Source organism: Camellia sinensis, chromosome 5 (genome assembly GCF_055761805.1).
Source record: "Camellia sinensis isolate YWXY chromosome 5, ASM5576180v1, whole genome shotgun sequence".
Classification (NCBI taxonomy): Eukaryota; Viridiplantae; Streptophyta; class Magnoliopsida; order Ericales; family Theaceae; genus Camellia; species Camellia sinensis.
The window spans coordinates 152,886,280-152,946,606 of record NC_138965.1 but is presented as its reverse complement, the minus strand read 5'-3'; the positions used below and the strand labels follow the sequence as shown (position 1 = coordinate 152,946,606).

The 60,327-nt window shown below is 35.6% G+C and overlaps 3 protein-coding genes and 2 long non-coding RNA genes across 9 annotated transcripts; 4 read left to right on the top strand and 1 right to left on the bottom strand.

Moving 5' to 3' along the window:
- The first annotated feature begins 20,994 nt into the window (after nucleotides 1–20,994).
- On the top strand, nucleotides 20,995–27,218 carry LOC114314993 (uncharacterized). 4 transcript variants are annotated; one of them, XR_014330331.1, is made up of 7 exons: nucleotides 21,021–21,225; nucleotides 22,697–22,859; nucleotides 24,944–25,013; nucleotides 25,093–25,154; nucleotides 26,358–26,542; nucleotides 26,622–26,678; nucleotides 26,763–27,218. It is a non-coding gene; the product is annotated as an uncharacterized LOC114314993 (long non-coding RNA). The 4 variants fall into 4 exon arrangements; XR_003647635.2 differs by lacking the exon at nucleotides 22,697–22,859 and having other exon boundaries at nucleotides 20,995–21,225; nucleotides 26,408–26,542; XR_003647634.2 differs by lacking the exon at nucleotides 22,697–22,859 and having other exon boundaries at nucleotides 20,995–21,225.
- An 11,380-nt stretch (nucleotides 27,219–38,598) lies between these two features.
- On the top strand, nucleotides 38,599–39,003 carry LOC114315013 (uncharacterized). The gene has a single exon (XM_028261589.2). The coding sequence runs from the start codon at nucleotides 38,599–38,601 to the stop codon at nucleotides 39,001–39,003; it is 405 nt and encodes a 134-aa protein (XP_028117390.1).
- A 3,385-nt stretch (nucleotides 39,004–42,388) lies between these two features.
- On the top strand, nucleotides 42,389–42,811 carry LOC114315012 (uncharacterized). The gene has a single exon (XM_028261587.2). It carries the CDS (start codon nucleotides 42,389–42,391, stop codon nucleotides 42,809–42,811), a length of 423 nt encoding a protein of 140 aa, XP_028117388.2.
- A 1,376-nt stretch (nucleotides 42,812–44,187) lies between these two features.
- Nucleotides 44,188–46,998, top strand: LOC114314962 (uncharacterized). Of its 2 annotated transcripts, XR_014328920.1 has the most exons (4): nucleotides 44,188–44,694; nucleotides 45,474–45,550; nucleotides 45,635–45,724; nucleotides 46,500–46,998. It is a non-coding gene; the product is annotated as an uncharacterized LOC114314962 (long non-coding RNA). The 2 variants fall into 2 exon arrangements; XR_014328919.1 differs by lacking the exon at nucleotides 45,474–45,550.
- Nucleotides 46,999–54,645: 7,647 nt separating this feature from the next.
- Nucleotides 54,646–55,660, bottom strand: LOC114314960 (putative invertase inhibitor). The gene has a single exon (XM_028261530.2). The coding sequence runs from the start codon at nucleotides 55,531–55,533 to the stop codon at nucleotides 54,883–54,885; it is 651 nt and encodes a 216-aa protein (XP_028117331.1). The 5' UTR covers nucleotides 55,534–55,660; the 3' UTR covers nucleotides 54,646–54,882.
- Between the last annotated feature and the right edge of the window lie 4,667 nt (nucleotides 55,661–60,327).

Below are 60,327 nucleotides of genomic sequence, written 5' to 3'. Positions count from 1 at the left end.
ACGAGTTTTTATACCTTCCGCTGCATCACTTATGATAAGGTCTTTACAGTGGCCATGAGCATTCTTTCAATCCTTTGGTAGATTTGATTCGTTTTTTGGAAGAGCATATTCTTCTTCAAGATTTTTCATTGTGATTTTTTTTTTTTTTGTTCAGGAAATGGATTTTCTTCATTTGTTATGTAAATGCTCTCTATTCTTGGATCTATTTCTACAGTGTCATCACTTACAAGATTATTGGAAACAACGTTGTTAGATTCATCAAAGGCAACGTGTATAGATTCTTCAACAAGTAAAGTTCTTTTATTGAATACTCTATAAACTTTATTAGAATTCGAACAACCAAGAAATATAGCTTCATCCGATTTAGTATCAAATTTTTCTAAGTTATCTTTATTGTTATTTAATACAAAACATTTACAACCAAAAGTACACAAATGGCTAATATTAGGCTTTCTACCTTTCCAAAGTTCATAAGGGGTTTTCTTAAGAATATGTCTAATCATGGCACGGTTTACAACATAACATGCAGTGAAAACGGCTTCAGCCCAAAGATATCTAAGTAAATTATTCTCACAAAGCATAGTACGAGTCATTTCTTCAAGAGTTCAATTTTTTCTTTCAACCACACCGTTTTGTTGAGGAGTTCTAAGGGCTAAGAAAATTATGATATATTCCTAAGTCATCACAAAACATGAGAAAATCATCATTTTCAAATTATCCACCATGATCACTTCTAATACTACAAATATTAAGATTTTTTTCATTTTTAATTCTTTTACAAAGTCTTGATAAATTATAAAAAAAACTTTATTTTTGTGTGCTAAAAATAATACCCATGTATATCTAATATAATCATCAACATAAACAAGAGCATATGATTTTTCTCCTAAACTTAATGTTCTAGATAGTCTAAATAAATCAATATGCAAGAGTTGAAGCCGTTTAGTAGTTGAAACGATATTTTTGGATTTAAAAGAAATTCTAATTTGTTTTCCAAATTGACATGCATCACAAAGTTTGTCTTTTTCAAAAAAAAAAAAAAAAATTGGTAAACCAATGACTGACTCATTTTTTGAAAGTTTGGAAATTAATTCAAAATGAGCATGTCCTAATCTTCTATGCCAAAGCTAGCCATTATCATTTATAGCAGATAAACATTTAATATTAAAATGAGAAGACAAATCATGCAAATCAAACACATATACATTCTCATGTCTATAACCAACAAATAAAGTTTTATTTTCTAGGGTGTCCTTAATAGTGCAATGAGTTTTTTCAAAAATAACTATATAATCTTTATCACATAATTGACTAATGCTAAGCAAGTTATGTTTTAAACCTTCAAAAAGAAAAACATTTTCAATAATAGGAGAAAGATTTTTACCAATACATCCCACACCAATGATTTTACCCTTGTTATTATCGTCGAAAGTCATATATCTATCATCCTTTGGTTGGAGTATGGCGAACATAGCTTTATTTTCAGTCATGTGCCTCGAACATGCACTATCGAAATACCATCTATCGTTACTGGATTTTGTCTTGAAACATACCTACAAAAATTTGATTTTTCTATTGGTACCCATATTTTCTTGGGTCCATAAAAGTTAGAATTTAACACTCTTGAATTGTCCTTAAGGACCCATATCTTTTTTATTTTAGCAAAAAAGATTTCTTTTAACTGGATATGAAGGTGAAATATGACATTTTGTACCACAAAAATGCCATATGAGATGAGAGTTACTAAAAGATGTATACACAAAATCATTTTTGACAGTTTTTACTTTTGAAAAAGGTTTATATCCAATTTCGACTCTACTAAAAGTACTATTTTCATTTTTAAGAATTTTATCCAAAGTCTCTATACCTTGAGTGAATTTTGAAAGAGTATTTTTCAAGTTTTCAATATTTTCTTTCAAAACAATTTGCTCTTTTTTTAAAGGCTCATTTTCTTTTTGCAATACAATTAATTTTTTTTCAGAAATTGAAGACTCTTTTCGAGTTAAAATCTCATTTTCTTTTATCATTTTCATGGTGTAACGCCCCCATTTTCATGCCCAAATGGTAATACATTAATCATGGCCCTTTAAAGTAAAACTGATAATAAATCCTCATACTTGCATTACATGATGTAAATAGTATTCATGCGATAATATAGTTAATCCAACAACAATTAATTAAACAACAAATACCCCCAAGGGTTTACAAGTTTCCAAGGTTTGAGCCTGGTTACACAAAACGGTTATTCAAACCTACACATACAAAGCCCTTGGCTTACAATCAGAGTCACAGCAAATGAGCACATTATGCTTTCTGCACACACTTCCACGCCTTCAGTTAGGCGGAAACACCACATCTTTTCCTACACAAAAATCTCGTAGAGTGAGCATAAAACCCAGTAGAAAATTCTTAACAAAGCATATACATTTTATTCAAGTCTTGTGAGATAGAATGCATATGCCATGCCATGCCTTTTTCAAAGTAAAACACACTTTCATCTTTTGAAAACCATCATGCTCAATGATGTCATAAAATTTCAACTGCTCAATATTTATCAAATTTTATTCAAGGGGCGGTAAATACAACTCTGGTAATCCCTAGGTCGGTGTCTGTAAGTAGACCATACAAGTACTACCAATTTGTCATTTTTACCAGTATCAACTGGAAGGCTCGACACCTCTCATTTGTCATTTTTATCAATATTAACTGGAAGGCTCGACACCTATAATCTACACAACCTTTCAAGACTTACCACTGTATTTACCCCAAAACCATTTTATGAAAACTTGTTTCTCAACATTCTTTTCTAAATGCAAAGTTTTCAAATCAAATTTCAAAGCTCCTCATTATCAAATGAATTGATATGCTAATGCAATGATTAATAATACAATGCAATATTTCTTCCACTTTCGATACTCCCACACAATATTCCCATTGTGATCAAATTTCTCATTTCCCATTTCAATGCAATTTCACAAGATGAATAAATGTTTTTATTTCAATTCATCTAAGAGATAACATAATTCCCACATTTCAAACAATCCTAACAATTTAGTCATCTCAAGACTATATTAATACTTTTAAACAACAATTCCCAAAGCTTTAACAATTCTCATATTCCATGAAAACATCATTTATATGTAAATAAATAAACAATTTTCTAACATCATTTATTTTGGCATACAAAATAAATATAACAACATCTTCCAAAGATTTTCATCATCTTTCTAAAAACCCCCAATTTCTAGGTTTTCTCACAAAAACCAACCATTTTCAAATATTTGAGAAGATCTCACCGAAAACATCTTTCTTTCATCAACAAAGTTCAAAAACCCAAACTTCAATTTTTAAAGGAAAAGAAAGTAAACCCACTTCCAAAATCACTCATCTTCTTGAATCAACAATCAATTTTCAAAACTAATCAAAGGATGATTTTGAAAATCATCTAAATCTTGCAAAAATATATATATAACTCAAAAAAAATCCCTACCTCAAGCTTAGAAGAGGAAAACAAGCAAAACTCCAAATTTTCGATTTTGCCGGATTTTGATCACCACAGATTTAAATGTTGCTCTCACCAAACTCTTCACTTTGGCCTCAAGAACAGGTTAAAGGAGATACCACTTCCATAGTGTCATTCCCAAGATCCTTTCCACCCATAGAGAGAGCGTTCATACATGCCATGTAGGTGTTTTTATCCTAACATGTTCATAGAAGTGCACCATCAGATTAATGGTTCATAAAGATTTCGCTTGCTTTCAAAATTCACTCAAAGGAACTCATGGACAAGAGCAAGTGTGTAAATGGGCCTAAAATGGTCCAAGCAAATGTATTTTTGAATGAACCAATTTAAAAAGAATAAAGAGTGGATTTTTTACCATGTCAAATTGTCATTTCTAAGACACAAATGTACTTACCCTGAGGCAAGAAGTGAACCCGTTGGACTCCATGCACATGCAAAAACCTCCGAGGTATGGCTTTCCAGAACTGTCACATCACAGCTAGGAATTTCATAAGGCAAGGTCATTGAGCTTGTGCATATGTCCATTGGTTCTGGTCCTCCACCACTTGTTATGCTTCGACATGGAAGAAAAGTCTCACCCACACTCTTTGGAACACATATTTTTGCAATTTGCCTTTCACTAATAGCCAGCAACAAAGTGGTGAATCCCAACATCATCAATTCTGGTTTGATCTTGTCAAGAGCTTGAAATAGAGACTTCCTCTACTTCTTGTTGAAGTACTTGGATAAGAGAATAAGGGCATATTCAATTAGTAATGAGCTTGAAATCAGAACAAAACAAACAGTTGCCACTGCCCACATTGGTATATCTTCAAGGCTCCATAACCCTGCTTCTCCAGACATCTCTCTCTCTCTCTCTCTCTCTCTCTCTCTCTCTCATGTGCGTTGTGTCTGTGTCCCTCTCCCTCTTCCAGCTGTTGCTGTGTACATGCCGAGAGAAGCATGCTGCCAGAATTTTTTTTTTATCTCCCACCAGCCAGCTGCTCTGCCAGAATGGGAGAGACGTGCGTTGATCCTTTATGCATGTGTGTGAGTCTGTTCTCTGTTCCATTGTTCTACCCGAGAAAGATGAATTGTTTAGCTCCTGTGTGCTGTCCTTCATCTCTCCTCATGCACACTACCTCTCTCTCTATGTTATCTCATGATGATGTATCTATAGTGTGTATAGTATATTGAGAACAGTCAGACCCATGTCTCTCTCTTTAGAAAATATTCTTTACACCTTTTGACCCCACTCCAGCACCGCCTCTTTATTTTATCATTCACTCCCCCTCAATCTCTCTTCTTTTTTGTTTTTTTTAAACATTTTCCCACCGAAAGTGAGCAAGTCCCAACTGGAATGTAACCACTCTCCCAAAGTGAGAGAGAGATATATTATAAAAGCCCTTCCCACTCAAATTTTTCTTAGCCTCCCTCTCAAATAATTTTCCACTACCCTAAAAACATTATTCTCATGCTGACCATACATGCCAAACAATCACCACCACATTTTTTTTGGGAGGGGGGTCTTTACACATGGCTTCATTTTCTAAAGCATTTATTTTGGAAGTTAAGGATTCATTTTCTTTTGATAAACTTGAAATCACTTTCTTTTGACAATTACTTTTCAAACTAAGTTTCTTAAATTCAGCATGTAATTCATCAAAAAGTGATTGTAATTCATCAAACGTAAAAGATTCGTCATTTACCTTATCTTCGTTTTCAAGGGCCATTAAGCATAGGTTAGTAACCTCATTTTTATAAACTTCGGTTTCTAAATCGCTTTCATCACTATCTTCTCTATATGCTGCAATTATGGCTTTCTTCTTATCCTCCTTGAATTGTTTCTTAAGTTCCAGACATTCTGATTTGTAGTGTCCAGGTTTGTTGCATTCATAGTAGGTAACTTTAGATTTTTTGTGATTTTCTCCCCTTTGAAAATCCCTGTTGTTGAAGTCTTTTCTGAAAAAAATTCGCACGCCTTGTTTCTTTTTCACAAACTTTTTGAACTTCCTAGTGATGAATGCCATTTACTTATCATCATCTAAATTATCTTCCTCATCCTCTTGATGTTTTGAGATGGATTTGAAGGCTATTCCTTTCTTCTTGTTGTTGTCCTGCTCTTACTTTCCTTCTTGCATTATGAGCTAATGAGTTAAGAGAGATCTCATTAACTCATCTAAACTTAACTTTGATAAATAATTGGCTTCGGTAATGGCAATGACTTTTGTCTCCCAACTTTTTGGCAATAACCTAAGCACTTTTCTTACAATTTCAGTATTAGTATATATTTTTCCAAGAAAAGTTAAACTATTAATAATATCAGTAAAGTGAGTAAACATTTGAGGAATAGTTTCCTCAGGCTTCATTTTAGAGAGTTCATAATTATGGACTAACAAACTGACTCTAGATTCTTTAACTTGTTCGGTTCCCTCATGAGTCACTATAAGCTTATCCCAAATTTCTTTTGCGGTTTTACATGTGGAGATTATGTTGAGCTCATTGGCATATAAGGCACAGTACAACATATTTGTGGCTTTGACATTAATTTGGGCCATTCTAGTATCTGATTCATTCCACTCATCTTTAGGTTTTGATACCTTAAGGCCATCTACAGTTTTGGTAGAAATTTTTAGACCATTGCAAATAATTTTCCAACATTCATAATCATTAGATTGAACATGTATAGTCATCCTAGTTTTTCAATAGCTAAAATTTGTGCCGTTAAACAATGATGGCTTATTGGATGCTTGTCCCTCAGGTTAGGAATGACTAGGGGTTGCCATGATCTACTCTAAGACGGTTAAGTCATACAAACTAGAGTCTGGCTATGATACCAATTGTTATCCCAAGCAGACAACCCAAGAGGGGAGGTGAATTAGGTTATTAAAAATTTTACAATATTAAAAAATAATAAACACAATAATTAGAATTTTAACAAATAAAAAATAGAACAATAATTATCAATATAAAAGTAAAAAAGATAGTAAGAGAAAATCAAACACTGAGATTTATAGTGGTTCGGCACGCCGGGCCTATATCCACTCCCCAAGGAACCTCCTTGAGAATTTTTTTACTATCAAAATGAATCAACGCACCACCAAGGCTTCACCAAGCCTATGGATTTTGCACAGGTCTTATTTTTATCTATTAAGTCTCACTTAACAATAAATTCCTCGCTCTTACAAAATTCCTTCACAAAATAATAAATAAGGATAAGAGGTACTTAACCCTCTTTTATAATAATTCTCTCACAAAGAATAGATATAAAAGTGTAAGAACAAAGACTACACTTAGATCTGAAAGTGAAAGAGCATAATATAATACACTCAAAATTTTGGAGCATACTGATTTTTCTCTTCAAGTTCTTGATTTTTCTCTACACAAAACACTTCTATTTATATACAAAAATATACCCGTTAAAGGTAGGACGCTCTTTGCTAATGTTTTGGATTACGTAGGCACGCTCCTTGACAGAACAAAAGGCGTTTATTTTGTTTTCAATAAATACAACATGTGACATCCTTTTCTTTTGTCAAAAATTATGGCTAGATATTTGAGCAAACTTATTAACATGTGGATTTTGACCATAATTGAGGTAAAAATAATGTGCCTACAAAGTCCACATTTTCCTTTTTTATAAAATTAATTTATTTAGAAAATGTAGCTTTAGCATTTCAATTTCAAACTACAACATGTGAAATGTGTCGCAACTTTTCAACCTATATATATATATATAAGCAAAGGATGTAAAAAATATAAAGCACCGCTTCGCCATGCCACTTTATATTTTATATAAGATACAATTCCCAACTTTGCTAACTTTATATTATAATATATATTTACATAATATATTTAAAGTATGTAAAATAATTGCACATGATACTCATTATGTGGATATGTCTTACATACAAAAAAGATGCAAAATAATTTTGAATTCGGTGCAATATGTATCAAAAAGATATAATATAATTTTACTCAAAAGAGACAATTACATCAAATTTGTCAAAAGATAAATAGTGATCAACCAAATTATTCAAAACATGAATATTAAAATTTTCAAAATGTTTTTATTTAAATAATATTTATAACAAATGTATCATACAACATATATTTTAAACAGATAATATTTTGTGTCAAATAATATAAAATATGTATATTATTTACAAATTTTCAATTATTTTTAGACATCATTAAAATTAAACATGGTTAACATTTTTTAACCTTATTATTTGACTCAAATTTTACTTCGAGTATTATTATTTTAATTTGAATAATTTGATTTCTACACTTCAATTTTAGTTTTAATTTGGTCATTTTGTCCAAATAACCACCAATTTCTTTCACGTGTATACTTCAAGAGACTGATATGTGTCATAAAATCGATAATTTTAACATTCGAGTTGAACGAAAAAATTAAATTAAAATTGAACAAAAAATATAGGCACCAAATTATTAAAATTGAAACAACATGTGTTATAGTTTCAGTTTGATCCTTTATTTTTATTATAAAAAATGAATAATAAAAATTCACTAACTTGTGAAACAAGAGCAAAATATTCTACAAAATACATAGAAAAAAGAAATTGAATTTAACCTTGCAAGCAATTACTTAAATAAAAATGTTTATTTTTAACTTTTTTTTTTTACCAAATTTCCATCTTAATCCAATATTTGAAAAAAAAAAGTTTTTTTTTTATATCTAACTTTCTATTGCTTTCACCTTTTATTATTATTTTTTTCTAATTTGACAAGACAAGCTAATATTATACATATCAAAATTAAAATCCCTGCCACCACCTTTACTAGTACCACCACTAACACTACCACTGATGAAGCCAGTAAGGCTATCTCTAACGTTTAATCAAATTCATCACCCGATTTAAATTTGATAAAAAAAGTATACTTTTTTGGTCTTCAATGGTTTCATCAAAGCTATATCAAATTGAGAATATCCCTAATTTTTTACCAAACTGAGGACCTGGGCTAGTTTTCACCAGTTTACTATGCGTCTATGTTGGGAGTAGGACCCACTAGATGATCACCCGAACATCCAACCGGTTATTCCCCCCGGTCATCCGATTAATTAACCAATTCCCAGAACACAACCATGGTTTGGATGACAGAACTGGCTTGCAAAGTTATTTGTTTCTGAAGCAAATCTGTATGGAACACAGAGCAGATGACTATTCTCTGTCTCTCAACCAATCTGAAATTGGGCGTGAAAGTCATGGAAACCAACAAGTGGTTGTTCATGTTCTTCTTTACCTTGTATCTGAGTTCTCAGTATTGTTATAACGATCCTGGTTTCTCTTCCTTTGTTTGTTGTATTCCGGACTTAGGTTCTGTGGAGTTAATGGTTGTATATCTTGTTGTTATCCTTTAATTCCATATGTTTGAGTTTTAGGATGTGTTGGGCGTGTTTAGAACAGGTGGATTAAGCCTTAGTTCAAATTCTTGTTGCCCAGTTTTTGAGTGGTCCGCTCGAGCGGGTCCTTGTGCGCTCGAGCGGAGATTCCATACTTCCAGCATTTCGTGCCTCTGCAAAACTTCTACAGGTGTGTTTTTCACGCTAGAGCGGATTTCCTTACGCTCGAGCGGGTAGCGCTCGAACGGGTGTCTTGACGCTCGAGCGGGTCGTTCATTGTCTGTAAAAGTTCTGGAAAGGGGAAATCTATGCTCGAGCAGCCTTTCCTTTGTGCTCGAACGGGTGTGTTTCGCAGTTGTGTCTTGGCGCTCGAGCGGGAATCTTTACGCTCAAGTGGGTCCAGTTTTTGTGTCTTACGATCGAGCGTCCTATTACCCGCTCGAGCGGGTCATACGTATATCAGTTGGCAGCTAGGCATTTTTTAATCACTTTCCACTTTTCATTCTCTCTCTTACTTTCCCAAAAATCGATTTTGAGAACTCCTCTCTCTAGAAAATACCTTCTCTCTAGGGATTGATCTAGCTAGAGTGACCTACTCTCTTAGTGCCTTTGTAAAAAGTGTGTTGATCGTCGAGGGCTTCCCTTTGATCCGAAAAGTTTGGAGTTTGGAGCATTTTCGATTTCTTCATCTTCTCCGTTTGAGCTCTAACTTCGAGGTAGGGATTCCTACTCATTCTTATGTTCTTTAACCTAAATGTAGAGCTTTTGTATAAATGGTTTGGTTTGGGAAGTTAGGGTTTGTAATATATTGTATTGAAAAAGAGGGGTTTTGTCTTGTTGACTTATATATATATATATATATATATATATTTGGGGTCTTAAAAAGAGATTATTGTTGTTGTTAATAATACTTGGACCTTTGGGTCAATATTGAGTTTAAAGGGGAAAATGCCATATTTAGGTGTATTTGGGTCATTAGTGTAATTAATGACATTTGTTATGAAATTGAGTTGGGGATAATGAAATTTGATCATTAAGAGATAGAATGGTGAAGTAGGATTTATAAATCGCTCACTTTTAAAAATGTCAATTATATAACTACTTTGGGTTATCGGTGGAGGATAGTCTCGATTGTTGTAGACATTGCATGATGATTAGGTAAATTGAAACTAATCAAGTTGTGTATTTGAATACATGGGTGCCGAATCCCACGGATGAAATTTCCGTAAAATGGCCATTTGAATATAATTATACATGGGTGCCGAATCCCGCGGACGAAATTTTCGTAAAATGGCAATCCGAATATATCTACACATGGGTGCCAAGTCCCGCGGATGAAATATCCGTAAAATGGCCATAAGAGAATGAAAATACATGGGTGCCGAATCCCACGGACGCAATTTTCGTAAAATGGCAAGTTGTAGTGTTGTTGGCATGAGATGTAGTCTTACTTCAGTTATTTCGCCAGGTTCTGAGCCATGTTTATAAGTTAAGTTTTGTTAAGTTAAACATATATCAAATGCTAATGTTTTAATTATTGTTCATGTTATGTTTAGCATATTTCTACTGGGCGTTGGCTCACCCTATATGGGACATTATTTTCAGGTGTAGGTAGTATGCCGCCTCCGAGGCCTTAGCTTGGATGGCAGTGGGAGTCGAAGACTCTTTTTGTCTTATTTTGTTGTATTACATGTATATCAAGCCAATGGCTTATTTTGTGTAGAGTTAGTACTCTCCTTTTGTAGCCAAGTGTTGACTTGGAAAGTTGTAACTCTATAGGGCATTTACTTTTGTTGTCAACATGTAATACATTTTGTAAAGAATACTCTGATTTATGAAATTATGCTTTACTCTCTTTCGTCTAAGCATGTCAAGAATATATGATTTATGGGTTTATTTTGAGGGCGTTACAACTTGGTATCAGAACGTACCGAGTTCGAATACTTTGGGTACGCGGGAAGTGGTTAGTACCACAATGGGTTCGTCTCGCTTGATAGAGACTTAGATGTAGTGTTATATGCTTACGTGATAACATGATTATATGACTATATGGGTATGGGATTTAGTTTCTAGGATGTTGATTGGACCCTTGGGTTTCTATGAGTCTTGTTGGAAAAGCACTTGATCAATGTTGTTTCTAACCGGAACTCTAGTAACGCCTCGGGACTATTATTATCCGGAAATGAAATTCATAAGTGCTTATGTGATTATGTGCTTACGTGGAGTGAATTACAGTTGTCCATGTATTAGGACGCGAGTGTTTTAGCCTCGGCACATTTATGAATGTGCTAATGTTCTTCGTTACCTTTATTAAGATGTCAGGACGAGGACGTGGTGGTAGGCGAGGCAGGCCTAGGAGGCAGGAAATGCCTATACCGGATGATATTCCGGCGCAGTAGAAAGGGGTTGGTCAGGCCAACGTGGCCGAGTTAGCAGGTCAGCAGGCTATGGGCGCCTTAGCCCGTGGGATAACCGATGCTTTGAGGGAATCTATGGGCATTCTCAGAGCTGAGGTTCCAGTTCAGGCCCCGGTCGTTGATGCAGGACCTTCCTTTCAAAAGAGGGAATTCTTCCGGTCTAATCCGGATGAGTTTGTTGGGGATCCAAAGGAGCCGCTCAAGGCTGATGAGTCGTTAAAACAGATGACCAAGACATTTGAGATGGTTGGCATCGAGGATGGGTTATTAAAGGTGACCTTAGCATCCTTCCAGCTTAAGGGGGACGCGGGTCAATGGTGGAAGTTCACGAGGGGCCGTATTGGTGGCACCTGGGAGGCTTTTGTTGATGCTTTCCAGGAGAAATACTTAGCCCCAGCTATCAGGGAAAAGCTGAGGGATCAGGTTTGCCAGCTTAAGCAGCTAGGCTTGTTAGTGGCTGAGTTTGAGGCCGCCTTTACCAGTTTGTCCAAGTTTTCACCTGAGCTCGTGGCGTCGGAGAAACGCCGTTGTATTGAGTTCGAGAGGAAGTTGAGACATGGCCTCAAGATGAGGGTTGGAGGATCCATGATCTGGGAGTATGGGCGTCTTGTGGATGCCGCGACCCATATGGAGTCTATGATGGAGGAGGAGGAGAGGATGAGAGGCTCCAAAAGGAGTCAGAAAGGCCAGGGGGATGGTAGGAGGCAGAGGGGTTCTAACCCTCAGCAGTCCCAGAGTGCTTTAGCGAGATCTACCTTTCCAGTGCCGAGTTCAGGTTCTGGGAGAGGCAGCCAGGGGGACTTTACCTGTTTCAAGTGTGGTCAGCTGGGCCACAAGTCTCCAGCTTGCCCGCAGATGGGAGGAGGTCAGGGAGTAGTTTCATCTTCAGCTCGACCTTAGAGTCAGGGTCAGGGCAGAGGCTGGTCGTCCTCTGTCCTCTTGTTATTAGTGTGGTCAAACAGGACACCTGAAGAGGTTCTGTCCACAGTTGGGTGGTACACCCAGTGCGTTTGGTTCGAGACAGACGCAGAGTTCGCAGCCAACACAGTCTGTTCAGGCCTCGAGGGCCAATCAGGTGGCTTCATCGTCTCAGTCTGTGCATCAGTCCTTTGCTCTGAGAGGTGAGCAGGTAGATCAGGGGCCTACAGGGTGCGTGTATGCTGTTACCGCACAGGATCTTGTACCGGTTTCATCTGCTATGAGAGGTACCTTTTTGTTTTGCAACTCGACTGCCAATGTGTTGATTAATATGTGTGCATCTCATTCCTTTATATCTGCTGCATTCGCATCTGTTTTGGGATTAGAGTTAGCACAGTTAGCATCTCCTATTTGTGTTATATCACCTGTTGGGGGCGAATTGATTTTGAAACACGAATGTAGAGGTTGTGACATAGAGGTCGCCGACTGCCGACTTCCATTTCCTTTTGTAGTTATGCCCATGTCGGGTTTTGATGTTATTTTGGGTATGGATTGGTTATCGTCATACCGGGCAGTTATCGATTGCTACCGCCAAAGAGTCACAATATGTACCTTGAGCGAGGAGTGTTTCCATTTCTTGGGGGATCGGGTTGGTAGTGTATTGTCACCGGTGTATGATCCTCGAAGGCGGAGTGAGCTTAGTGGTCTTCTTGCTAGCTTTATGAGTAGTGAGTGTAATGAGACCCAGATTGTATTGCTGAGGGTGGTTGTGAGTATTCGGATGTTTTTCCCGAGGATCTCGTTAGTTTGCCACCTCACCGGGAGATAGAGTTCTCCATTGATTTAGTGCCCGGTACGGCGTCGATTTCTATGGCACCTTACCGTTTTGCCCCAGCCGAGTTGAGTGAGTTGAAGATTCAACTCCAGGAGTTGCTAGATAAGGGTTTTGTTCGCCCCAGTGTTTCACCATAGGGAGCACCGGCCCTCTTTGCTAAAAAGAAAGATGATGCCTTGAGACTTTGTATCGACTACCGGAAGTTGAATCGGGCTACGGTCAAGAATAAGTGCCCTATACCCCGTATTGATGATCTATTTGACCAGTTGAAGGGTTCCCGTTGTTTCTCTAAGATAGACTTGAGATCGGGTTACCACCAGTTGAGGGTCAGGGAGGAGGATGTTCCGAAAACGGTATTCCGTACGCGGTATGGCCACTATGAGTTTCTGGTGATGCGATTTGGGCTCACCAATGCACCGGCAGTCTTTATGGACTTGATGAACCGGATCTTTCGGGAATTCTTAGATCACTTTGTGATCGTTTTCGTGGATGACATTCAGATTTATTCGCCTTCTGAGGAGGAGCACGAGGAACACCTGAGAGTGGTGCTTGAGTTGCTTAGAGCCCATAGACTGTATGCCAAGTTTGGAAAGTGTGAGTTCTGGCTAAGGGAAGTCAATTTCTTAGGCCATGTGGTTTCCGAGGAAGGGGTGTCTGTTGATACATCCAAGATTGAGGCAGTGCAAGATTGGGCACAACCTAAGAGCGTTTTTGAGATCCACAGTTTTCTGGGATTAGCTGGGTATTATCGCCGGTTTGTGAAGGATTTCTCCAGGCTAGCTTCACCGTTGACTAGATTGACGCGGAAAGGGGTCAAGTCCGTGTGGAGTGAGACTTGTGAAAAGTCGTTCCAGGAGCTGAAGGTTAGATTGACCACCGCTCCGGTCTTGATTATTCCGGAGAGAGGTTTTGGTTACTCGGTTTATTGTGATGCCTCACGAGAGGGATTGGGTTGTGTCTTGATGTAAGAGGGGAAAGTGGTAGCTTATGGCTCACGTCAGTTGAAAATACACGAGAGGAATTACCCTACACATGACCTTGAGTTAGCAGCTGTAATTTTTGCCTTAAAGATTTGGAGGCACTACCTTTATGGTGAGAGGTTCGAGGTGTTCTCGGATCATAAGAGTTTGAAGTATCTGTTTACACAGAGGGACTTGAATTTGAGGCAGAGTAGGTGGATGGAGTTCATTGAGGACTACGATTTTGAGTTACACTATCACCCGAGAAAGGCCAATGTTGTGGCCGATGCCCTTAGTAGGAAATCCATTAGTGATGTTGCTTATATAGCCATCCGGGAGTGGGAGATGTTAGGTACACTGGGCAAGTTCGATTTGTTTCTAGGCGAATCCATTGAGGCTGCGGCCTTGTTTTTTGTTGTTGCACAGCCTACACTTGTGACTCGAGTGTTAGAGGCACAGAGAGGTGACCTTGAAGTAGAATCCCTCCGAGAGAAGATTTTCAGTGGGAAGGCTGAGAATGGTTTGACTGTGTATCCCGACCTGAGTGTGAGATACCGTGACCGTCTGTTTGTGCCGGACTCTTGCCAAGAAGAAGTACTCCGAGAGTTTCACCATTCACGCATTGCGGTACATCCGGGAGGCACCAAGATGTATCGTGATCTAGGTCGTCAGTTTTGGTGGCGGGGTATGAAGAAGGATGTGGCAGTTTTCATGTCTAAGTGCCTTACTTGTCAGCAAGTGAAGGCCGAGCATCAGAGGCCAGTGGGTTTGTTGCAACCCTTGCCTATTGCCGAGCGAAAGTGGGAGCATGTTACTATGGACTTCGTTGTAGGTCTTTCGAGGACTCAGCGGGGTAGTGATGCTATTTGGGTGGTTGTAGACCGGTTGACTAAGTCAGCGCACTTTATTCCTATGCGCGTGAGAGATTCGGTAGATCATCTTGCCGACTTGTATATTCGAGACATAGTGAGGTTGCACGGAGTCCCAGTGTCGATCGTCTCTGATAGAGATCCTCGTTTTACTGCTAGGTTGTGACAGAGTCTGCAGAGTGCCTTGGGCACTAAACTGACCTTTAGCACAGCTTATCATCCTCAGACTGACGGACAGTCCGAGCGTATTATTCAGATCCTTGAGGATATGCTTCAGGGTTGTGTCCTTGACTTCAGTGGGACGTGGGAGAGGCACTTGCCCTTAGTGGAATTTGCCTACAACAACAGCTTTCAATCTAGTATCGGTATGGCGCCGTTTGAGGCCTTGTATGGCCGACCGTGTAGGTCTCTGGTCTGTTGGGCCGAGGTAGGTGATGCACCTTTATTGGGCCCGGAGTTGGTGAGGGAAACGACGGAGAAAGTTGAGCTTATCCGTAAGAGGCTTGTTACAGCCCAGAGTCGCCAAAAGAGTTATGCCGACCGTAGGAGGAGGCCTTTGGCATTTGAGACGGGTGATCATGTTTTCTTGAAAATATCACCTAGGCGGGGTTTGATGAGGTTTGGGAAGAGTGGGAAGTTGTCCCTTTCATTTATCGGTCCCTTTGAGATCCTTGAGAGGATTGGGGAGGTTGCTTACTGTTTAGCTTTGCTACCGCAGTTGTCCGGAGTGCATAACGTATTTCATGTTAGTATGCTTCAAAAGTACAAGCCGGATCTATCGCACGTGTTGGATTGGACTGACTTAGAGGTAGATGAGGATGCCTCATATGAGGAGAGACCGGTATGGGTCTTGGATAGGCGGGATCAAGTCTTGCGAGGCAAACCATTCCCTTAGTTAAGGTTTTGTGGAAACATCACGGAGTGGAGGAAGCCACTTGGGAACGTGAGACAGATGTCCGTGAGAAATATCCGGACTTGTTTGTAAATGTTTAACCATGTATTGGGATTTTGTAATATTAATGAACTTTAAGAGCATTAAATATGTCTTAAGTTGTAAAACATTGTGAATGTTTTGGTTTATGGGAATATTGTGGAACTTGCCTTGTAATGGAAGTTTATTTTAACATTGCATATTTTAACTCTGTTATAGAAATGCAAATATAATTTGGCATCGAATTTGTTTTATAGTGCATGTTGATAATGCATGTTGGAGATTATGTTGGAAGTTGCCTCTTGAATAGAGATGGAATGACCGGTAATGGGTCAAGTTGTTGAATTTTACATTGTAATAATGTTGGTAATTGAGAAAACATGCTTTTGAAAAACTTGCACTTAATTTCGAGGACGAAATTCTTTAAGGGGGGGAGGTTATAGCGATCCCGGTTTCTCTTCCTTTGTTTGTTGTATTCCGGACTTAGGTTCCGTGGAGTTAGTGGTTGTATATCTTGTCGTTATCCTTTAATTTCGTATGTTTGAGTTTTAGGATGTGTTGGGCGTGTTTCGAACAGGTGGGTTGAGCCTTAGTTCAAATTCTTGTTGCCTAGTTTTTGAGTGGTCCGCTCGAGCGGGTCCTTGTGCGCTCGAACGGAGATTCCATACTTCCAGCATTTCGTGCCTCTGCAAAACTTCTACAGGTGTGTTTTTCACGCTCGAGCAGATCTCCTTACCCTCGAGCGGGTAGTGCTCGAGCGGTTCGTTCATTGTCTGTAAAAGTTCTGGAAGGAGGAAATCTACGCTCGAGCGGCCTTTCCTTTGCGCTCGAGCGGGTGTGTTTCGCAATTGTGTCTTGGCGCTCGAGCGGGAATCTTTACGCTCGAGCGAGTCTAGTTTTTGTGTCTTACGCTCGAGCGTCCTATTGTCCACTCGAGCAGGTCATACGTATATCAGTTGGCAACTGGGCATTTTTAAATCACTTTCCACTTTTCATTCTCTCTCTTACTTTCCCAAAAATCGATTTTGAGAACTTCTCTCTCTAGAAAATACCTTCTCTCTAGGGATTGATCTAGCTAAAGTGACCTACTCTCTTAGTGCCTTTGTAAAAAGTGTGTTGATCGTCGAGGGCTTCGCTTTGATCCGAAAAGTTTGGAGTTTGGAGCATTTTCGATTTCTTCATCTTCTCCGTTTGAGCTCTAACTTCGAGGTAGGGATTCCTACTCATTCTTATGATCTTTAACCTAAATGTAGAGCTTTTGTATAAATGGTTTGGTTTGGAAAGTTAAGGTTTGTAATGTATTGTATTGAAAAAGAGGGGTTTTGTCTTGTTAAATATATATATATATATATATATATTTGGGGTCTTAAAAAGAGATTATTGTTGTTGTTAATAATATTTGGACCTTTGGGTCAATATTGAGTTTAAAGGGAAAAATGTCATATTTGGGTGTATTTGGGTCATTAGTGTAATTAATGACATTTGTTATGAAATTGAGTTGGGGATAATGAAATTTGATCATTAAGAGATAGAATGGTGAAGTCGAATTTATAAATCGCTCACTTTTGAAAATGTCAATTATATAACTGCTTTGGGCTATCGGTGGAGGATAGTCTCGATTGTTGTAGACATTGCATGATGATTAGGTGAATTGAAACTAATCAAGTTGTGTATTTGAACACATGGGTGCCGAATTCCGCGGATGAAATTTCCGTAAAATGGCCATTTGAATATAATTATACATGGGTGCCGAATCCCACGAACGAAATTTTCGTAAAATGGCAATCCGAATTTATCTACACATGGGTGCCGAGTCCCGCGGATGAAATATCCGTAAAATGGCCATAAGAGAATGAAAATACATGGGTGCCGAATCCCGCGGACGTAATTTCCGTAAAATGGCAAGTTATAGTGTTGTTGGCATGAGATGTAGTCTTACTTCAGTTATTTTGCCAGGTTCTGAGCCATGTTTATAAGTTGAGTTTTGTTAAGTTAAACATTTATCAAATGCTAATGTTTTAGTTATTGTTCATGTTATGTTTAGCATATTTCTACTGAGCGTTGGCTCACCCTATATGGGACATTATTTTCAGGTGCAGGTAGTATGCCGCCTCCGAGGCCTTAGCTTGGATGGCAGTGGGAGTCGAAGACTCTTTTTGTCTTATTTTGTTGTATTACATGTATATCAAGCCAATGGCTTATTTTGTGTAAAGTTAGTACTCTCCTTTTGTAGCCAAGTGTTGGCTTGGAAAGTTGTAAGTCTATAGGACATTTACTTTTGTTGTCAACATGTAATACATTTTGTAAAGAATACTCTGATTTGTGAAATTATGCTTTACTCTCTTTCGTCTAAGCATGTCAAGAATATATGATTTATGGGTTTATTTTGAGGGCGTTACAATTGTAGTGTGAATTATAACAGAAAGGCCGTCATCATCAATCGACAAAGAAGAATCCTAATCTCTGGCTCAATACATTACCTAAGAAGCACCCCTGAAGTACTACTAATCATATTACCATTATATTCTTGATCTATTATTGTAATATCATACAATGTATGGAACACAGAACAGAATTTTTTTTTTTTTTTCATTTGCTCTTGCTGGTAAACCGGTCGAACAACTGGCCGGTCATCCCTTCAGTCAACCTGTGTTTTGATGACAGTTATAAATTGACCACTAGAATGGCTAATATCAGATAGAGAAATTCGTGCTTTTTTTACTCAATTTTGATGAAATATTTGGTGAACCGTTGAAGATGCCCTAACACATTAATTTTAAAGTTAAAAATATAAATAAATAAATAAAAAGTTGGTTTTGTAAAAAAATATTTTTATCAAAACAAGTCTAGCATTCATATTGAAAGAAGGGCAAATTACCAAGAAGTCCTCTTTAAAAAAGGTGTGGCCTATTTAGTCTTACAACTTTTTGTTTATACTCAAAAATCCTATAACGTTTTTCTTTTTCTCTGTCTCTTTCTCTTTCTAATTTCCGGCAATCATCGACGAGCAACCACATCTTACTTCTTCTCTTTCTCTTTCTAATATATAGTTACTGGAGATCGACGACTGCCATCGATTAGGGTTCACCAGTAACCACCGATCACCGACTTCTTACTTCACCCTCACTGACGATGAAGAAGATATGTTTCCGATGAAAAAAATGAGTAGATCTACTCAGATCTGATGTACATCTACATCAAATCTGAGTATATCTAAACAAAAAATAGTTGTCAGAGTACAATCCTCTGTCTATATTTGCCTCTCTCTTTCAATCTCTTAATTTTTCTACATTTTCTCTGCTATACACTTCACTTTTCCTGTTTTAATGAAGAAAATTTTTTAATTCTGAATAAGTTGTTTTCGAGTTTAATTACAGGCGGTGAAAACTGTAAAATGTTTATGATTTTAATTTTTTTGGTGCTGAAATGAATCATGGTTTAAAATTGTAAAATTTTACAATTTCATAACATTCTTTAGAACTGTAAAATTTTACAGTTTCATAACATGTTTTTCAGTTTGATTAATAAGAATAAATGTTTAATAGATTTTTTTCTTTGAAACTGTAACATTTTACAGTTTTAAAACTTACAAAAATTGAAAAATAGCATATGTTTTTTTCCCATTGTTGCTGTTTTTTGTCGTTACATTTTTTTTTCTTTTAGTTTATCAATATTTAACACATTTTGCTATGTTTTTTCACTCTAATTTCTTCATTTATTCTTTTTTTTAAAGCAACATTCTAGACATTTAGTGAGTCTCCAATGATATTCTTAACGTTCAGCGAACGTTCTGGATATTCCGACGACTTCCATTGATGTTTAGAATACTCCGGTGAACTTTCGGCGATACTCCGGTGACTTTCGATGATGTTGAACAATCCGGCGAGTCTTCGATGACCGCATACCGGAAGTCCGACGGTAGTAGGATGTAACAGCATCTGTAAATTTTTAAAAAAAAAAAAAAGATTTTGTGATAATAATTAAAAATATATAGGACTAAGTTGTGCAAGTGTTTTGTTTTGGAATTAAATGGATTTTGAACTTTGTATATGAGACTTATTGGTAAGTTTCCCTTGAAAGAATTTGAAGAAAAAAATAAAATCTTGAATTTAACTTTATTGACAAATTAAACCCTTCATTTTAATTTTTTGTCAAATTAAATTTTGAAATTTTAACACAATCCCTATTGGCAAATACTAAAAGGCTCATGTTTCCTTTCATTCTAAAGTCGGATTAGAGTATACTGCTAGACTATGTGAGTTCACTACAAAATTTACATTGATAATTTAAAATAGGTAAAGTTTGTCAAATATTTTATATTTACAAAAAAATCATGTTGATTCTATATCAATAATCACTTGATCAGATCATATTTATATCAACGATAATTATAATTTAAAAAATAAATTATTGACATAAATATAATTTAATCAAGTGCTTAATAATATCCAATCAACATAATTTTTCTACACAAATAAGGCCTCGTTTGGGAACAGGTTATTTTAATAACTTTTTAACTTTTTGGCTAAAATATGAGGTAAAAAAAACTAGTATGTTTAGAATGATTTTTTGATTTTTTATGAAAAAATATAAAAAAAATAGAAAGAAAAATAGAATATTTGACTTTTTAATATAAATTTTAAATTTTTTAATTTTTTTAATAATTTTTTAATTTTTTAATTTTTAAACTAAAATAAGCACATGTCAAATGAGACCTAAATTAATCACCAAACCCATGCATTGAAACCCCTACCGGAGAGAAGCAGTCCCCATAAAAATGTGTCTAATTGTAAAAATGTTAGAGCTTACAAATTTTATCAAATACCTCTCATAAAAATGTGTCTAATTGTAAAATTATTAAGATTTATAAATTTTATCAAGTGTCTCCCACACATTTATGTAGAATATGAGACGCATATTGTATAGATTCCACGTCATACGAGATATTTGATGCTCTTGAGACGCACATTGCGTGATCCACACCTACATAAAATATTTGATAAACATTTGGATAGAATTTTTGAGAAGAATAATGTGGGACCCCTTTTGGGGGTCACCCCTCACCCCCTTTGTCACGTGGCAGGGGTGATTGGTGGAGCAGAAAAAAAAAAAAAAAAAAAAGTAACCAATAAGAAAGAGAGAGGGGTCAAAGAGTGGGGGAAAAGGGGATGAATCATTACTCTTTTGAGAAATCTAAGCATGACTCGTCTAACTGATGCTCAGGCACAAGTACGCAATCGAGCCCTTGTATTCCGTACCCTCTCTCTCTCTCTCTCTCTTCTTGGCTGCCTTATCGACTTCGGCCGCCGCCACCACCACCGAGACAGAGACAGAGACAGAGACACTGTGAAGGTCGGCAAGATGAGTCGCTACCACACGAAGCCTCGTCGTAGGCGTCACTCTTCTGATAGCTCCGACGATTACAGGTCTAATTTAACTTTTATCTAATTACATCTATGGATATACTCAAGCCCCCTAACCATATCCTCACTTCAGACAAACACCAACAAAAGCCTTCTCCTTATAATAGCGGTTAGTTACCATGTTTTGCCGCATTTTTAGAAGGGAAAAACTGTTATATATTAGTATAGATAGATATAAAATAGAAGATAGAAGATGAGGTTCATGTGTTTTTATGGGTAGACTCTGTGTTTTGATCCAAATAATTTAGAAAAAGTAAAGAAGAAAAAGGTTTTGAATTTTGACGTCGTGCGTTACTTTTATGTACTTTAGATTGTTGGTATACAATGTGCAATGAAAATGCTGTGTTTATTTTGTCAATAAAATCCAATTTTTTGTGCCACAGGAGTTATAAGTTGTTTATTATTAATTGGATAAATTACAAACACATCCTTGAGATTTACTTAAATTATAAATTATCTCATGTGGTTTTAAAAATTACATTTTGGCTAAGTTTGGGAAGTCCCAAATAAGTCAAAAAGCCAAAAAGTTACTCAAAAAGTTAAAAAGCTAACACTATTCACCAAAAGTCAACAATTACGGCTGCACAACTCCCAATTCAAATTTTCCTCTACAAACCAATTTTTACAATTTTTTATTACACATTTTTCCATAAAAAGTCAAAAAGTTAACCCAAACATCCATATTTTCAATCTCAATTTTTTAGTTCAAAAAGACAAAAAGTGCACTTATTTAGTCTTCCCAAACTTGGCCTTTATTCCCAAGATTTCTAATTTAATAACAAATAGGTCTTTTTATTAATAATTCATCAAGTTAACTAGTGATTTTTAATAATATTAAAATTTTATTTCAATTAAAAATTCAGATAATTTTATTATTGTATAGGTGAACACTTAAAAATTTCAATTTTTAAATTAATTTTATTAAATGAAAAATTCTGACAGAAAGATATTTGTAATTTTTCAAACCACATGAGACAAATAGTATGTTAAGCATACTTCGGGGTATATTTGTAATTTACCCTTATCAATTTATGAACCATCACTGTGAATTTATACTCTGTGTGTTTAGTTAACAAGTAATGTTCTGACAGATGGATGAGCTCTTGCTTTATTTGATTGGCTTACAAGAACGTTACCTTGTTTGGGAGTTTAGCTATTTTAGTAGATTAAAATTTTTGGTGTTTGAGAAGATGGTTAGATTTTTTTGTAGTTAGATGTGATAGTTAGATGTCTTTTTGTAAATTTTAACTTAAAAAGCCAAATTTAAGCCCCTTTATTTTTTTATCAACAAAAAAGAATTTCATTGATGAAGAAAGCAGCATAAGTAAAAACTTACATTAACAAAGAGGGAAATGCAAAAAACATCAACGCTGACTTTAACAAATAAAATTTTAAAAATATATATATATATATTATTAGAGCCAGAGCAATTTAGGAGACGTATCCATCAAATTTTAATTGTTGTGGATTTCAGCTACTCACTTGTGGAGACAAGTCAACCGTTCATTGAAGGAGATGGGTCCTTTTATCTAGCAACTCTGTCATGCGATTGTGGCTAATTCCAAAAATGGATGGAGTTTGAATGAAATAGGAGCGAGCAAAATGGAAAAAGTTGCTGGTGTAGGAAGTTGGTATTGGTGAGTCCATGACCTTGTGCATAAAGGTTAAGGAGAAAATACCTGTGTTTTAATGAACTTTGCCATATGCTTTCAAGACTCGTGCTTTGAAAGTTGATAAGAGAAGAGGGAGGGGGGTAGCTTAGATAATTATCGTTTGTGATTCTTTATTTATTTATTTATTTATTTATTTAATGTCGGAAAGTGTGGTGAATTTGGGAAGTTAGAGTTGATCCCAATTGGTGAGGTTGCCACTGTTGAGGATTTAGCCTTTATTGTTGGACGTGAGGTCAGGTTTCTTTCCTCCCACGTACTTGAGTTTCATAGGTGGGAAGTTTTTTAAAAGCAGTTAGGGATTCATTGGTGGAAAGTTTTAGAAGAGGTTGGTGGGATGGAAGAGAGATTTGTCTTGAGACTTCCTATTATTTTCTCTCTTTGTTATTCCCATGTCAATGACTAGGAGTTTAGAAAATATCAAAACAGATTTCCTTCGGGAAGATTTGAGAGAGGAATTTTTGGCACAACTTTGATGGATTGTGATATGTTGTTCTTTGACTGAGACAGATGGATTGGGAGTTAGGAGTATAAGTCTCTCCAGCCGAAAATTGTCACATGTGTCTTTCAAATTTTGTTTGTGAAATGTACAAATTTCTTGTGCAAGGTGGTGGCCTTTAAATATTTATGCTTGTATGCGGAATGGTTGATATTGGTATTCACCGGAAGTGGTTTTACTCCCATGGGTGGTCTAATGAAAGAAACTAGGAGTGGATGGATGAGTTTCTAAAGCATGTGCAATTTGGATTTATCTGTCAATCCAAGGTGGTCCATTTTTTTCCTCTGAAAGAAAATGTTGAGGGGCAGAGCTATTAAAGGATTCAAAACCAAGAAAGTTTCCAATTTGTATGAAAAATAATGGATTTGGAGAAGAACAAAAAGAGAAGGAAAATATGAGTGAAGGAAAAGTTGTTACAATATTAGGTTGCCAGTTGTTGTGGCCTGACTTGATTGTTTAATTCAGGTTGTTATTCCATTTACCCTTGTATGAAATTGTCTACTTCGTGTATTTTATATATGTCATATCAGTTTTGTTTATTTCATATCAGTCATGTTATGGTGTTATATTTGATTATAGATGTTTCAATGCTCATAATGAAATTTTTAATATTGTATTTTTTTACTTATATGTGGAATTTTTTTTTAGCTAGTAAAGAATTGTTATATATTATCTTGCTGACTTGTCATATTTTCACTTAATCCTTGATTCTGATGCAGTGTTTTCTTGCGTGGTGTATGTGTAGGGCCGGAAGCCTATTCAAGAAGCCAATTATTTGGTTTATCTTATCTCATTAATGGATTTTACTTTATGTTTCTGTGTTTTGATGTGTTTCCAATTTTATACCTGTTCCATCGTGTATAAAAAATGTTTCCGAGTGTTCCCTATTATGAACCAACCATGACATCCCAATGAAATATCCTTGAATATTGTAAATGAATACCTACTAAGCAGTAAGCACTATTATTGGTTCAATCAGATGAGCTTCGGTTACTAGAAGCTTGGTTTTGGAAAGTGAACTAGGTTTGCAAATACTTTCAAACATAAAAAGTGAATAACAAATTTATGGATAAAGTCAAGAAAACATGGTTGGTGAGGTACTAGAACGCATTTCCTGTCATGAAGATTGCTTGCTTAATTACGGTGGGAGTTTGGTGCTTTGTGTGTCTGAGGACATAACAGAAAATCTATTTAAGGGAGCTCACTGTCACGACTTGTGATATTATTTTACTCCATTCCTTAATCTTTGTAGCTATGTTGTTAACGACGACTATTTATCTAGATGAGTGGTGCTCTCATCACACATTGTGCTTTGGTGCATGTTTTGCAATATCGGCATGAAGTTTAAATTTAGGAGATTGCTTAATTTGTTGCCACTGTGGCTGTATCTGCAGCCCTGTCTAAAATTATGGGTCTACCCTTGAGGGCTGTGGATATAGCAATTTCCTGAATTTATATACATTTCTTTCCATTATATAGCATAGAGCAGGGGAAATGGGGTTTTGTTCATTTATTGACTCAGTTTTGTCCCTGAATTGATTGAAAATGACAGTTCTTCTGATGGTGAGCATGACGCATCTAATCATACAAAGAGGTGAAAACAGAACGACAAACCTAAGAAGGTGGTTGTTCAGAACTTCTTTGCCACTCATTAGATTTTTTGTTTGCCAATTAGTGTCATTTATTGCCTTTTCCTTCCAGAACAAGGAAAGGACAAAGGGAAGAGTCATCGCCACAGACGTCATAAGCATAAAGTTAAAGAGGTAGTCCACTAATCTCTCTGTAGCTCTCGTCTCCATACTTTTATCTGTTGTGTGAGCCATATATTAGAGTGTATGGCATCATTAAATCGATTGTGATTCTTATCAAACATAATTTGATATATGGATTGCTTATTGTAGGCAGGTTTTGCAGTAATATGAAAAATGAACAACTAAACAATACTTCGACATCTGATGAGAAAAATGATGAGTGCTTTTATTCAGAATCGTAGTTTGAGATATTAAATACAGATATATGGCTTAATTTTCTAATCACATGCATGTGCACCTCATCTTCCATGTAAGGGGGCTTGTTCCATGCTTTTGCTCTTATCAATTTGAGAATGTGGACCTACTTGTTAATATATGGCTATTTCCAAAGTGAAAACATTGCTTTATGATGTGACATTGCTGTCAATTTGAAAAGCATCAAATTGAATATGAAGAATGACATGGCTACCCTGCTATGGAAAAACAAGTTCAACTTACCAGTATTTCAACTTGATGCTTTTCAATCCAGGTATTATATTTGTCACTAACTGCAGCAGCAAGAGGTAGATGACTATTATAAAGTAGTAGCACATCTTTATGGCATGTCTCAAAAGGAATATATTAAAAAATAGGCTAAATTACACTGACCTCCCCTGAGGTTTAAAGAAAATACAACAAGTCTGACAATTTTGGCATAATTACACCGACCTCCCTTCTAGTAAGGCTAAAAGAACCTGAACTAATGTAGATGGTGTGAAGACACAAAGATAAATAAGGTAAATTATACATTTAAGTTTATAAGAAATGACAACATCATTTTTCTATCCATAATTAACGAATTTTTGATATTTGTTATAAAAATGGAGCTAAGTGTTATGTAAATTAAAATGATAAGGGATCCCAATGGAATTATGCAAACTTGTGAAGCTTATTATATTTTCTCTAAACCTCAAGGGGGTCAGTGTAATTTACCCTAAAAAAATATGTGGCGAGGTGGTGGTGCTTTGGGTTTTTAGCTTGCATGTGATTGGAACTTCTACACTATTGTTTCATGAAGTTCTGGAATTTCATGAGTCATGCATACGCGGAATTATTGTTATTTTTTATAATAATAATCTTTTTTGATAGATAATTGTTTTGTTGTTATTATTTGTTATTGCTGTGACTTGCTTCTGTTTTTTTGGTTTTTTGAATATGTTTTCTTCCACATATGAGGTGCTTATATTACTTTCTGCCTTTCTATGGATGGCTCTTCGAAATTGGAGCTGGGGTCTGTAACATGTTGACTACTTCATCAACTTTACCTGGATGATGTTTCTGGCTCGGGGTTGTCCTGAAAATGGAGCCATATATAGAATCAGCAGGATGAGAGAAGTAGCAGCCCTGTGCAACTTTCAAAGGTTTGCACTTGGATAAAAAATTTCAATTTTGTCTTTTCCATTTCTTTTACACCTAATTTCGTTATTTCACAAAATCCAGTTTCTAGGGTGCGACAAAGAGGAAGATGTCCGCTGCAATGTTGTCTGTGGCAAGAAGGTAAGGTTATAATTAGTCCATTGAAACGACAATTAGTGTCTCTTGGATCAATTATTTGTTACTTGTCCTTTTTATATGTGGTAGATTATGTTGAAGCTTGAGAAATCGAAGGAGGACAAGTTGGCAGAAAATAAGCAAACTGAATTGCTGAAATTCTTGAATGCTAGTTATGATTGATTTTTGGAGTTAGCGTTTGAAGTGAAGGATTGGTGATGTGCGCTGCACGTCTGAAGGGAAAGACTCATGATCCTCTGGCTTTGCTGATGACTGAATTATGCTGTCCAATAATACTTTTGTGTTTGCTATGTGGTAGAGAAATGTATACACTGGTTCTTTGCAGCCTTTAGTGTTTCTTGAGAGTTTTGATAAGGTGATATATTATATGAAATTGAAGTTATTTTATGTGGATTTTATCATTGTTTTGATACTCAATTTTTTGGTGTTATTTATATGTATCCTTGAGATAGAACAAGATTTTTAGGCGTTGAGACTGTTATAATATGTTATGCCATCTGTTTACTTTGAGATGTTTCACTTGAATTTTCTTTTTAATCTCTATTTTTTTTAATTGTATTTCTAAATTAGCTACTACCGACCACCACTTCTCTGCAACTCCTTCATCGTTCACTCTCTCAATGAAAAAAAAAATGAAAAAGAAAAACAAGAAAATTACATTTTATCCTAAAAAAATGTATTGTGTGAGGGTTGCATATCAGACCAATGGAATGACTACATTGTAATTTAATTGAAAGTGTAAATGATTAATTATTATAATTAAAAAATAGAAAATGGGTAAATTAGGTTGGTGTTTTTTTAGTTAGAGCGAAGTAGTTTTAATTTGAACATTGAACTTTTAGTTTTGTTATAAGATCATTCCCAGCAGTTTACTTAAATTTTATCCTAAAATATTATTAAAAAATTCATTTCTTATTATTTTTTATTTTTTTTGATCGGAAGAGAAATCCATTAAAGATGAGCTAAAACGGCACTTACAAAAGAGTCCATGCTTACAAGTAGAGCTTACCCAAATCAAAGGAAAAATGAGTAAATAAATACATAAGCAAATAAAAATAGTATCAAAGACATGATCATACGTGATCCTAACCCGTACTGCAAAGTAGAAGCGATCATAAGAGATCAGCACTAGGGCTAGTCGGAGATACCACAAAAGCTTCACTCCAGAGAGGGTAAGCTAACAGATCACACCCATGGAACTCAAACACACAGAAAACAGAAATAAAATTAGAAAAAAGCTAAAATAAGAAAACCAAAGCTGAGATCTGAGGAAGAATCAGATCTGGTGGAAGTAAGGCCACGGCGTGGTGGTGGTGGTGTCGGCAGCGAGAAGAGGCGATAGGTGGCAGATCCGTTGTATCGTGGGTGTGGCGACACGGAACAGTGGGAGGCAGCGGAGAAATGGCAGATCGAGCTCAAGTTAAGAGGTGGAGGAGGAGAAAATGCAAAAAAATTTCCACCCTAAAGGAAAAAAGAACCTCACAAGGAGGGAGAGAGTGGGAAGAAGTCTCCCAAGAGTTATTTTGCAGAAAATAAAAGAAAGAGGGGGAAGAGGAGAGAGGCAGCCCGAGAGAGGCCAGAGCCCCCCCTCCAAAAGCAGCAGCCCAAATGGAAACCCTAGGAGAGAAAGCTAGAGAGAGAAACTTGTCAAACTCATCTTTCGTGCTTCATTTCTTACTTTAGAAATCACTTTTTCATTTACTTTCCTCATCAAACTCTCTATTCTTTCTCTATTCTATTAAAATAATCTTTTTAATTATTTTTAAATTTAAATATTTTTTTAATAATAAAATAATAGAAACACAAGCCAACCAACTCTGCAATTTCAAGGCAATGGGCTTCTGCTCAAATTATGAAATTTTTCAAACAACAGCATCATTAATTTTAGTTGAAGCAATTGGGCAGCTACTCAAATGGTAGAATTTTTCAAACAACAACTGTCATTTTTTCAATAGCCTAACCGTCATTTTGTGAAACCATTTGATATAAGCAGCAATTCAATGGGAACATAAGATAAGTGAGTGTCACCGTGATTATATCAGATAGCAATGATAAGATAGCAATTATTTAGTGCAGACAGTGATTATATCAGATAAAGGGCATTAAGTTCAAACAAATTCAATGGGAACATGAGTATATTTATCCTCATAAGATATTGTAAGCTAACCATGTTTCATTTTTTAATTTTTACCTCTATTATTGGCATTACCAAATGAAGCAATGGGGATGTAACTATCAACACAAACACTATTTGCAAACAGTTAACAAAGTAGTAACTGTAACTTTTATTTTGCAGAAAAACAAATTTATTTGTGCCAAGATGATTAGCAATTTTGTATAAACCAAACCATATAAACAGAGTAATTTCTTTTTCTTTCTTTCTTCTTTCTTTGCTCAGTCTTTTACATCTAGCAGTACAAGTGTGTATATAGACCATGCAAACCTGAAGCTCAGCTAAGATGAAAAACCATTAGCATTGACGATCATGTAGAGCAGCACTACATGCTCTTGTCACCACCATAGGCATTCAATTAAACAGAGGTGAGGTCATTCGCCCGAACGTCTGGCCGGTCAACCCCTTGGACATCCGGCCCCTTGTCTAGGTTGTTGTGTTACGCTGCTTTATTGCTACTGTTCTGCTCTGTTGCTGTTGTTTTTCCCTTTTGCGCCTCCTGCTGAAATAAAATAATAATTTATCAAATATGATAGGGAGTCCCTGTAGCAATCCTAAATTTAAGAGATTATATAAGGGATCGGATGGGGTTGGATTTTTGAAGAATTAACCCCTTATAATAGCAAAAAAACTATTTTAAGGCATCTGTTGTGATGCTCTAATATGTCTTTTTTTATCACTTATTGTTAAGATTTTAAATGGAAAATGACTATACACAAATCTTTTTAATTTTACACGTGATCTTTTTTCATTCAAAAACTAAAAATAAAAAGTGAAATTTACAATAAAACTAAAAATATAATATTTAGATTATTTAAATTAAAATTACAAATATTAAAGTAAAATTTTAATTAAATTATAGGGACTAATGATATAATTTAATCCTAAAAAATCAAAATGAGATTCACCCATTTAATTTGGTATACCTAGCATTCATGCCATCTTTAATGTGGATATGACTCTGATTCAGGCATGCAGATTTTGTACTTAACTTCTTTTCTATTTATTTATTATTATTTTTTTTTTTCGTTGATTCAGTATGTACTTACCATTTATGGTTATGGTTGGAGCTCTGAGTCACACACTCTCCAAAAACACAGAGAAAATTGCATTTCAATGTGGATTTTTTTAAAAAAAAAATTCAAATAAGTGGTAAATTTTATTAATTTTAATAATAATTTTTTTTTTAGTAAATTTGTAAATATTTTATGAAGAGATCACTGATTTGTAATTTTTTTAAAAACATAACTAAAATTAATTGGGGGTTAGTTTGTTACTGTAGAGTAGTTGGTGAAGGAATCAATTGGCATTTACAACCCACCCCAATCTCTTTTTGTGGGCTTGCATGTGGGCAATCTGTCAGTCACTTGTTGTTCATATCTCAGTAACAAGAAAAACTGTTGGTTGGTTGTGAGGTATCACGTAATCATATTTCAAATCAATCATAAATTTTATATCTCTCATATTCTCTAATTAATATAAAATTATAAATTTTACTCATTCATCAATCACAATACATATAAAACACCACGTGACACTGCTCCTAAATCAATCAATAACGTCTCCTGGAACAATATCCGTAAAGGTACTCCCCTTTGTTGCATGAGTAAATGGCCATTCCATGTACAAGACATTAAAGCAACCACAAGAAAATGAGGCACCCATCAAGAAAACATGGCAACTTGGCAAGTGATTCTCTCTCTCTCTCTCTGGTAAGTGTCATTGAACTTGGACTTGTTCGTTGAAAAAAAATCTCAAATTAATAAATTTTATGAATTTTTAAATTAATTGACGTGTCCAAAAAAATTTAAAATTTAAAACATAATCTACTTCAATAATGTCATAGGTTTTGGAGAAGGTAACAAGGTGAGTTTATTGTCCCTCGCCCCGTACGATGTAAGGAGCAAGACAATTTGGAGAGGGGGCTATGGTGGAGCTGGAGCAGGGCAAGGGCAAAATAAAAAAATTAATAAAATTTTATTGGAAAAAACAATATATATTTTTGTATTTCTGTATTTTTGTATTGGTCAAAATAATAGATTTTAGCATTATCATATTATATAACAAATATAATATGATAATTGATGTGGAGTATTACTTCAAAATACTAAAAAATCTCTCTGCATCCAAACCACCACACAATTTTCTACATGCAGATCTGGTACTTACCATTGTTGTTTCTTGTTTCTGATATTTTTAAAAAATTTATTTATTTATGGGAAAATAACATGTCTCTGATTTTACAAAAATTAATTACAAATCTATGATAAAGTGTATGATTTTTTTATCTTCTAATATTTATAAAATTTATCATTAATTTAAGATTTTTTTTTAATTATACACTGCAGTGAAATTATCTCTTTATTTATTAAGTTTGTACTTGCTATTCATGGGTTATGGTTGGAGGTAGTGAAAGTTGAGTAGTTGAAGAAATCAATAATGGCATTTACAACACCACCGCACTCTTTTCAGACCAAACGAACATATGGGCAATTTGTCAGTCATTTGTTGTTGATAGAGTAACCATAATATGTAAGGTATTATACTTTATTGCATGAGTAATGTCATCGTCATTACGAATGGCTTTCGATGTACAAGAAATTAAAGAACCCTGAACCTACTCTAACCTAAATTTTGAAGTTGTATTTAGTTGAAAGATTTAGGAATGAATTTAGAAAGAAAAATTAAAAAAAAAAGGTAAATTTTGAATAAAATATACATATCTTTCATCTAATTTCAAACATTTTTTCCTTTTTTGTTTTTAAATTCTTTCCTAAATTCATAAAGAAATTGTTATAATTCCTAAATTTTCTACCAAATAAATTGCCAAATGGGTGTGAGAATGTGGACCCCACATCCATGTGAGACATTTGATTATTTATTTGGTAAAAAATTTAATATTTCTAATATTACCCAATTGATAAAACAAATATAGGTTAAGAGAAATGGAAATGTGAATCATTCTCAAGGCCCCACATAAACTTGAACATCTTTTTTATAAGAGTTATTGAAAAATGTTTGAAACCCTAAAAAAGTAGGAAGCGGGGTTACTACAGTCACTACAAGAAAGTACACTTTTAGCTATTAAAATATTAGTTGTCAAAGGCTCATTTTTGGTCGCCAAAAGTCATCGACGACTAAAAATTTTAGTCGCCCAGCTAATTGGGCGTACTTTGTCGGCAATAGTATTGGCAACCAAAATATTTTTGGTCGCTAATTTACTACTTTTGGCTACTAAAAATTTATTAGTTGTCAAAGGTAACCTTTTGGTGACTAAAATTTTAGTCGCTGAAAACTTCTACATAAAAATGAATTCAACAATTGGCGACTAAACATTTTAGTTGTCGAAGGATGCCATGTTCTTTTGTGACTAAAATATTTAGTCGGCAATAGTTTATTCCCTCAATCTGATATGTTTTGGCTACTAACTATTTAGTCACCAAAAGTCTTTTTTCTTTTTTACTACTAAGGTCTCGCTTGGGAACAAGCTAATTTAGTAATTTGCTGGCTATTTGGCTAAAATATAAGCTAAAAAAGCCTAGTATGTTTGGGATGATTTTTTGATTTTTTACGAAAATATGTGCAAAAAGTAGAGAGAAAATATAATCTTTGACTTTTTGGGATGGGCTGTTGGCTTTTTAGTTTTTTTAGTAACTTTTTGACTTTTTGGCTAAAAAAGCCACTTGCCAAACGAGGCCTAAACATTTAGTCACCAAAAACTTTTACTTGCATTTTTGGCTACCAAAATATTTAGTAGCAAAAAAATTTATAATTTTTTTAAAAAAAATTAATTTTTTGACCACCTGTATTTATTCCATTATCAGTGTAACATGTACCCTGTATACAAACAAAATAATCCTTGAATATTAATTATATTAACAACCATTCCACAACGTCCATGCATTTCACTTTCAACCATCCAAAAAATTCATATTTAATATCAAATTCTAAATGTAATAGAAACTCCATACAAATCAAGTATAATCCAACATCAAAAATATAATTCCATACATAACAGAGGATTAACCAAATTTAATTTCCAAAACATAATCTGTACCACACTAAAAAATTAATCTATACCGCACCAAAAACTAATTGTACAACGTCAAAAGGTAATCTGTACCATGCCAAAATTTAGATATGTTCCAGGCCAAAAAAGTAATCTGTACGAACAATTTTAATCCGTAGACTAAAAACAATGTCTTCCGTACTTGTCAAAAAAAATTGTATTCACAATCTCACGCCAAAAACCATCTGTAAAAATAAAATTAATCGTTAGTATTGACTAAATATTGACATATTTAAAATTATAAAAAAATAAATATGAAACTCAAACTAATTTATCTTTTAAAGTTAATCATTAATTTTGCATACTCGAATATACATAAAAGAAAAAAATGTAAAACTCGAATGCATATGTTTGGCAACCAGTAATTTTACAAGTAATCATTGTACATAATTAATAATTATTTTTCCATTTTTGGGCCCCAAACGCTGTTTTCAACTAAGTTAAAGGTGTTTTCGACTACTCTCAACCTACGTGTCCTATTTATGTACCGTATGTTCCTACAGGTCATATTTGGCATGGGAAAGCTACCCGTTACATCCCAACAATGATGGCAGGGCTGTTTTGCATTTTTACCCCTCGAACGCCTTTTTTCAACTAAGTCCATGGCATTATTGACTCTAACTCCCAACCTACATATCCTATTTACCTACCGTGTGTCCTTACATGTCACATTTGGCACGAGGAAGATGCCCGTTACATCACAACATTGGTTGGGGGCTGTTTTGCATGTTCGCCCCCGAACGCCTTTTTTCGACTAAGTTTAAGGCGTTTTTTACTCTAACTCCCAACTTACGTGTCCTATTTACCTACCGTCTGTCCCTACAGGTCATATTTGGCACGGGAAAGCTACCCGTTACATCACAACAGTGGTTGGGGGCTATTTTGAATTTTTACCCCCCGAACGCCTTTTTTCGACTAAGTTTAAGGCATTATCGATTCTAACTCCCAACTAATGTGTCCTATTTACATACCAAGTGTCCGTACAGGCCACATTTGGAATTGGAAAGCTGCCCATTATATCACAGCATTGGTTGGGGGGCTGTTTTGCATTTTTGCCGCTGAAACGCCCTTTTTCGATTAAGTTTAAGACGTTTTCAACTCTAACTCCCAACCTACCCGTAATAATTACAATCCGTCTATTGTCACAAGTCCTATTTGTCATGGGGACGCTAATCGTGACATTCATAATGTCGTTCGGGGGCTATTTTGCATTTTCTCCCCTGAAACGCCCTTTTTTAACTAAGTTTAAGGCGTTGCTAGAAAATGGTTGCTAGAAAATGCTAATACATGGGACAAGCATCTAGTGCCTTTGGCTCCAAAACACTAAAATAGCAACCCAAGACTCAGATAAAACACTAATTTAAATGCACAATAATAACAAAGGGTCATGAGTCTAATAGATAAAAACTCATCATAAATAGGTTACTTTTAGTTCAATGCTTTAATATATTTCATCCATATATCTTAATTTCTTAACTATATGAATAACTATTCCACATTCATATTACTAGGATTCTCAAATTATTCATTTCTGGGTAAAAGCTACACTCAATTGATTAGAACTAACTCATCCTATGTTATATGGATTCGGGTGTCGGGTGTCGGGTTCGAGTATGTGTCTAAGTCTCCAAATTCATCTAATCCCAAGTTCAATACATGGATGGAAAAATATTCATATTTCTTAATATAAATATGTGGCATACAACATTTAGAATATGTCATACTGCACAAAGATATTGACAGTAGCAAGCATCATATGCACCAATTGCGAGCACTCAACAATATCTAAACAATATGAGGAGTTCACTTAATGATTACCAGGCTTGTCCACAAATTGTGTTACTCATCTTGAAGTCACAACTGCCATAACAAGAGATTCCATAGCTATATATATATATACATATATCAATGAAAATATTGAACTGCCTTGTATGATTCCATAGCCAATCCATTATGTTGACATTGTAAGTGATTTTTGTGATTAGATGCTCTCCCCACTTCTTTGTTAAATAAGCATATTGTTTGATGTAGTTTAGCAAATTTATGCTTTAAATTGCAGATTTAGAGTAGCAGTGATTGCTTTCTCTAGGATTTTGCTTGGCGCTTTCAATCCAGTTTGGTAAGAACCTATCTTATGGTGAAAAGGGAAAAAAAAATAAAGCAAAAGAATCTAAATATTTTTCTATTATTCAAATAGAATTTTAGGGAAAATGAGAAGAATATTTTAAAATATAGTAGATAAAAATAAAATAAAAATACATTAACAAAAGGTTGTAGCATTTTTTTTCAATAAAAATAACCTTTAATCTACAAATAAAACTTTATTAATCTACAAATACAAAGCACACAGTCACTTCATTGCAAAATGGTTTTAAAAAAAATCATTACCAAAAAGCTCCACAATCAAGCAATCTAATCAGAGATTCATACACTAAGTTATGCACAAAGTAGAACATGTCCAGTAGTGAGCCTTCATCCATATTGTTACCTCTATCTTCATCCAAATTGATCCAAAGAACAGCACAAGGCAGAGCTTTCCATATCTAGCAACTAGCATCAACTAGCAGCAGCAACAGTAGCAGCACTCCATTTCTGCAGCAGTAACTAGCCATTCCTGCAGCAACAACTAGCAACTAATAGCAGCAGCAACACTCCTTTTCTACAGTAGCAGCTGTGACGACCTTGACCTCCGAACTAGTATATTATGTTATTTTAATAAGCCTAATTGCATGATTGTGTGTTTACTTATGTGATTACATGCTTAATTTGTGATTATCTGTCATTACATGGAATATCTGTTCAAATTGACAACTTAGAGACAGAAATTGAGAGCCTAAACAGCTTCAGAAATTGAAATTGATTAGCGTAATAGACTAATTAGAATATTTAAAATTTTATGGCAACTTTAATTGAAAATTGATTTGGATCAAAATAATTAGATTAAACTGATTGAATTAATTAGGATTGAGCCTAATTACTTAACCTTAATCATACTTGATTAGGCTAAGCTAATCACACTATATAAATAGCTCTAAATAAGCTTATGAGCTCATATACACACACACTTGGCTGAGATTTTGTAAGAGGAGGGAATTAACTCAACACTTGGAGAGAGAGAAGAAGAATTGTGAAGGAAATTGCGGAGAATTAGAGAATTAAGCTATACAACACTTGAATTCAAGTCTTAAGTATGATCTTCAACCCTAATCTTTGTAAATAAAACATGTAGAAGTTGAATTCATCTAAGTTTTGAGTTCATTTGCACGAAATTGTTAAATAAAAGCTTCAACCATCTTGAATTTGGAAGTTAAGAGTTAAACATGTACATGCATGCATTATTTAAGTTAGAATTCATGAAATTCCTACATGCATGGCACAATTACACCTCAATTTGGAGAATCCTTCATGTTTTCATGCTTCTCGTGTCACTTGATTATGTTTTGAATATGTTTTGATGAAATATACACTCAATTTGAATTAAACGTGTTTTATAACTTGAAATTGAAGTTCTTGGTTAAGAATTTGCCATGGTTTTGAGCAATTGGTTCCAAATTAACTATGTTTCCATGTTTTATAAAGTTTTTCCATGTTTTTTAACCTAAAACACGAGTTTGGGGCCTTTGAATATCATGTTTGAACTTCAAACACAATTCTGGAAATTCCAGAATTTGGCTTGTCCGCTCGAGCATGAAAATCAGGCTCCCAGAAGTTTTGCAAAATTGTACAAGCCGCTCGGGCGACCAAAGTGGCACTCGAGTAAGGATCCTTTTTACTCAGTCTTCCGCTCGAGCAACTGTCGAGCGAAAATTTCATGCAACCAGTACTTTTGCCAAGTTTGCAGACCGCTCGAGCGTCAAAAGTTGCGCTCGAGCGACCACCTTTGTTTTTGAACCCTCGCTCGTGCAAATGAAGTTATGCTCGAGTAGAGACCCTATTTTCAGCAAAATTTTACCAACTCTTTTAAGTGCATATTTGTATCCTCATGCCACTCCAAGTATTATTAGGCACCATTTGGACTCATATAATCATAGAATGCGTTAGAAACACGTGAGTAGAATTGAATTAAAATGAATTGGTGCTTCAACTATGCTTCTGTTATGTGTTTTGTTTAGGTGGACGTCCGAGGCTTAGTGACAACTCAAACCACTGTGAGTAGCAACTTTATAAAGATATGTTTGAGTATATTATTTTCGAAATTGTTATTGCTTTAGAATCAATATGTAACTGATTGAATGGTTTATCGAAAAGTTAATTTGTAATGATGAATGAAGTTCATTTTCGAAATATATTTGTGGCATCCATTGAACATAAGCCTATGCCTAGGGGTAACAATATCACGGCTATTGGTTGTAGGCCCTTGCCTGGGGGTAACAATACCACGGCCATTGGATGTAGGCCCTTGCCTGGAGGTAACAATATCATGGCTATTGGATTACACAAAGATCTCTAGTGTTGGCCCTTCATGGTCCATTGGTTTGACCCTTCGTGGTCCATTGGTTTGACCCTCTGTGGTCCATTGGCTTAACCCTTCGTGGTCCATTGGTTTTTGCTCCACTATGATTAGAATGTTATTGTTCATGGGTGTGCCACATATTTTGATATTGAATGACGTCAATTATGAAATTTATTGGATATAAAGATTTGAAACGAGAATTTTGATGAGCATGTTATCGAACTTCATTCACATAATCTCTTTATTCTATTATTACTCACTGGGCTCTAGCTAACTATTTATTTATATATATATATATAGGTGGGCAAGCTGAACATCAAAGTTAGAAAGCCTCGAGTCTACCCAGGTCAGCCATTTTGAGGAGCTTCTAAGTGAAGTGATCAGGCTTAGGAGGAGCCATGCTAGTTGAACCCCCTTTTGTGTATTTTAATGGTTTTGTATTTGTTTATAGTTGGGGTTGTATATTTGCAAGACATGAATTTTGTACAATTGTGATAAATGTACTTTTAAATCAAAACTTTGCTTATTATATTAGTTCTCCTCATATATGCACAGCTCAATGGATAATTTTTATGTTGTTTTAAACTTCCGCTAAGCCCCGTACTTTATATTAAGAGGTTCATTTGTACAGAGGCCGTAGGTAATCTATGATTACTGGCCGGTCATGACGCTAAACCTATAGGGACAGGTTTGGGTCTTGACATAGTGGTATCAGAGCACGAGTTATATCTCACTCACTTGTCGATTGAGCTATAGAGAATCTAGAGAGACTTCAGGATTGCATTCATGTGTAATTAAATATTAGAGTGAGATAAATTGTATGATTACATGTTTTGAATTTGTACATATGGACATATTTTATTTGTTGTGTTTATCATAATACAAGTTTTATATAGAAAATGGTAAGGACAAGGGGTGATGAGCTAGAAGAGGCAACCTCCTCAAGATTGGATAGAATGGAACAAATGATGCAAGATATGGCTGAAGCCATAAGGCAACAATAGCAGTGGCAACAACAACAACAATAATCACCACCCCCACCTCCAATGCCTATGCCACCCCCAGCTCTAGGATGCCAGCCAGAGAGTTGTATTATTGCTTTGACCAGAGAATTTAAAAAGATGAAGCCACCACTGTTTCATGGCAGAATTGAACCATTGAAGGCCGAAGCTTGGGTCTTAGGAATTAAAAAATTGTTTGAAGTGTTTCCATGTACCGAGCTCAGAAGGTACAACTAGTTGCATTCACATTAGAAGATGATGCAAGACGTTGGTGGATGTTGGTTCGAGATGAGAACCGAGATGTTACTTGGGCCCGTTTCCTAGAAATCTTTTACGAGAAATACTTTCCACAATGTATGCGGGAAAGAAAGGCAGCTGAATTCATGGAACTCAAGCAAGGAAATAAATCAATTGCTGAATATGAGGCTCAATTTACAAAATTAGCTTGCTTTGCACCCCACATGGTAGATACAGATTATAAAAAGGCCAGACAGTTTGAGGGAGGTTTGCGTGACCCAATTTTAGATAAAATCAATGTGCTCAAATTGCCGACATATGTGGATGTACTTGATAGGGCACTAATAGCAGAGAGATATGTGGCCAACCGTAAATAGAACTTCGAATGGAAAGGCAGAAAACAGAATTTTAGTAAGGGAGCAACATCAATAAATAAGAAGTTAAAATCTGGGAGTTTCAGTAATACTGGTTTAAGCCATGGTGGCAATTCAACACCAACTTGTGCTGCTTGTGGAAAGAAACATTGGGGTGTTTGCCATCACGCATCAGGGGCTTGTTATTACTATAGAAAGACCAGACATATTGCAAAGGATTATACGCAACCACGTCGAAGTGGGAATCATGGTACTACAAGTTCAACTAGATCTACTCCGACAATGGGAACAAATGCGGGAACAAACACAACACCCATTACAACAAGAAATGAACAAAGGCAAGGAAGGGTTTTTGCACTAATTCCAGGGGATACTCAAAATGTTGAGGCACTAGTGTCAGGTACAATCTCCATTTGTGGTAAACCTGCTTATGCTTTAATTGATTCCGGGTCGACACATTCGTTTATTTCTATGGTTTTTGCTGAAACTTTGAATTGACCTATGGAAACATTGAACTATATACTATGTGTTGCATCACCTATAAGGGGATTTATACTATGTTCAACTGTATTTGTTGCATGTGAATTATTTCTCTGAAATACTGTTTTGTATGCCGACTTAATACCTTTAGACATGAGATATTTTGATGTGGTGCTGGGTATGGATTGGCTAGCTAAATACTATGCAACTATTGATTGTGCTTTAAAACAAGTAATATTCCGACCTCCGGGACAAGATGAATTTTATTTTGAGGGAAAAGGGGTAGGCCCTCCACCATACCTCATATCTGCCATGAAAGCTCGAAAATTAATAAATAAGGGTTGTCAAGGGTATTTGTGTAGTGTGGTAACTGAACCAACTATAGACATTTCTCTAGATAATATACCAGTGGTGAGAGACCTTCCTGATGTGTTTCCGGATGAATTACCCGCCAACTTGTTGATAGAGAGATTAAATTTACAATTGATGTAATACCGGGAACTCAACCAATTTCTAAAACTCCCTGCCGTGTGTCTACCACTGAAATGAAAGGATTGAAAACTCAGTTGCAAGAATTGCTTGATAAAGGGTTTATCAGACCGAATACATCACCATGAGGCGCATCGATACTTTTTGTGAAAAAGAAAGATGGCACTCTTCGATTATGCATTGATTACCGAGAGCTCAACAAGGTAATGGTGAAAAATAAATATCCTTTGCCGCGTATTGATGATCTGTTTGATTAGTTGCAGGGGGCACAGATATTTACGAAAATTGACTTGAGATCGGGATATTATCAACTGAAGGTTAAGGCTGAGGACATTGAAAAGACCGCCTTCCGGACCAGGTATGGGCATTATGAGTTTTTAGCCATGTCTTTTGGAGTTACAAATGCACCCGCAGTATTTATGGATTTAATTAACAGAATTTTCAAACCTTTCCTAAACGACTTTGTTGTTGTATTCATTGATGACATCTTGATTTATTCGAAAACTAAAGATGAGCATGAACGACATTTGAAACTAACTCTTCAAACACTTAGAGAAAAACAGTTGTATGGGAAATTCAAAAAGTGTGAATTTTGGCTTGATGAAATTGCATTTTTGAGGCACATCATTAATAAGGATGGTATATCTGTGGATCCTCATAAAATTGAAGCAATTATTAATTGGCCTACCCCGACTAATGTATTAGAAGTTTGTGGTTTTATGGGATTGGCAGGGTATTATCGAAGATTTGTTAAAGACTTTTCAAAAATTGTTGTGCCATTAACTCAGTTGACTCGAAAAGGGGAGCCATTTGAGTGGACGGATTAGAGAGAAACAACCTTTCAAGAGTTTAAGACAAGACTGACTATAGCTCCAATTCTTACTATTCCCTTAGGTACTGAAGGTTTTGTGATCTTTAGTGATGCATCTTATAAGGGTCTAGGTTGTGTGTTAATGCAGAATGGCAAGGTGATTGCATATGCCTCTCAACAGTTAAAGCCACACGAGAAGAACTACCCTACACATGACCTACAACTTGCTGCAATTGTGTTTGCATTAAAGATATGGCATCACTATCTGTATAGGACCAAATTTGAAGTGTACACAGATCATAAGAGCTTGAAATACTTCTTCACACAGAAAGAGTTGAACATGCGTCAAAGGCGATGGCTTGAACTAATCAAAGACTATGACTTGCAAATTCACTATCATCTGGGTAAAGCCAATACTGTAGCAAATGCACTTAGTAGAAAGAATGTGGGGAATCTTGCCTGTTTACTCACAGATCAGAGAGAACTACTACTAGAGTTTGAAAAACTTGAAATTGAAGTGGTTCCTTATGAACAAGATAGCTTGATAGCCGCGATGTCTGCCTTACCTGCCATTATCGAGGAAATTAAACGAAAGCAAATGAATGATGAGTTTTTAAGAAGATTTGTGATGAACTTGACACCAAGCCTAAATAGGGGTTCATAATTGAAGATTCTGTGTTGAAATATCAAGGGAGATTGTGTGTTCCGAATGATACGGATTTGAAAAGGAAAATTTTGGAGGAAGCTCACAAGTCAATGTTTGCTATACATCCAGGAAACACCAAAATGTACCAAGACTTGAAGTTAGTTTATTGGTGGCCCAATATGAAAAGGGAGATTGCCGACTTCAACTCTAAATGCTTACAATGCCAATAGGTAAAAGCAGAACATCAGAAGCCAGTAGGTCTGCTTCAGTCTCTTCCTATTTCGGAATGGAAATGAGAGCATATCACTATGGACTTTATTGTTAGCCTACCTCGGACACCTAGAGGTATGGATTCCATTTGGGTTGTAATTGATAGACTGACTAAATTTGCTCATTTTCTTGCGGTAAATACTTCTTTTACTGCATATAAACTTGCTACTATTTACATTGATGAAATTATTCGACTGCATAAGGTTCCAGTGTCTATTGTATCAAATAGGGATCCTAAATTTGTTTTTAGATTTTGGCATAGTCTACAGGATACAATGGGAGCAGAATTGAGGTTTAGTACAGTATTTCATCCACAGACCGATGGGCAAACCGAAAGAACTATTCAAACTTTAGAAGACATGCTTCGTATATGTGTTTTGGATTTTCAAGGAAATTGGGAAACTTATTTGCCATTGGCTAAGTTTGCTTATAATAATAGTTTCCATACTAGCATTGGTATGGCGCCATATGAGGCACTATATGGAAGGAAATGTAGATCACCAGTTTGTTGGACAGAGGTTAGTGATAGGGCTATTTATGGGACTGAACTTGTTCAAGAGACGACCGAAAAGATTAAAATCATTCAGCAAAGACTCAAAATTACACAGAGCCGACAGAAAATTTATTTGGATCAGTGAAGAAGGGTCTTAGAATACGAAGCAGGACATCATGTATTCATTAAGGTGACACCAATGAAGGGGCAGATGAGATTTGGCAAAAAGGAAAAACTGACTTCTCGCTATATTGGACCATTTCATATACTTGAAAGGCTAGGTCCTATTACTTACCATATTGCTTTGCCCCCAGGAATGGAACAAGTGCATAACATCTTCCATGTATCCATGCTTCATGGGTATCTTAGAGACCCGTTCCATGTGATTGATCACCACCGGATTGCTCTAGACGAGAATATGATGTATGAAGAATGGCCCGTGCAAATCATCGATCGCCAAGTGAAGCAATTGAGAAACAAAACTATCCCTATGGTGAAAGTCGAGTGGAAAGAGCATTATGGAAAGGAGGCCACTTTGGAGAAAGAGGAAGAGATGCGGCAACGATATCCGCATTTATTTTCATTTGAAGGTAACTTAAGTTTAGAGGACCAAACATTCTAAGGGGGAGAGACTGTGACGACCCTGACCTCCGAACTAGTATATTATGTTATTTTAATTAGCCTAATTGCATGATTGTGTGTTTACTTATGTGATTACATGCTTAATTTGTGATTATCTATCATTACATCGAATATCTGTTCGAATTGACAACTTACATACAGAAATTGAGAGCCTAAACGATTTCAGAAACTGAAATTGATTAGTGTAATAGACTAATTAGAATATTTAAAATTTTATGGCAACTTTAATTGAAAATTGATTTGGATCAAAATAATTAGATAAAATGATTGAATTAATTAGGATTGAGCCTAATTACTTAACCTTAATCATACTTGATTAGGCTAAGCTAATCACAGCATATAAATAGCTCTAAATAAGCTTATGAGCTCATATACACACACACTTGGCTGAGATTTTGTGAGAGGAGGGAATTAACTCAACACTTGGAGAGAGAGAGAGAGAGAGAGAGAAAGAGAGAGAGAGAGAGAGAGAGAGAAAGAAGAAGAAGAAGAATTGTGAAGGTAATCGTGGAGAATTGGAGAATTAAGCTATACAACATTTGAATTCCAGTCTTAGGTATGTTCTTCAACCCTAATCTTTGTAAATAAAATATGTAGAAGTTGAATTCATCTAAGTTTTGAGTTCATTTGCACGAAATTGTTAAATAAAAGCTTCAAGCACCTTGAATTTGGAAGTTAAGAGTTAAACATGTACATGCACTACAACAAAATGCACTTTCGGCGACCAAAATTGGCGACAAAAAAATTTAGTTGCCAAAAGTTGTGGAATTGGTGACCAAAAATTTTTTTAGTCGGCAAAAGTAAAATATTTAGCTACTAATTTTTTTTATTCAAGGTATATTGGTTATTGACGACGGAAAAAAAAATTAGTCGCTAAAAATGCTAGAATTGGCGACAAAAAATAATTTTAGTCGTCGTATATTGAGTTTTGGCTACTAAAACCATGTAGTCGTCGAATAGAAAATAAAAAAAATATATATTTTTAACCTTTGGTGACCAAAATTTTGGTCGCCAAAAGTTTATTTTCAGCGACAAAAAATAATTTTAGTCGCCGTATATTGAGTTTTGGCTACTAAAACCATTTAGTCGCCAAATAGAAAATAAAAAAAAAATAAAAAATTTACCTTTAGCGACCAAAATTTTAGTCGCCAAAGAATTAAAATTTTGGAGGGAGACATTTTAAATATTTTGGAGGAATTTATTAAATACTTTCAGTGACTAAAAGGGTTTAGTGGCCAATAACAATCTATATAAATATATCACACTCACACTCTTCTCTCTTATCCTCTCTCATCTCTCTTTCTCTCATTCCAGCGCCTCTCTCTCTCTCTCTCTTTTCAGCGTCCCTCTCCTTTTCTTCTCCCCCTCCTTCTCCTTCTCCTTCTCCTTCTCCCTCTCCCTCTCCCTCTCCCTCTCCTTCTCCTTCTCTTTCTCCTTCTCTCTCTCCCTCTCTGTTGCTCCTTTCCCCTCCATCTCTCACTACCGCTCCTTATTGCGTTCGCCGGCAACCGGAGCACCAATTCACTTCCTCGTTGGTCACCGTCGCGTGAAATCAATCCATCACCCACAGAATCTCGATTGGCGGCTCCTCCCTCACACATTGCAAAGACATAACAGATATATAGGATTTGGATGAGGCACGCCAAAAATCTCTGCAACTACCAACCATCGTCCATGGCATTCTCTCTCTCCTCCACTATCATCTCTCACACTAGGGTTTCCAGAAATGTCTCCCTTACTCCAATTCAACCTTTTTTCTCAACCCTTCTTCTCTCAATTCGATCCAAGAGAACTCACAAAGAACACACAGTAGCTCCAATTTGCCCCACACTTGGCCACATTCTCGCCAAAAACCCTTCAATGGTTAGTTCTATTCTGCTCATATTCGTTGTTTTACTTGAATTGATGATTTTTTTGAAGAATTAATCATTTTTTATTGCACTTGATTTAGGGATAATTTGAAATCGTGTAGTGTATGTGAAAGTTGTTATGCATAGTGTTGTTTGTGATCCCCCATATTTTTTATGTATCTTGTCATAATTCAAATAGGAGGGCTCTTGCTGCCTATAGTTTACAAAATGTTATGTTAATGGGTAGGATATTTGAACCATTTCAGATTGTAATTCATAACCCTTGGCAAAATGGTAAAGAACTCAAAATGTATCACATTTTTTAATCGTCTTCCACGCTGATAAATTACGAGGCATCACACACAGTGATTGGTGGTGTGTGAGATGAAATTTTTAACAAGTTTTCACTAAATTGAAGTAACTTTCCTCATTCACCATTTGACTGATATTTTCCCATTTGTTTTGGGGGGCTACTGTGCATTGCTTGTCTCCACATCTAAGCTCTACTTAACCATTTTATTCTTAGTAGTAATGTTCCTGACAATCTTATTCTCTCCTTTGGATTTATTCCTACATGCTGTAATATGGAGAATTAATTTGGTGATTTTAACAGGTTTTGAATAAAAAACTGATAGTAATCTCTCTCTCTCTCTCTTTCTCTCTCATGTTGGACCCAAAAATTGAATGAAATATTATGTTACCTTGTTTTTATTCAAATTGCATCTCCATTACCTTTAGCTTCTTGGAATTCTTGGTATATTTCTCCCACTAAAGCAGTACTTTATTCACCAGACACAAAAGTTCGTAGAACAGGGGAACTAGCTTTGAGAAAGGCTATCCCCGCAAACACAAATATGAAAGCTATACAGGTCCTTATCATTGAAACTCTTTAGTTCTACAATTCCTCTATTTGGATAATAATAATATGCAAACTATCTTACTTCTTCTTTTAGGATTCTCTAGAGGACATCTCATACTTGCTAAGGATTCCACAAAGAAAGCCCTATGGAACAATGGAGGGTAATGTGAAGAAAGCTCTAAAGGTATCACTCATTCTCTTCTCATGTATAATACAGGGTAAGGAAAGACCAATATGAATAGTTATGTTATAATATGCAGACTGACACTCATTTTCGTAATATTCTTTTTAGTTTTTTGTTGTTTTTTCTTATTCATGTCATATTCATATCAACTTGGTATGCATTTGGATCATGCCATTGGTATCAAAGACCAATATGAATAGTTATGTTATAGTCTTGTCAAGTGATCCTTACATTGTCCTAACTCCTGGACAGCAGGTCAGTCACTCTCACTTTTGTTTGAACCTTATGGGCATGGACATGGTCTATAGTTCATACCTGTAAATCTTGCTTATATGTTAAGATTCCAATTCTGGATTTTAGCACATTGCCAAAAAATAAAACTAAAAGAATAAAAATTTAAAAGTAAACTAAACCAAACTAAAATGCCTTGTGTCTCAATCAAATAGGATCAGTTACATGAATCATTTTCCTCCATTTAGCTCTATCAAGGGTTATGCGTTTAGTTAATTTAAATAAATCAATATATTTTTTCACTACTCCTAAAGCGTTGCCACCTTATTTCTTTTAGTTCTTTATTGAGTACTTAAAAATGTATACTTGGTTCAATGGCAGTTCAAAACCCTGCTAAGGGTACTTCTCGTTTGGTAGCATCTTATACATGGACCTTTGTTTGATGTTTCAATTGTGCAACTTATAGATTAAAGATTTAATTTTTTTCTGTAGAAATATATGATGCTTTTTCTCATTTCTGAAAAATTCGTGTTACTGTTATTAGAAAGTCCAAACAGACATAATAAAAAGCAACTTGAATCCAGTATGGAATAAGGAACTCATGCTTTTTGTGATGAGAATGACGAAGAGTTGCCTGATTTTTGCAAATTCTATGAGAAGTTTCACAAGTTGAAGAAAGATGAATGACTTGATTGATCCCCGATGCGATGACCTACATGTAAGAATTTAACAATAGATCAATTGACTGGATTTGAGATCGGCCCACGACTCTCTTCTACCATATCCGAAGCTGCATCAAGAGTACGTGATAACGAGACTGAGACCTTGAGATTAGAGATCCGAAACATATACACTTGATATGTTTTGTTATTAAGATTTTATTTAATTTGGATTTTAATTGTTGGTTTGGATAGTATATGTATTTGTTCGATTATACTATGTTTATAGATTCTTATTTTCTTTGATATGTACGGTTAATAGTTAAGTTTTGTATATGGTTGGAAATTGAATGGTATAGGTGGTGGAGAAATATTTTTATTGAATGGTTGAGAATTGAATGGATGAATGCATGGATGAATAATTTTGTATATGTACAGGTTACAAGTGGCGCAACAAATATTACAAAATAAATTATAAAAACTAAATGAGACCTTTTGGCAACTAAACAAATATCACAAGTTGGCTTTTAGCTACTAAAACTTTAGTCACCAATTGTAAAAAAGTGAAACTTTTGGCTACTAAACTTTTAGTCGTCAATTGTAAAAAGGAAACTTTTGGCTACTAAATTTTTAGTCGCCAATTCTCAAAAAGTAAAACTTTTGGCTACCAAATAGTTAGTCGCCAAACATATATGCTCAATTGGCTACTAAAAAATTTAGTCGCTAAAAGTAAAAAATATATATATATATATATATATTTAATTATTTTTAAAAAATATATGGCGACTAAAATTTTAGTCGCCAATAGGTCACTGTTGGCGACCAAAAATATTAGTCGCCAAAATTAATTGGTGACTAAAAACAAGGCTTTTGGCGACTAAAATTTTAGTCGCCAAAAGTGAAATTTCTTGTAGTGATGCATGCATAATTTGAGTTAGAATTCATGAAATTCCTACATGCATGGCACAATTACACCTCAATTTGGAGAATCCTTCATGTTTTCATGCTTCTCATGTCACTTAATTATGTTTTGAATATGTTTTGATGAAATACACACTCAATTTGAATTAAACTTGTTTTATAACTTGAAATTGAAGTTCTTGGTTGAGAATTTGCCATGGTTTTGAGCAATTGGTTCCAAATTAACTATGTTTCCATGTTTTATAAAGCTTTCCCATGTTTTTGAACCTAAAACACGAGTTTGGGACCTTGAATATCATATTTGAACTTCAAACACAATTCTAGAAATTTCAGAATTTGGCTTGTCCGCTCAAGCGAGGAAAGCTCCGCTAGAGTGTGAAAATGGGGCTCCTAGAAGTTTTGCAAAATTGTACAGGCCGCTTGAGCGACCAAAATAGTGCTCGAGCGAGGACCCTTTTTACTCAGTCTTCTGCTCAAGCGACCGTCGAGCGGGAATTTCATGTAACCAGTACTTTTGCCAAGTTTGCAGACTGCTCGAGCGTCAGAAGTTGTGCTCGAACGACCACCTTTGTTTTTGAACCCTCGTTCGAGTTCGCTCGAGCGGAGACCCTGTTTTTAGCAAAATTTTACCAACTCTTTTAAGTGCATATTTGCATCATCATGCCACTCCAAGTATTCTTAGGCACCATTTGGACTCATATAATCATAGAATGAGTTAGAAACACATGCGTAGAATTGAATTAAAATAAACTGGTGCTTCAACTGTGCTTCTGTTATGTGTTTTGTTTAGGTGGACGTTTGAGGCTTAGTGCTAACTCAAACCACTATGAGTAGTAACTTTATAAAATATGTTCAAGTAATATTATTTTCAAAATTGTTACTGCTTTATAATCAATATGTGACTGATTAAATGGTTTATTGAAAAGTTATTTTGTAATGATGAATGAAGTTCATTTTCGAAATGTATTTGTAGCATCTATTGAACATAGGCCCATGTCTGGGGGTAACAATACCACGGCTATGGGTTGTAGGCCCTTGCTTGGGGGTAACAATACCACGGCCATTGGATGTAGGCCCTTGCCTGGGGGTAACAGTACCATGGTTATTGGATTACATAGAGATCTCTAATGTTAGTCCTTCGTGGTCCATTGGTTTGACCCTCTGTGGTCCATTGGCTTGACCCTTTGTGGTCCATTGGTTTTTTCTCTACTATGATTGGAATGTTATTGTTCATGGGTGTGCCACATATTTTGATATTGAATGACGTCGATTATGAAATTTATTAGATATAAAGATTTGAAACGAGAGTTTTGATGAGCATGTTATCGAACTTCATTCGCATAACCTCTTTATTCTATTAGTACTCACTGGGCTCTAACTCACTATTTATTTATATATAGATATAGGTGGGCAAGCTGAACATTAAAGTTAGAAAGCCTCGAGTCTACCCGGGTCAACCCTTTTGAGGAGCTTCTAAGTGAAGTGATCAAACTTAGGAGGAGCCATGCTAGTTGAACCCCTTTTTGTGTATTTCAATGGTTTTGTACTTGTTTATAGTTGGGGTTATATATTTGCAAGACATGAATTTTGTACAATTGTGATAAATATACTTTTAAATCAAAACTTTGCTTATTATATTAGTTCTCCTCATATGTGCATAGCTCAATGGATAATTTCTATGTTGTTTTAAGCTTCCGCTAAGCCCCGTACTTTATATTAAGAGGTTCATTTGTACAGAGGCCGTAGGTAATCTATGATTACTAGCCGGTCATGACGCTAAACCTATAGAGGCAGGTTTGGGTCCTAACAGCAGCACTCCTTTTTGCTCATTGTGACCTTTCAATTTAACAAAAATATTGCTTAGACTACGGTTTAAACTCCTTAGTCAAGTCTTCTTCTACTTGTTCAATTGATTATTTTTTATAAAATAATTAAAAATGTTCATTTGTAATATAAGCTCCAAACAGTACAAGCATTTGCTTGCTAATCTGATATATGCACACACAATCATTTATTTTTTTTTATTTTTTTATTTTTTTTGTACAAGTATATATGCACACAAAAATCAATTGAAACTAAAAAGCATTGCACCTCTAACTTAAGGACAGAATTACCATAATCAATTTGCAATTTACTCAAGTTAAAAGCCATAATCTATATCTCTATATATTTATTTGCATTATATGCTATGTATACTACATAAAATGTCTCTGGAGATAATATCCTTTTCTCCATATGAGGTGAGATAGAAGGAAATTCTTCCTTGCCTTTGTGCTTCGTAGAAGATGGTGTCCATAGTTTGAAGGGTAACCAGACTATATATACATCTTCAATGCATCAGCCTTTCTCACCTAATGAATGTAATAGTTGAAAAATTAACAAAAAACAATGTGTTTGCCAAAAATATAAGTAATCAAATTTACAAATGATCGAAACCATAGAATCAGGAGGCTTACTTTTATTTTACCCATTCCTGTCACTAAAAAAAAAAAAAAAAAAAAGGAGAAAAGGGAAAAAAAAACCCTAGAACAAGTATTCGAATAATAAATGTCAATGTGTATATGTGGAGTCTATCATATTTAAAAAATAGTAGAACCCTTTATGCTCACATAAAAACCCAGGAAGTGAAAAGTTTGAGAAACATCAAGGAAATATTACCCTTAATAATGTTTAAGATACATAGTATTTCAAAACATTAAAAAAGAAGGCAAACCTTATTTTGTACAGCACTTATTTCCTCATCATAGTCCAGTTTTGACGCCAAGTGAAGATCCTTAGCAGCCTCTCCCCATTAACCAAGCATTGCCCATGCCACGGGATTAGTATTTTGTACCCTTTAGCCTAATCTGGATTAATCTGTAATAAGCATTCAAGGAAATGCAAAACCCATCATCACAAAAAACATCACATTCTAACCATCTTCAGGACTCATACATAAGTAGAGTATAATTTAAAATTGACCGTATAAATTTGATCGACCATACAGGATGATAATAAGGATGACACGAATGCAACAAATATGAGCATATCGAATATAATGAGAATGAAATTGTAGATACATTCATGACGTGTCTAGTATATTTCTAAATTACAATCAAGAAACTATACTATTCTGCTAAGTGAGGAAAATAAGAAAAACCTCCAGAGCAGCATTGGCATCTCGGATAGCAGCATTGGCTTTCTTCATTTTGATATACACACTAGTTGTAAGAAATTAAAGAAAATTTTCTACATCATTTATAAGAACATAAACAGAAAACATAGAAAGAGATACGAAGGAAGAAGTGGAAGAAAGCACCATTACTAGAAAACACTTTACCTCTGGTTGCATACATAATTGCTAAGGTTAGGTTGAGCAAAATCACCTATGTGAGATGCTCAATTGCTTCCTCGGGCTTACCTGATTAACCACAAAGCCATCAATTTCTGCAAACATGCTTTTTCATGCATACATTATAGGTGTCTGTTTGTATGTAATGAAATTAAAATACCTTCAGAAATTGCTTCCATGGCCTTTGCCTTTGTGTCCTAGGCAGCATCCCAGTTTTCTTCTATGACCTCAACAGAAGGGTCTCCCATCTGCAAAATTCAATGTTAAAGAGATATTCATGTTACAGAATATCAAAATCCAAAATCGGCTTGCTTAATAAGAGCAACGACGCAGACACACCTTCTGTGGTGGATCATTGTCAGGCATAGTTCTAAATATCGGCCGATACGCTACGTATCGGCCGATACGTATCGGAAAAATGGGGTGCCGCGACGGATACAGGCCGATATACCACTGAGATTAAAAATCGCAAGAGTATCGGCCGAGTCCCGGTACGTATCGGCCTGTAAGCGTTACACAAGCCGTTACACAAGCCGCGACGGGCCGATACTCACCGGTTCGGACCGGTACGGGAAAGAAAAAGTTGAAAAACCTTTGAAATGATTTTTAAAATTTCACCACCGCGACACCCGATTCCCGATACGTACCGATCGATACTACCGATACCGATACTCCGCGATCGATACCGTTACGTTACCCGATACCGCGATTTAGAACCTTGTTGTCAGGTTCCACAGTTTCACCTTCAAACTCGAGATCAGATTCAACTATCTCGCTTTCTTCCTCCTCTTTAGCAGTTCCATGTGGTTGAGGCTCCCCCTCATTGTCCTCCAAATCCTCATCACTCTCTTCCACAACATAAGGCTTTTGTAATTATTCATTAAACAAAACATTAAAACTCCCAAAATTTTAAATTTCCAGGTCACAAAAAACAACCTAAACTATATACTGTCCCTTTGGTAAATTAGATGAGAAAAAAAAAAAGACAAGAATGTGATTTCTCATGTAGGTTAGAAGGGAAAAAAAAAAAAAAACTCTTTCTCACCATGTGTAATTTTATTTTAAATTTTTGTATTTAGATAGAAAAATAGGTATTTTGAAGAGAAAAAATAATTATAAAGCAACTTTGGTTTCTCGCCAAATCTCACCAATTTTTGGTGAGAAACAAAAACGAATTTAAATAGAGTTCTTCATCTCACCATTTCTCACCTCTTCAGTTAGCCAAACAAGTGATGAGAGTTTTTTTCTCTCTCCATTTCTATTACTTTTACTCACCAAAGAATTCTGCTTTCACTCATTTTCTTACATTTTCTCAATAGCCAAACGGATTTTAACTATATACATATATATATATATAGAGACAGAGAGAGATGGTTACAGAAGTACCGATTTGTTGTGAGGGCACTCTCCATGAGGAAACTTACAGCCGAGGCTGAAACAAATCAAAACCACACGAAAATCAAATTCAACAATAAGGCATTTTTACACACATCATATATAAGCATATAAACCAAGACAATGATGTATTGAAATGGGTTCGGCTGAGAGCGAGATTGAAAGAATAAATCAACTGAATCAAGCATATAAACCAACTAAATCAAGTATAAATCAAGCATACAAAACCCTAAAGCCACAATTAGAAAATGGGGAACAGAGGAAAGGAGACAGAGAGAGAAAAAGAGAGAGAGTGAGAAAGAAAGAGACATAGAGAGACTGTGAGCAAGAGAGAGATAAACAGACAGACACACCAAGAGCGAGAGAGCGAGCAAGGGAGAGAGAGATAGACAGATAGACACACCAAGATCAAGAAAGCGAGAGAGAGAGAGAGATAACCTGTGATCTGCGGCTGTGCCGGTGGTGCTTTGCGGTAGTGGCCGTGGCCATGGCCATAACAATGTCTTCCATACGGTGGGCTGCGGTAAGGTGTTTGTCTCTTCGGTTTGGTGTTTGATTGTAAGGTTTGAATGTTGTTGTGTGTAACAGAGAAAAGGGCAGGCAGCAATAAAAAAGTCTGTGCGCATGTCCTAAAAAATTTGAAGATTTAGCGACTAAATGAAATTTTTGTCGGCAAAAGTGTGTATTATTGGTGACTATCCTATTTGGTAGCCACAGGAAAATAAACAGCGACTATTTTATTGGCCGCCAAAAGTATATTTGGCGACTAAATCTCCATTTGGTCGGAAAAAATTTGTGTTTGCCCACTAAATTTTTTAGTCACTAAAGATTAACCAAAAAATATGCTTGGTTTTTCGCTACTAACATTTATTTTGTAGGCAAAAATTCATATGCAACAACTAAAAAAAATTAGTAGCCTAAAATTGAGATTAACGGCGACTACTAAATATTTTAGTCGCTAAAAGTGTCACTTTTGCCAACAAAAAAGTAATTTAGTCGCCAATAAATAATATTTCCCGACTAAAAAATTTTAGTAGCTAAAAACTGTACCAACACCGACTAATACATATTTTAGTCACCCAAAGTGACATTTTTGGCGACTGTGTTCCCTGCTATGCCTAAAACGACACAGCTTTAGCCTTCTTTTTCTTTTTCTTTTTTTTATGTTCTCACTATTTTTTTTGGCGTAATAAATTACACTTTTTTTTTTTTTTAGGGTTTAGGGTTTAGGGTTTAAGTTTTAAAATTTATTTTTTTTATTTTAGGGTTTAGGGTTTAGGGTTTAATTCTTAAAATTTATTTTTTTTTTATTTTAGGATTTAGGGTTTATGGTTTAATTCTTAAATTTTATTTTTTTAATTTAGGGTTTAATTCTTAAAATTTATTTTTTTTTATTTTAGGGTTTAGGGCAAAGTGTAATATATCATGCCAAAAAACATAGTGAGAACATGAAAAATAAATAAATAAATAAATAAATAAATAAATAAAATAAGAGGCTAAAAATGTGTCATTTTAGGCATAGCAAGGAATACAGCAGTGGTCACAGCAGTGACCCCGTGTCCAAAAAAGTATCTATAATTTTACTCATAATGATGTAACAGGATATATGTCAACTTTTAATTTATTACACACTTAATAATTGTGGGCCCAACTCCCATGCCACATTAATATGCGTGAATTTATGGGTATAAATATATAGAACTCTAGCATTACTCGGAATTGAATAATGCTATATGCACCAATTAGTATGCTAACTAGTGTACTAATTGATATTGTAACATAATTTAAAATATTTTTGGTATTTGTAATTTGTATAATGAGTGTGGTCAATAATAATATCATAACTAGTGTGGTAATTTGTATAACTAATTGGTGTATGTAGCACCACCGCTTAGAATTATTAGAGAGCATATTAATGTAGCATAAGGTTATGGGTCATGGGTTATTCAATTTTTTAAGTATAAATTATACTTTGTCCCTTTTATATTTGATGTTTTTCCATTTTGACCTTTCATGTTACATGTTTTTTTAAAAAAAATTTACTCCAAAAATTAACTTACGTCCAAAATTAGACAAAAAATGACACATTGACAATCATGTGGCATAAAAATATTTTATTATATATAATTCACACTTTTGACACAAACTCAAATTTTAATATAAATTTTTATGTTATGTTATGTGATAATTAACATGATCTTTTTTGTGTCATTTTGAACACAAATTGGCTTTAAGAGTAAAATAAAAAAAATAAAAATAAAAATAAAATAAAAAACTTTAAGTTTCAAAGTGAAAAATGACCAAATATAATGGGGACAAAACATAATGTATCCATTTTTAACAATATTATCAACTAATATAACTTACAAAATTAAAAGGCAAAATTGATTCAAATAGAGTTACAGTAACCAAATTAATACAATAAATAAATTACAGAAACCAAATGCATAATTTTCTGGAAAAAAAAAAAAAAAAAATCTTAAATTTCCTTATTTAAGATTGCCTACTACAAATGAAAAACCTAGTACTAAATAATTATTTCTGGGCACATCAATTCTCGAAATAATGAAAAGTTATCTAGCAAGTATGTTTTATCATATTTGTACATTTTGTATCAAGTATCATTTTTCAGCTGCCGCTAGCTTGACAATGGCCAATGCATTACTACAAAGCTTAACAAGAATTGTATTTCTACTCGTCAACGGTGAAGTATGGCCTGGACTTTCATTAAAATAGTCCTCACACGTCTGCGGATCCACCATTGCTGCTGCCACTAACGTCTGAATATGATCGTAACCTTTAGACTCGAATGCCGCCATCGAGTCCTCGAGGTTTCCGATCGCATCATCATAATTGGCAGAGCAATCCATGAGGGATTGGTGTACAAAGGCCTCCGTCTCCGTGCTGAGGAGCTCCTTCACATGCTCCTGTGTGTCAGTGGCGTTTAAATACGCCACCTTCACAGCGATGTTGGCTACGCTGTACAAGTCTGCAACGGCCTCAATGTTGTCCTTAATAGAGGCTTTGCAAAGGTCCTTGTACGGCGTAGCTTCACAGGCCCGGTTGATTATGTGGTCGCTATCGCCGACAGTGGTGAGGGTTCGACGTGATTGGTCGAGTATGTTGTCGCTGTCACCGATGTCGTCGGTGAGGGTACGACGTGATTGGTCGAATATGTTGTCGCTGTCACCGAATTCGTCGGTGGTGAGGGTGCGGCGAGGCCAGAGGGTGAGGATGAGGAGGAGGAAGAAAAGGCACGAAATGTGTTTCATTTTTTTTTTTTTTTTGTTTGATGGAGAGTTGAAGGATTTTTTGAGAGATTGATTTGTTTTTTATTCTTCAAGTTGTTTAATTATATATAAATATATATAGTGTTTGTATAATTGAATTGGTGGCTAATTAGTAGTTGATGAGAAGAGAGATGCGCATGGCCAAACAATAGAGAGTATTTATAGGGTCTTTGGAGTTCCATTGTGAATTACACTAATGGCCTCAAAAGTTTCTCTCTATTTCATCCCCAAATTTCTTTTTTATCTCTTAATCCAAAATATTTTCATTTATTAGATTATGCTTGAGATTACGAGTTTGATTTTTTTTAAATGATATAAAAACTCACTTTTTATATTTATCTTTAAAATTCAGTGATGTGTGAAAAGAATAATTAGTTGATTATTAGATAATCGTGAGACAAAAAGAGTTGTCTTATATATTCTAATAGACTATCACAATATTGAGTGTGAAAAGGTAGGTTTAACTTTTGGGATAACAGTAACCTTGCTTGTTTACACTTTTTAAAAAATACTTTTCAGAAAATTTTACTTTCTTATTTTTCGTGTTTTTTTATTTTTACTAAATTTTTTTAATATTTTAAGCAATTTTTTTAGTTTTTAAACACACCAACATAAATACACCTAAAAAGTAAAAAAAATTATAAAAAAAATCTTTTAAAAATTCACTAAATACCAAAAATATAAAAAAATACAAGAATTCAGTATATTTTTTTATATTTTTATGTATTTATTAATTTTTTAAAATATTTTTTTACAAATTTTTTATTTTTTAGTTATATCTAAGTAAAGTGCATCTAAAAAAGTAAAAAAATATTTAAAATTTAAAAAATATTCACTAAAAATAAAAAAAAAATACGAAAATTAAAAAAGTTAATTTTCAAAAAATTTAATCTAAAAAACTCAAACAAACACATTAATTGATTTTCCTACTATGATTTTATTGTATTTTTTATTATAACAAGACATGGGTCCTGTTTGGTACAGCTTAATTTCAGCTTATTTCAACTTTCAGCTTAATTTAAGCTATTTTGATGTGTTTAGTTTAGCTTAACAATACAACTTATAACTTTTTATAAGTCAGAAATCAACTTATTCTTTGAGTGGAGCAGGAAAAACTTAATTTATAAGTCAAAAATCAGTTTATGTTCATAATTATAAACTATAAATTATAAGTATTTTTCCACAGCTCTACCAAACAGGACTATGACAGCAAAGTAATCTAACAATTTAGGTTTGGAGATGTTTAGGGTGTGTTTGGTAACGTTTACGTTTTCAGTTTATATTTACAAAAATTTTATAAATTGATTTTTGTTTATTTTTTGTTTATTTTTAGAAAAACATAAACTACAAACGCATTTGGTAATTGACAAAATGTTTAAAAAAATTTAAAAATATAAAAAAGAGTGAGAAATGGCAAGTGATGGCAAGTGGCGGCGGAAGACGGTGGTGGAAAGTGGTGACGGTGGGTGGTGGGTAGCTGGTGGCAGGTGGGTGGGTGGGTGGTGGTGGGTGACGGTGGCGAGTGGTGGGTGGTAGGAAGTGGGTGGTGGTGGCAGGTGGATGATGAATGGCGGGTGGTGGTGGCGGGTGGTGGTGGTAGGTGGGTGATGGTGGCGGGTGGGTGGGTGGTAGCGAGTGGGTGGTGGTAACGGGTGGTGGTGGCAGGTGGGTGGCGGATGGCAGGTAGTGATGGGTGGTGACGGGTGGGTGGTGATGGTGGGTGGGTGGTGGGTGGTGATGGTGGATGGGTGGGTGACGGTGGCGGGTGGTGGGTAGTAGCGAGTGGGTGGTCGTGGTGGGTGGTCGTGGCAGGTGGCAGGTGGCGGGTGGTGGTGGCAGGTGGGTGGTGGATGGCGGGTGGTGGCAGGTCGGTAGCAGATGGCGGGTGGTGGTAGTGGTGGTGGGTGGGTGGGTGACTGTAGCGGGTAGTAAGTGGTAGCAAGTGGGTGGTGGTGGTGGTGGTGGTGGTGGTGGTGGGTGAGTGGTTGGGTGGGTGACGAGTGGTAGGTGGTAGCAAGTGGGTGGTGGTGGTGGATGGTGGTGATAGGTGGGTGGCGGGTGGGTGGTAGGTGGCTGGTGGTGGTGGGTGGCTGGTGGTGACAGTGGTGGATGGTGGGTGGTGAGTGGTGGTGGCAAGTAGGTGCCAGGTGGTGGCGGTGGCGTGCGGTGGATGGTAGTGGCGGGTGGTGGGTGGTAGCGGGTAGATGGCAGGTAGATGGTGGTAGTGGTGGCGAGAGGTAGATGGTGGTGGCAGGGGGTGGTGGTGGTGGTAGGTGGGTGGTGAGTGGTGGTGGCAGGTGGTGGTGGGGGGTGGGTGGCAGGTGGTGGTGGGGGGTGGGTGGTAGGTAGTAGTGGCGGAAAACGGTGGTGGAAAATGGTGGCGGGTAGTGGTTAGTGTTGGGTGGTAAAAAAAAAATTGAAAACTCAAAATGAAAACATGTTTTTTGTGTTTTCATTTTTTGGCCAAATTTATAAACTGAGACCACTGATTTATAAATCAAAAATTTTACCAAACAAGTTTTTATTTAAATTTTTTAAATTTTTGTAAATATAAACAGAAAACTGAAAACGTAAGTATTACCAAACGACACCTAAGCGTTGAATTTAGATCCTAATATTATTTTTTTTATATCTGAAGAATTTATATCCGAAGAATTCTTGATCCTATCATTATTGCAAAGACTACACGAGGGGGCGGCGCCATGCGAATTCAATGGTATACATCCCTATTGTTAAAAAAAATAATAATAAATTATAAATATATCTTTTAAGATTTGTTTAAAATATAAATTATTTTTATAATTTAATAAATTATGAATATTTTTTAATTAAAATTTTTTATTTAATAAGATTAATTAAAAAAATAAAATTTTTAATTATTTATTTATACAATAATAAAATTATTTGAATTATTAATTGAAATAAAATTTTAATATTATTAAAAATTGTTAATTAATTTGATAATTTATTAATAAAATGATTTATTTGTTATGAAATTAGAAATCTTTGAAGGCATAATTTAATTTTTAAAACACAAAGGATAATTTATAATTTTAATAAACCTCAGAAGTGTTTGTAATTGTAACTTGCCCTTAAAAAAAACATAAATATGTAGTTTTGTGGTATTTAGTGATGATTTATTGACGCATTAGTTATAATTTAGTTATATATATTGTAGTATTAATTATAGTGTATTATAACATTTGTGGGGATATATTTTCTGAGTACCAGCACATGGCCAAGGTGACTCCGACGTGTCAGTCGAGGTGCCACGTGTCCTGGTCGTAACGCCAAGGTAATCTTGGCTAGGCCGAGGTTATCTCTGAAGATATCTGAATCCGGGATAAACAGATAAGGGATAAGAGTCCTAGAATGAGGCAGGACTTCAGCCTGGATAAGAATAAAACTCTTAGGGAGTTTATCTTTATCTATTGGAGAGTCCAAGCTAAGTACTGAGCAGAAGTCCATTGAAGCTAGGCTTCTATTTGGACTAGGATTGTGTTGGCTATAAAAGAAAGCCACCCCCATGGATCTAAGGTACGCAATTTATATTCAGAACAGTCAGCAAGCACTATTGATTATCTTTGAGAGATATTTGATTACTGACTTAATCATCGGAGTGCCCCCGGGTGGACGAACCACCGCTGGAATCTCTTCTTTCTATTGCAGGTCGTTCAGGCTTATCCTATTCTGCCAGTGCTCTCCAGTTGAATACTGAATTGGCAGTGTGGTCGAAAATTCACTCACACAATTTGGCGCCGTCTGTGGGAAAGAAATGAGAATAGATGGCCAACAATGGACAGAAAGAGAAGATTGGAGATAACATTCCTACTGGGAGTAAGAGACCTGTCGACATTGACGTCGAAGAAGACAATTGCAATGAAGAAACTCGTGACCAGAATCACGGAGGAAAGGACGTCGGCCAGGAAGGCAACATACCAAAGAAAACGGACCAAAGCAGGTACTACAACGAGGACGACCTCCAGGTATGGAAAGAAAGATGCCTGCGGAGGGACAATGAGGTAAAGACCATAGAGAACAAATTGGCGGACCTGCAAACAATGGTCAATTTCATGATGCAAAATAACGTCATGCAGCCACCGTTCCCACTGCAGGACACGCCGATTCCAGCGGCCAATGCCCAGAAGGGAGTACAGAAAACAATCCCTGTAGCCCCCCAGCACGCCAGAAGCGAAAAACACTCTCATTGGCCGTCAAAGGAGGTCAGGCGAGGAGAGTCGAGAAGAGAAGAATCTCGAAGGACACATCGCACCAAGGAGGCAGACCCTAAAAAACATCGGTATGTTCAAAGGCAGGAGTTGTGCTTCAATGCGACCAATGGAGAAAGGTCGAAAAGGGCTCACAACAAAGCTGAGAGCAATGCACCTCACAGATTGAAATCAGGAGATAGCCGAGCTCCTGGGCGGACCAAGGAGGACTTGAGAGATTACCTCAAGAGGAAGCAACAAAATGCCGAGGTAACTTCCATTGTTAAGCCGAGAACACCATTCTCGGTAGAGTTGGACAAATTTGAGGCACCAAAAAGATTCAATATGCCGAGGTTCTAGATATACGATGGGAAGTCGGACCCCAACTTTCACGTCGGATTATACCTGAACTCGATGGCACTGTACACTGGGAACGAGTCATTGCTCTGCAAGGTGTTCCCCTTATCCTTCGAGGAGATTGCATTGGACTGGTTTCACAAATTGTCGAAGGGAAGTGTGAAGACCTGGGAAAGCCTGGCCGAGATGTTCGTAGCCAGATTCGTGACAA

Excerpts from the sequence above, each read along its gene's own strand:
- LOC114315013 (XM_028261589.2), top strand. The coding sequence starts at position 38,599 with ATGTACCGAGCTCAGAAGGTACAACTAGTTGCATTCACATTAGAAGAT.
- LOC114315012 (XM_028261587.2), top strand. The coding sequence starts at position 42,389 with ATGAAGGGGCAGATGAGATTTGGCAAAAAGGAAAAACTGACTTCTCGC.
- LOC114314960 (XM_028261530.2), bottom strand. The coding sequence starts at position 55,533 with ATGAAACACATTTCGTGCCTTTTCTTCCTCCTCCTCATCCTCACCCTC.